Source organism: Heptranchias perlo, unplaced genomic scaffold (assembly GCF_035084215.1).
Source record: "Heptranchias perlo isolate sHepPer1 unplaced genomic scaffold, sHepPer1.hap1 HAP1_SCAFFOLD_65, whole genome shotgun sequence".
Taxonomy (NCBI): domain Eukaryota; kingdom Metazoa; phylum Chordata; class Chondrichthyes; order Hexanchiformes; family Hexanchidae; genus Heptranchias; species Heptranchias perlo.
The window spans coordinates 884-72972 of NW_027139677.1; the positions used below are offsets into that span (position 1 = coordinate 884).

The window sequence follows — 72089 nt, forward strand, 5'->3', positions numbered from 1 at the left end:
CCCGGTCGGTGTGTCCCGCGTTCCCCCGTGTACCCGGTCGGTGTGTCCCGCGTTCCCCCGTGTACCCGGTCGGTGTGTCCCGCGTTCCCCCGTGTACCCGGTCGGTGTGTCCCGCGTTCCCCCGTGTACCCGGTCGGTGTGTCCCGCGTTCCCCCGTGTACCCGGTCGGTGTGTCCCGCGTTCCCCCGTGTACCGGTCGGTGTGTCCCGCGTTCCCCCGTGTACCCGGTCGGTGTGTCCCGCGTTCCCCCGTGTACCCGGTCGGTGTGTCCCGCGTTCCCCCGTGTACCCGGTCGGTGTTTCCCGCGTTCCCCCGTGTACCCGGTCGGTGTGTCCCGCGTTCCCCCGTGTACCCGGTCGGTGTGTCCCGCGTTCCCCGTGTACCGGTCGGTGTGTCCCGCGTTCCCCCGTGTACCCGGTCGGTGTGTCCCGCGTTCCCCCGTGTACCCGGTCGGTGTGTCCCGCGTTCCCCCGTGTACCCGGTCGGTGTGTCCCGCGTTCCCCCGTGTACCCGGTCGGTGTGTCCCGCGTTCCCCCGTGTACCCGGTCGGTGTGTCCCGCGTTCCCCCGTGTACCCGGTCGGTGTGTCCCGCCTTCCCCCGTGTACCCGGTCGGTGTTTCCCGCCTTCCCCCGTGTACCCGGTCGGTGTTTCCCGCCTTCCCCCGTGTACCCGGTCGGTGTTTCCCGCCTTCCCCGTGTACCCGGTCGGTGTTTCCCGCCTTCCCCCGTGTACCCGTCGGTGTTTCCCGCGTTCCCCGTGTACCCGGTCGGTGTTTCCCGCGTTCCCCCGTGTACCCGGTCGGTGTTTCCCGCGTTCCCCTTGTACCCGGTCGGTGTGTCCCGCGTTCCCCCGTGTACCCGGTCGGTGTGTCCCGCGTTCCCCCGTGTACCCGGTCGGTGTGTCCCGCGTTCCCCCGTGTACCCGGTCGGTGTGTCCCGCGTTCCCCGTGTACCCGGTCGGTGTGTCCGCGTTCCCCCGTGTACCCGGTCGGTGTGTCCCGCGTTCCCCGTGTACCCGGTCGGTGTGTCCGCGTTCCCCCGTGTACCCGGTCGGTGTGTCCCGCGTTCCCCCGTTGTACCCGGTCGGTGTGTCCCGCGTTCCCCCGTGTACCGGTCGGTGTGTCCCGCGTTCCCCCGTGTACCCGGGTCGGTGTGTCCCGCGTTCCCCCGTGTACCCGGTCGGTGTGTCCCGCGTTCCCCCGTGTACCCGGTCGGTGTGTCCCGCGTTACCCCGTGTACCCGGTCGGTGTGTCCCGCGTTCCCCCGTGTACCCGGTCGGTGTGTCCCGCGTTCCCCCGTGTACCCGGTCGGTGTTGTCCCGCGTTCCCCCGTGTACCCGGTCGGTGTTTCCCGCGTTCCCCCGTGTACCCGGTCGGTGTTTCCCGCGTTCCCCCTTGTACCCGGTCGGTGTTTCCCGCGTTCCCCCTTGTACCCGGTCGGTGTTTCCCGCGTTCCCCCTTGTACCCGGTCGGTGTTTCCCGCGTTCCCCGTGTACCCGGTCTCTGTTTTCCACGTTCCCCGTGTACCCGGTCTGTGTTTCCCGCGTTCCCCCGAGTACCCGGTCGGTGTTTCCCGCGTTCCCCCCGTGTACCCGGTCGGTGTTTCCCGCGTTCCCCCGTGAACCCGGTCGGTGTTTCCCGCGTTCCCCCGTGTACCCGGTCGGTGTGTCCCGCGTTCCCCCGTGTACCCGGTCGGTGTGTCCCGCGTTCCCCCGTGTACCCGGTCGGTGTGTCCGCGTTCCCCCGTTGTACCCGGTCGGTGTGTCCCGCGTTCCCCGTGTACCCGGTCGGTGTGTCCCGCGTTCCCCCGTGTACCCGGTCGGTGTGTCCCGCGTTCCCCCGTGTACCCGGTCGGTGTGTCCCGCGTTCCCCCGTGTACCCGGTCGGTGTGTCCCGCGTTTCCCCGTGTACCCGGTCGGTGTTTCCCGCGATCCCCCGTGACCCCGGTCGGTGTTTCCCGCGTTCCCCCTTGTACCCGGTCGGTGTTTCCCGCGTTCCCCCCTTTACCCGGTCTGTGTTTCCCGCGTTCCCCCGTGTATCCGGTCGGTGTGTCCCGCGTTCCCCCGTGTACCCGGTCGGTGTGTCCCGCGTTCCCCCGTGTACCCGGTCGGTGTGTCCCGCGTTCCCCCGTGTACCCGGTCGGTGTGTCCCGCGTTCCCCCGTGTACCCGGTCGGTGTGTCCCGCGTTCCCCCGTGTACCCGGTCGGTGTGTCCCGCGTTCCCCCGTGTACCCGGTCGGTGTGTCCCGCGTTCCCCCGTGTACCCGGTCGGTGTGTCCCGCGTTCCCCCGTGTACCCGGTCGGTGTGTCCCGCGTTCCCCCGTGTACCCGGTCGGTGTGTCCCGCGTTCCCCCGTGTACCCGGTCGGTGTGTCCCGCGTTCCCCCGTGTACCCGGTCGGTGTTTCCCGCGTTCCCCCGTGTACCCGGTCGGTGTTTCCCGCGTTCCCCCTTGTACCCGGTCGGTGTTTCCCGCGTTCCCCCTTGTACCCGGTCGGTGTTTCCCGCGTTCCCCCTTGTACCCGGTCGGTGTTTCCCGCGTTCCCCCTTGTACCCGGTCGGTGTTTCCCGCGTTCCCCCTTGTACCCGGTCGGTGTTTCCCGCGTTCCCCCTTGTACCCGGTCGGTGTTTCCCGCGTTCCCCCTTGTACCCGGTCGGTGTTTCCCGCGTTCCCCCTTGTACCCGGTCGGTGTTTCCCGCGTTCCCCCTTGTACCCGGTCGGTGTTTCCCGCGTTCCCCCTTGTACCCGGTCGGTGTTTCCCGCCTGCCCCCGTGTACCCGGTCGGTGTGTCCCGCGTTCCCCCGTGTACCCGGTCGGTGTTTCCCGTGTACCCGGTCGGTGTTTCCCGCGTTCCCCCGTGTACCCGGTCGGTGTTTCCCGTGCACCCGGTCGGTGTTTCCCGCGTTCCCCCGTGTACCCGGTCGGTGTTTCCCGCGTTCCCCCGTGTACCCGGTCGGTGTTTCCCGCGTTCCCCCGTGTACCCGGTCGGTGTTTCCCACGTTCCCCCTTGTACCCGGTCGGTGTTTCCCACGTTCCCCGTGTACCCGGTCGGTGTTTCCCGCCTGCCCCGTGTACCCGGTCAGTGTTTCCCACGTTCCCCCCTGTTCCCGGTCGGTGATATATTGGTTTTATTTTCCAGTGGTTCGGACCGTGACAAGCGGCGGGGAAGATCTCGAAGGAACAGCCTGAAGAAACCGCCAGATGAACCTGTGGAAAGGTGGAGATTCCCTATTTCCCCATTCGTCTGTTGCACCGGTTCTTGGGATTAGCTGGAAAAGCACGGGGACTGTGGGAATCCTCAGTATTGGAGCTGGTAGGATCGGGGAGAGTGGAGTCAGAGCCAGAGTCAGTGATCGAAGAGCTGTCCAGGGAATGGACCCTCTGCCCCTCCCCACCTCTGCCTGCCTCCCCCCCGACCCCTCTTTGTCGCTATCATACAATGATACAGCACAGAAGGAGGCCATTCAGCCCGTCGTGGTTTGAATGTGCTAACCAATCAGTCCTATTCCCCTGCTCTTGCCCTGTAGCCCGGCAAATGTTTCCCCTTCCAGTATTTCTCCAATTCCCTTTTGAAAGTTATTATTGAATCTGCTCCCACCGCACTTTCAGGCGGTGAATTCCAGATCAGAACTCGCTGAGTAAAAAAACGTTTTTCCTCATGTCGCCTTTGGTTCTTTTGCCAATCACCTTAAATCCGTGTCCTCTGGTTCTTGACCCTTCCGCCAATGCGAACAGTTTCTCTCTATCTACTCTGTCTAAACCCTTCATGATTTTGAACACCTCGATCAAATCTCCTCGCAACCGTCTCTGTTCCAAGGAGAACAACCCCAGCTTCTCCATTCTATCCACGTAACTGAAGTCCCTCATCTCTGGAATCATTCCAGTAAATCTTCTCTGCACCCTCTCTAACGTCTCACATCTTTCCTAAAGTGCGGTGCCCAGAACTGGACACAATACTCCAGTGTTTTATAAAAGTTCATCATGACTTCCATACTTTTGTACTCTATGCCTCTATTTATAAAGCCGAGGAATCTGCATGCTTTTTTTAACCGCTTTCTCAACCTGCCCTGCCACCTTCAACGATTTGTGCATGCATACCCCGAGGCCTCTCTGTTCCTGTACCACTTTTAGAATTGTGCCCTCTGGTTTATATTGCCTCTCCTCATTCTTCCTACCAAAATGCATCATTCGCAGTTTTCTGAGTTAAATTCCATCTGCCACGTGTCCGCCCATTCCACCAGCCTGTCGATATCCTCTTGAAGTCTATCACTATCCTCCTCACTGTTCACTACCCTTCCAAGTTTTGTGTCATCTGCAAATTTTGAAATTGTGCCCTGCACACCCAAGTCCAAGTCATTAATATAGATCAAGAAAGGCAGCGATCCCAGTACCGACCCCTGGGGAACACCACTGTACACCTCCCTCCAGTCTGAAAAACAACCGTTCACCACTACTCTCTGCTTCCTGTCACTGAGCCAGTTTCGTATCCATGCTGCCACAGCCCTTTTTATTCCATGGGCTTCAACTTTGCCGACAAGCCTATTACGTGGCACTTTATCAAACGTCTTTTGAAAGTCCATATACACAACATCAACCCATTGCCCTCATCTACCGTCTGTTAGCTCATCAAAAAACACTATCGGGTTCGTTAAACATGATTTGCCTTTAACAAATCCGTGCTGGCTTTCCCTAATCAATCCACACTGTTCCAAGTGATTGTTAATTCTGTCCCGGATTATCGTTTCTAAAAGTTTCCCCACCACTGAGGTTAAACTGGCCTATAATTGCTGGGTTTATCCTTACACCCTTTTTTGAACAAGGGTGTAACATTAGCAATTCTCCAGTCCTCCGGCACCACCCCCGTATTTAAGGATGATTGGAAGATTATGGTCAGTAACTCTGCAATTTCCACCCTTCCCTCAGCAACCTAGGGTGTATCCCATCCGGACCGGGTGACTTATCTACTTTAAGTACAGCCAGCCTTTCAAGTACCTCCTCTTCATCAATTTTTAACCCATCCAGTATCTCAACTACCTCCTCTTTTAATGTGACTCTGGCAGCATCTTCTTCCTTGGTAAAGACAGATGCAAAGTCCTCATGGGCAGCCATGCCCTCTGCCTCCATGAGCAGATCTCCTTTTTGGTCCCTAATTGGCCCCACCCCTCCTCTCACTGCCTGTTCACTGTTTACAGCCTGTAGGAGACTTTTGGATTCCCTTTTATGTTGGCTGCCAGTCTATTCTCATACTCTCTCTTTGCCCCTCTTATTTCCTTTTTCACTTCCCCTCTGAACTTTCTATATTCAGCATGGTTCTCACTTGTGTTTTCAACCTGACATTTGTCATATGCCCCTTTTTCTGCTGCATCTTACTCTCTATGTCTTGTGTCATCCAGGGAGCTCTGGCTTTAGTTGCCCGACCTTTCTCCCTGGTGGGAATGTATCTACTGTGTACACAAATCAATTTGAAAGCCTCCCATTACTGTTTTGCCTCCCAATTTTTGATTCCAATCCGCCTGGGCAAGATCCCTTTTTAACTCCCTGAAATTTGCCCTCCTCCGGTTCAGCATTTTCACATGTGATTGCACCTTGTCCCTTTCCATAACTATTCGAAGCCGAATGAGATTATGAGCACTGCTCCCCCACTGAAACATACTCCACCTGCCCCACTTCATTCCCTGAATGAGATCCAGCACTGCTTCCTTCCTGGTTGGGCTGGAAACACACTGTTCCAGGAAGTTCTCTGGAACACATTTCAGGAATTCCTCCCCCTCTTTGCCTTTTGACACAGTTACTGTCCCAGTCGATATTGGGATAATTGAAGTCCCCCAGTATCACTACTCTATAGTTCTTGCATCTTTCTGTAATTTGCCTGCAAATTTGCGTCTCTATCTCCTTCCCACTATTTGCTGGCCTATAGTATACACCCAGTAGTGAAATGGCTCCTCTCTTGTTCCTTAATTCGAACCAAATAGATTCTGTCCATGACCCTCAACTGCATCATCCCTTTCCAGAGCTAGAATAGTTTCTGCAATCAATACTGCCCCCGCCCCCGTCCTATACGCTCTCCCTGCCCCAAACAAACTCCCCCCTACCCCAGACCACCGTCGCCTCACTCCCACCCCCGCCAGATTGGTGTCGATTAATCTTCACTTTCACCTAAATCCATTCCCTTTCTTCCCCGATCCTGTAGGAAAGCTCGGAAACATCGGGAGAAGCGAAATCCGAATGAGCGACCGCAGAAGATCAGGTGAGTCTGAGAGTTCGGGGGGCCGGGGGGCGGGGGAGATCCTGGGCAGAGAAACAGTGTGTACACTGGGGAATGGGGGGAGAGTCTGGACAGAGACACAGTGTGTACACTGGGGAATGGGGGGAGATCCTGGGCAGAGACACAGTGTGTACACTGGGGAATGGGGGGAGAGTCTGGACAGAGACACAGTGTGTACACTGGGGAATGGGGGAGATCCTGGGCAGAGACACAGTGTGTACACTGGGGAATGGGGGGAGAGTCTGGACAGAGACACAGTGTGTACACTGGGGAATGGGGGGAGATCCTGGGCAGAGACACAGTGTGTACACTGGGGAATGGGGGGAGAGTCTGGGCAGAGACACAGTGTGTGCACTGGGGAATGGGGGGAGAGTCTGGACAGAGACACAGTGTGTGCACTGGGGAATGGGGGAGAGTCTGGACAGAGACACAGTGTGTACACTGGGGAATGGGGGGAGAGTCTGGACAGAGACACAGTGTGTGCACTGGGGAATGGGGGGAGAGTCTGGACAGAGACACAGTGTACACTGGGGAATGGGGGAGATCCTGGGCAGAGACACAGTGTGTACACTGGGGAATGGGGGGAGAGTCTGGGCAGAGACACAGTGTGTACACTGGGGAATGGGGGGAGATCCTGGGCAGAAACACAGTGTGTACACTGGGGAATGGGGGGAGAGTCTGGACAGAGACACAGTGTGTGCACTGGGGAATGGGGGGAGAGTCTGGACAGAGAAACAGTGTGTACACTGGGGAATGGGGGAGAGTCTGGACGGAGAAACAGTGTGTACACTGGGGAATGGGGGGAGAGTCTGGGCAGAGACACAGTGTGTACACTGGGGAATGGGGGGAGATCCTGGGCAGAAACACAGTGTGTACACTGGGGAATGGGGGGAGAGTCTGGACAGAGACACAGTGTGTGCACTGGGGAATGGGGGGAGAGTCTGGACAGAGAAACAGTGTGTACACTGGGGAATGGGGGAGAGTCTGGGCAGAGAAACAGTGTGTACACTGGGGAATGGGGGGAGAGTCTGGGCAGAGACACAGTGTGTGCACTGGGGAATGGGGGGAGAGTCTGGACAGAGAAACAGTGTGTACACTGGGGAATGGGGGAGAGTCTGGACGGAGAAACAGTGTGTACACTGGGGAATGGGGGGAGAGTCTGGACAGAGACACAGTGTGTACACTGGGGAATGGGGGGAGAGTCTGGACAGAGACACAGTGTGTACACTGGGGAATGGGGGGAGAGTCTGGACAGAGACACAGTGTGTACACTGGGGAATGGGGGGAGAGTCTGGACAGAGAAACAGTGTGTACACTGGGGAATGGGGGGAGAGTCTGGACAGAGACACAGTGTGTACACTGGGGAATGGGGGGAGAGTCTGGACAGAGACACAGTGTGTACACTGGGGAATGGGGGGAGAGTCTGGGCAGAGAAACAGTGTGTACACTGGGGAATGGGGGAGAGTCTGGACAGAGACACAGTGTGTACACTGGGGAATGGAGAGAGATCCTGGGCAGAGAAACAGTGTGTACACTGGGGAATGGGGGGAGATCCTGGGCAGAGATACAGTGTGTACACTGGGGAATGGGGGAGAGAGTCTGGACAGAGACACAGTGTGTACACTGGGGAATGGGGGAGACTCTGGACAGAGACACAGTGTGTACACTGGGGAATGGGGGGAGAGTCTGGGCAGAGACACAGTGTACACTGGGGAATGGGGGGAGAGTCTGGACAGAGACACAGTGTGTACACTGGGGAATGGGGGGAGAGTCTGGACAGAGACACAGTGTGTACACTGGGGAATGGGGGAGAGTCTGGACAGAGACACAGTGTGCACACTGGGGAATGGGGGAGAGTCTGGACAGAGACACAGTGTGTACACTGGGGAATGGGGGGAGAGTCTGGACAGAGACACAGTGTGTACACTGGGGAATGGGGGGAGAGTCTGGGCAGAGAAACAGTGTGTACACTGGGGAATGGGGGGAGAGTCTGGACAGAGAAACAGTGTGTACACTGGGGAATGGGGGGAGAGTCTGGACAGAGAAACAGTGTGTACACTGGGGAATGGGGGGAGAGTCACAGAGTCATCGAGTTATACAGCACGGATGGAGGCCCTTCGGCCCATCGTGTCCGCGCCGGCCATCAAGCCCTGTCTACTCTAATCCCATATTCCAGCATTTGTTCCGTAGCCTTGTATGCTATGGCATTTCAAGTGCTCATCCAAATGCTTCTTGAATGTTGTGAGGGTTCCTGCCTCCACAACCCTTTCAGGCAGTGAGTTCCAGACTCCAACCACCCTCTGGGTGAAAAAGTTCTTTCTCAAATCCCCTCTAAACCTCCTGCCTTTTACCTTGAATCTATGTCCCCTTGTTATAGAACCCTCAACGAAGGGAAAAAGCTCCTTCGTATCCATCCTATCTGTGCCCCTCATAATTTTGTACACCTCAATCATGTCCCCCCTCAGCCTCCTCTGCTCCAAGGAAAACAAACCCAATCTTCCCAGTCTCTCTTCATAGCTGAAGCGCTCCAGCCCTGGTAACATCCTGGTGAATCTCCTCTGCACCCTCTCCAAAGCGATCACATCCTTCCTGTAGTGTGGCGACCAGAACTGCACACAGTACTCCAGCTGTGGCCTAACCAGTGTTTTATACAGCTCCATCATAACCTCCTTGCTCTTATATTCTATGCCTCGGCTAATAAAGGCAAGTATCCCATATGCCTTCTTTACCACCTTATCTACCTGTTCCGCCGCCTTCAGGGATCTGTGAACTTGCACACCAAGATCCCTCTGACCCTCTGTCTTGCCTAGGGTCTTCGCATTCATTGTGTATTCCCTTTCCTTGTTAGTCCCTCCAAAGTGCATCACCTCGCACTTTTCCAGGTTAAATTCCATTTGCCACTGTTCCGCCCATCTGACCAACCATCTATATCGTCCTGCAGACTGAGGCTATCCTCCTCGCTATTTACCACCCTACCAATTTTTGTATCATCAGCGAACTTACTGATCATACCTTTTACATTCATATCCAAGTCATTAATGTAGACCACAAACAGCAAGGGACCCAGCACCGATCCCTGTGGTACCCCACTGGCCACAGGCTTCCAGTCACAAAAACAACCTTCGACCATCACCCTCTGCCTTCTGCCACTAAGCCAGTTTTGTATCCAAAGTGCCAAGGCACCCTGGATTCCATGGGCTCGTACCTTCTTGACCAGTCTCCTGTGGGGGACTTTATCGAAGGCCTTACTGAAATCCATGTATACCACATCCACTGCGTTACCCTCATCCACACGCCTAGTCACTCCCTCAAAAAATTCAATCAAATTAGTCAGACATGATCTTCCCTTGACAAAGCCATGTTGACTATCCCTGATCAATCCTGATCAAGTGGAGACTAATTTTGTCCTTCAGAATTTTTTCCAATAATTTTCCTACCACTGATGTTAGGCTCACTGGCCTGCAGTTCCCCGGTTTTTCCCTACTCCCCTTCTTGAATAATGGTATTACATTAGCGGTTCTCCAGTCCTCTGGCACATCCCCTGTGGCCAGAGAGGTTCTGAATATATGTGTCAGAGCCCCCGCAATCTCCTCCTTTGCCTCACACAGTCGCCTGGGATACATTTCGTCCGGGCCTGGGGATTTATCCATTTTTAGGCCTGCTAAAACCGCCAATACCTCCTCCCGCTCGATGTTAATATGTTCGAGTATATCACAGTCCCCCTGCTGTATTTCTATGTCTACATCGTCCTTCTCCATAGTGAAAGCAGATGTAAAAAATTCATTTCGAACCCCTCCTACATCTGCCGGCTCCACACACAGATTGCCATTTTTGTCCCTAATGGGCCCTATTTTTTCCCGAGTCATCCTCTTACCCTTAATATACTTATAAAACATCTTAGGATTTTACTTTATTTTGCTCGCCAGTGTTATTTCATGGCCCCTCCTTGATCTCCTAATTTCTTTTTTAAGTATCCCCCTGCACTTTTTGTACTCCTCCAGGGCTTCCTCCGTCTTTAGCCTTTTGTATCTGCCAAAAGCCCTCCTTTTTTTCCTAATCCATTCTCGTATATCCCCTGTGCTCCAAGGTTCCCTGGAGTTCTTGGAACCACCCTTGACCTTTACGGGAACATGTCTGGACAGAGAAACAGTGTGTACACTGGGGAATGGGGGGAGAGTCTGGACAGAGAAACAGTGTGTACACTGGGGAATGGGGGGAGAGTCTGGACAGAGACACGGTGTGTACACTGGGGAATGGGGGGAGAGTCTGGACAGAGAAACAGTGTGTACACTGGGGAATGGGGGAGAGTCTGGGCAGAGACACTGTGTGTACACTGGGGAATGGGGGGAGAGTCTGGACAGAGACACAGTGTGTACACTGGGGAATGGGGGGAGAGTCTGGACAGAGAAACAGTGTGTACACTGGGGAATGGGGGAGAGTCTGGGCAGAGAAACAGTGTGTCCACTGGGGAATGGGGGGAGAGTCTGGACAGAGACACAGTGTGTACACTGGGGAATGGGGGGAGAGTCTGGACAGAGACACAGTGCACACTGGGGAATGGGGGGAGAGTCTGGACAGAGACACAGTGTGTACACTGGGGAATGGGGGAGAGTCTGGACAGAGAAACAGTGTGTACACTGGGGAATGGGGGGAGAGTCTGGACAGAGACACAGTGTGTGCACTGGGGAATGGGGGGAGAGTCTGGACAGAGACACAGTGTGTACACTGGGGAATGGGGGAGAGTCTGGACAGAGATACAGTGTGTACACTGGGGAATGGGGGAGAGTCTGGACAGAGAAACAGTGTGTACACTGGGGAATGGGGGGAGAGTCTGGACAGAGACACAGTGTGTGCACTGGGGAATGGGGGGAGAGTCTGGACAGAGAAACAGTGTGTACACTGGGGAATGGGGGAGAGTCTGGACAGAGACACAGTGTGTACACTGGGGAATGGGGGGAGAGTCTGGACAGAGAAACAGTGTGTACACTGGGGAATGGGAGAGAGTCTGGACAGAGACACAGTGTACACTGGGGAATGGGGGGAGAGTCTGGACAGAGAAACAGTGTGTCCACTGGGGAATGGGGGAGAGTCTGGACAGAGAAACAGTGTGTACACTGGGGAATGGGGGGAGAGTCTGGACAGAGACACAGTGTACACTGGGGAATGGGGGGAGAGTCTGGACAGAGAAACAGTGTGTACACTGGGGAATGGGGGGAGAGTCTGGGCAGAGAAACAGTGTGTACACTGGGGAATGGGGGGAGAGTCTGGACAGAGACACAGTGTGTACACTGGGGAATGGGGGAGAGTCTGGGCAGAGACACAGTGTGTACACTGGGGAATGGGGAGAGAGTCTGGGCAGAGACACAGTGTGTACACTGGGGAATGGGGGGAGAGTCTGGACAGAGACACAGTGTGTACACTGGGGAATGGGGGGAGAGTCTGGACGGAGACACAGTGTGTACACTGGGGAATGGGGGGAGAGTCTGGACAGAGACACAGTGTGTACACTGGGGAATGGGGGAGAGAGTCTGGACAGAGACACAGTGTGTACACTGGGGAATGGGGGAGAGTCTGGGCAGAGACACAGTGTGTACACTGGGGAATGAGGGGAGAGTCTGGGCAGAGAAACAGTGTGTACACTGGGGAATGGGGGGAGAGTCTGGGCAGAGAAACGGTGTGTACACTGGGGAATGGGGGAGAGAGTCTGGACAGAGACACAGTGTGTACACTGGGGAATGGGGGGAGAGTCTGGACAGAGACACAGTGTGTACACTGGGGAATGGGGGGAGAGTCTGGACAGAGACACAGTGTACACTGGGGAATGGGGGGAGAGTCTGGGCAGAGAAACAGTGTGTACACTGGGGAATGGGGGGAGAGTCTGGACAGAGACACAGTGTGTACACTGGGGAATGGGGGGAGAGTCTGGACAGAGACACAGTGTACACTGGGGAATGGGGGGAGAGTCTGGACAGAGAAACAGTGTGTACACTGGGGAATGGGGGGAGAGTCTGGGCAGAGAAACAGTGTGTACACTGGGGAATGGGGGGAGAGTCTGGACAGAGACACAGTGTGTACACTGGGGAATGGGGGGAGAGTCTGGGCAGAGACACAGTGTGTACACTGGGGAATGGGGGGAGAGTCTGGACAGAGACACAGTGTGTACACTGGGGAATGGGGGAGAGTCTGGGCAGAGAAACAGTGTGTCCACTGGGGAATGGGGGGAGAGTCTGGACAGAGACACGGTGTGTACACTGGGGAATGGGGGGAGAGTCTGGACAGAGACACAGTGTGTACACTGGGGAATGGGGGAGAGTCTGGACAGAGACACAGTGTGTACACTGGGGAATGGGGGAGAGTCTGGGCAGAGACACAGTGTGTACACTGGGGAATGGGGGTAGAGTCTGGGCAGAGACACAGTGTGTACACTGGGGAATGGGGGGAGAGTCTGGACAGAGACACAGTGTGTACACTGGGGAATGGGGGGAGAGTCTGGACAGAGACACAGTGTGTACACTGGGGAATGGGGGGAGAGTCTGGACAGAGAAACAGTGTGTACACTGGGGAATGGGGGGAGAGTCTGGACAGAGACACAGTGTGTACACTGGGGAATGGGGGAAGAGTCTGGGCAGAGAAACAGTGTGTCCACTGGGGAATGGGGGAGAGTCTGGACAGAGACACAGTGTGTACACTGGGGAATGGGGGGAGAGTCTGGACAGAGACACAGTGTGTACACTGGGGAATGGGGGGAGAGTCTGGACAGAGATACAGTGTGTACACTGGGGAATGGGGGGAGAGTCTGGACAGAGAAACAGTGTGTACACTGGGGAATGGGGGAGAGTCTGGACAGAGAAACAGTGTGTCCACTGGGGAATGGGGGGAGAGTCTGGACAGAGACACAGTGTGTACACTGGGGAATGGGGGGAGAGTCTGGGCAGAGACACAGTGTGTACACTGGGGAATGGGGGAGAGAGTCTGGACAGAGACACAGTGTGTACACTGGGGAATGGGGGGGAGAGTCTGGACAGAGAAACAGTGTGTACACTGGGGAATGGGGGAGAGAGTCTGGACAGAGAAACAGTGTGTACACTGGGGAATGGGGAGAGAGTCTGGACAGAGACACAGTGTGTACACTGGGGAATGGGGGAAGAGTTTGGACAGAGACACAGTGTGTACACTGGGGAATGGGGGGAGAGTCTGGGCAGAGAAACAGTGTGTACACTGGGGAATGGGGGGAGAGTCTGGACAGAGACACAGTGTGTACACTGGGGAATGGGGGGAGAGTCTGGACAGAGAAACAGTGTGTACACTGGGGAATGGGGGGAGAGTCTGGACAGAGACACAGTGTGTACACTGGGGAATGGGGGAAGAGTCTGGGCAGAGAAACAGTGTGTCCACTGGGGAATGGGGGAGAGTCTGGACAGAGACACAGTGTGTACACTGGGGAATGGGGGGAGAGTCTGGACAGAGAAACAGTGTGTACACTGGGGAATGGGGGGAGAGAGTCTGGACAGAGACACAGTGTGTACACTGGGGAATGGGGGGAGAGTCTGGACAGAGACACAGTGTGTACACTGGGGAATGGGGGAGAGTCTGGACAGAGACACAGTGTGTACACTGGGGAATGGGGGAGAGTCTGGACAGAGAAACAGTGTGTACACTGGGGAATGGGGGGAGAGTCTGGACAGAGACACAGTGTGTACACTGGGGAATGGGGGGAGAGTCTGGACAGAGACACAGTGTGTACACTGGGGAATGGGGGAGAGTCTGGACAGAGACACAGTGTGTACACTGGGGAATGGGGGGAGAGTCTGGGCAGAGACACAGTGTGTACACTGGGGAATGGGGAGAGAGTCTGGACAGAGACACAGTGTGCACACTGGGGAATGGGGGGAGAGTCTGGACAGAGACACAGTGTGTACACTGGGGAATGGGGGAGAGTCTGGACAGAGAAACAGTGTGTACACTGGGGAATGGGAGAGAGTCTGGACAGAGACACAGTGTGTACACTGGGGAATGGGGGAGAGTCTGGACAGAGACACAGTGTGTACACTGTGGAATGGGGCGAGAGTCTGGACAGAGGAACAGTGTGTACACTGGGGAATGGGGGGAGAGTCTGGGCAGAGACACAGTGTGTACACTGGGGAATGGGGGAGAGTCTGGACAGAGACACAGTGTGTACACTGGGGAATGGGGGAGAGTCTGGACAGAGACACAGTGTGTACACTGGGGAATGGGGGGAGAGTCTGGGCAGAGACACAGTGTGTACACTGGGGAATGGGGGAGAGTCTGGACAGAGACACAGTGTGTACACTGGGGAATGGGGGAGAGTCTGGACAGAGACACAGTGTACACTGGGGAATGGGGGGAGAGTCTGGACAGAGAAACAGTGTGTACACTGGGGAATGGGGGGAGAGTCAGGACAGAGACACTGTGTACACTGGGGAATGGGGGAGAGTCTGGACAGAGACACAGTGTGTACACTGGGGAATGGGGGAGAGTCTGGACAGAGAAACAGTGTGTACACTGGGGAATGGGGGGAGAGTCTGGACAGAGACACAGTGTGTACACTGGGGAATGGGGGGAGAGTCTGGACAGAGACACAGTGTGTACACTGGGGAATGGGGGGAGAGTCTGGACAGAGACACAGTGTGTACACTGGGGAATGGGGGAGAGTCTGGACAGAGACACAGTGTGTACACTGGGGAATGGGGGGAGAGTCTGGACAGAGACACAGTGTGTACACTGGGGAATGGGGGGAGAGTCTGGACAGAGACACAGTGTGTACACTGGGGAATGGGGGGAGAGTCTGGACAGAGACACAGTGTGTACACTGGGGAACGGGGGGAGAGTCTGGACAGAGACACAGTGTGTACACTGGGGAATGGGGGGAGAGTCTGGACAGAGACACAGTGTGTACACTGGGGAATGGGGGAGAGTCTGGACAGAGACACAGTGTGTACACTGGGGAATGGGGGAGAGTCTGGACAGAGAAACAGTGTGTACACTGGGGAATGGGGGGAGAGTCTGGACAGAGACACAGTGTGTACACTGGGGAATGGGGGGAGAGTCTGGACAGAGACACAGTGTGTACACTGGGGAATGGGGGAGAGTCTGGACAGAGACACAGTGTGTACACTGGGGAATGGGGGGAGAGTCTGGGCAGAGACACAGTGTGTACACTGGGGAATGGGGAGAGAGTCTGGACAGAGACACAGTGTGCACACTGGGGAATGGGGGGAGAGTCTGGACAGAGACACAGTGTGTACACTGGGGAATGGGGGAGAGTCTGGACAGAGAAACAGTGTGTACACTGGGGAATGGGAGAGAGTCTGGACAGAGACACAGTGTGTACACTGGGGAATGGGGGAGAGTCTGGACAGAGACACAGTGTGTACACTGGGGAATGGGGGAGAGTCTGGACAGAGAAACAGTGTGTACACTGGGGAATGGGGGGAGAGTCTGGACAGAGACACAGTGTGTACACTGGGGAATGGGGGAGAGTCTGGACAGAGAAACAGTGTGTACACTGGGGAATGGGGGCAGAGTCTGGACAGAGACACAGTGTGTACACTGGGGAATGGGGGAGAGTCTGGACAGAGACACAGTGTGTGCACTGGGGAATAGTGGAGAGTCTGGACAGAGAAACAGTGTGCACACTGGGGAATGGGGGAGAGAGTCTGGGCAGAGACAGTGTGTACACTGGGGAATGGGGGGAGAGTCTGGACAGAGACAGTGTGTACACTGGGGAATGGGGGGAGAGTCTGGACAGAGACACAGTGTGTACACTGGGGAATGGGGGGAGAGTCTGGACAGAGAAACAGTGTGTACACTGGGGAATGGGGGAGAGTCTGGACAGAGACACAGTGTGTACACTGGGGAATGGGAGAGAGTCTGGACAGAGACACAGTGTGTACACTGGGGATTGGGGGGAGAGTCTGGATAGAGACACAGTGTGTACACTGGGGATTGGGGGGAGAGTCTGGATAGAGACACAGTGTGTACACTGGGGATTGGGGGGAGAGTCTGGACAGAGACACAGTGTGTACACTGGGGAATGGGGGGAGAGTCTGGACAGAGATACAGTGTGTACACTGGGGAATGGGGGAGAGTCTGGACAGAGAAACAGTGTGTACACTGGGGAATGGGGGGAGATCCTGGGCAGAAACACAGTGTGTACACTGGGGAATGGGGGGAGAGTCTGGACAGAGAAACAGTGTGCACACTGGGGAATGGGGGGAGAGTCTGGACAGAGAAACAGTGTGTACACTGGGGAATGGGGGGAGAGTCTGGACAGAGACACAGTGTGTACACTGGGGAATGGGGGGAGAGTCTGGACAGAGACACAGTGTGTACACTGGGGAATGGGGGGAGAGTCTGGACAGAGACACAGTGTGTCCACTGGGGAATGGGGGGAGAGTCTGGACAGAGACACAGTGTGTACACTGGGGAATGGGGGGAGAGTCTGGACAGAGAAACAGTGTGTACACTGGGGAATGGGGGAGAGTCTGGACAGAGAAACAGTGTGTACACTGGGGAATGGGGGAGAGTCTGGACAGAGAAACAGTGTCTACACTGGGGAATGGGGGGAGAGTCTGGACAGAGAAACAGTGTGTACACTGGGGAATGGGGGAGAGTCTGGACAGAGAAACAGTGTGTACACTGGGGAATGGGGGGAGAGTCTGGACAGAGACACAGTGTGTACACTGGGGAATGGGGGAGAGTCTGGACAGAGAAACAGTGTGTACACTGGGGAATGGGGGGAGAGTCTGGACAGAGACACAGTGTGTACACTGGGGAATGGGGGAGAGTCTGGACAGAGACACAGTGTGTACACTGGGGAATGGGGGAGAGTCTGGACAGAGACACAGTGTGTACACTGGGGAATGGGGAGAGAGTCTGGACAGAGACACAGTGTGTACACTGGGGAATGGGGGGAGAGTCTGGACAGAGACACAGTGTGTACACTGGGGAATGGGAGGAGAGTCTGGACAGAGACACAGTGTGTACACTGGGGAATGGGGGGAGAGTCTGGACAGAGAAACAGTGTGTACACTGGGGAATGGGGGGAGAGTCTGGACAGAGACACAGTGTGTACACTGGGGAATGGGGGGAGAGTCTGGACAGAGAAACAGTGTGTACACTGGGGAATGGGGGGAGAGTCTGGGCAGAGACACAGTGTGTACACTGGGGAATGGGGGGAGAGTCTGGACAGAGACACAGTGTGTACACTGGGGAATGGGGGGAGAGTCTGGACAGAGACACAGTGTACACTGGGGAATGGGGGAGAGTCTGGACAGAGAAACAGTGTGTACACTGGGGAATGGGGGAGAGTCTGGACAGAGACACAGTGTGTACACTGGGGAATGGGGGGAGAGTCTGGACAGAGACACAGTGTGTACACTGGGGAATGGGGGCAGAGTCTGGACAGAGACACAGTGTACACTGGGGAATGGGGGAGAGTCTGGACAGAGAAACAGTGTGTACACTGGGGAATGGGGGAGAGTCTGGACAGAGACACAGTGTACACTGGGGAATGGGGGGAGAGTCTGGACAGAGAAACAGTGTGTACACTGGGGAATGGGGGTAGAGTCTGGACAGAGACACAGTGTGTACACTGGGGAATGGGGGAGAGTCTGGACAGAGGAACAGTGTGTACACTGGGGAATGGGGGAGAGTCTGGACAGAGACACAGTGTACACTGGGGAATGGGGGAGAGTCTGGACAGAGAAACAGTGTGTACACTGGGGAATGGGGGAGAGTCTGGACAGAGACACAGTGTACACTGGGGAATGGGGGGAGAGTCTGGACAGAGAAACAGTGTGTACACTGGGGAATGGGGGGAGAGTCTGGACAGAGACACAGTGTACACTGGGGAATGGGGGAGAGTCTGGACAGAGAAACAGTGTGTACACTGGGGAATGGGGGAGAGTCTGGGCAGAGGAACAGTGTGTACACTGGGGAATGGGGGAGAGTCTGGACAGAGACACAGTGTGTACACTGGGGAATGGGGGGAGTGTCTGGACAGAGACACAGTGTGTACACTGGGGAATGGGGGAGAGTCTGGACAGAGACACAGTGTACACTGGGGAATGGGGGGAGAGTCTGGACAGAGACACAGTGTGTACACTGGGGAATGGGGGAGAGTCTGGACAGAGACACAGTGTGTACACTGGGGAATGGGGGAGAGTCTGGACAGAGAAACAGTGTGTACACTGGGGAATGGGGGAGAGTCTGGACAGAGACACAGTGTGTACACTGGGGAATGGGGGGAGAGTCTGGGCAGAGACACAGTGTGTACACTGGGGAATGGGGGGAGAGTCTGGACAGAGACACAGTGTGTACACTGGGGAATGGGGGGAGAGTCTGGACAGAGACACAGTGTGTACACTGGGGAATGGGGGGAGAGTCTGGACAGAGACACGGTGTGTACACTGGGGAATGGGGGGAGAGTCTGGACAGAGACACAGTGTGTACACTGGGGAATGGGGGAGAGTCTGGACAGAGACACAGTGTGTACACTGGGGAATGGGGGAGAGTCTGGACAGAGACACAGTGTGTACACTGGGGAATGGGGGGAGAGTCTGGACAGAGACACAGTGTGCACACTGGGGAATGGGGGGAGAGTCTGGACAGAGACACAGTGTGTACACTGGGGAATGGGGGGAGAGTCTGGACAGAGACACAGTGTGTACACTGGGGAATGGGGGGAGAGTCTGGACAGAGACACAGTGTGTACACTGGGGAATGGGGGGAGAGTCTGGGCAGAGAAACAGTGTGTACACTGGGGAATGGGGGGAGAGTCTGGGCAGAGAAACAGTGTGTGCACTGGGGAATAGGGGTAGAGTCTGGACAGAGACACAGTGTGTACACTGGGGAATGGGGGGAGAGTCTGGACAGAGAAACAGTGTGTACACTGGGGAATGGGGGGAGAGTCTGGGCAGAGAAACAGTGTGTACACTGGGGAATGGGGGGAGAGTCTGGGCAGAGAAACAGTGTGTCCACTGGGGAATAGGGGTAGAGTCTGGACAGAGACACAGTGTGTACACTGGGGAATGGGGGGAGAGTCTGGGCAGAGAAACAGTGTGTCCACTGGGGAATGGCGGGAGAGTCTGGACAGAGAAACAGTGTGTACACTGGGGAATGGGGGGAGAGTCTGGGCAGAGAAACAGTGTGTACACTGGGGAATGGGGGGAGAGTCTGGGCAGAGAAACAGTGTGTACACTGGGGAATGGGGGGAGAGTCTGGGCAGAGACACAGTGTGTGCACTGGGGAATGGGGGGAGAGTCTGGACAGAGACACAGTGTGTACACTGGGGAATGGGGGGAGAGTCTGGACAGAGACACAGTGTGTACACTGGGGAATGGGGGGAGAGTCTGGACAGAGACACGGTGTGTACACTGGGGAATGGGGGGAGAGTCTGGACAGAGACACAGTGTGTACACTGGGGAATGGGGGAGAGTCTGGACAGAGACACAGTGTGTACACTGGGGAATGGGGGAGAGTCTGGACAGAGACACAGTGTGTACACTGGGGAATGGGGGGAGAGTCTGGACAGAGAAACAGTGTGTGCACTGGGGAATGGGGGAGAGTCTGGACAGAGACACAGTGTGTACACTGGGGAATGGGGGGAGAGTCTGGACAGAGAAACAGTGTGTACACTGGGGAATGGGGGGAGAGTCTGGGCAGAGAAACAGTGTGTACACTGGGGAATGGGGGGAGAGTCTGGGCAGAGAAACAGTGTGTCCACTGGGGAATGGGGGTAGAGTCTGGACAGAGACACAGTGTGTACACTGGGGAATGGGGGGAGAGTCTGGACAGAGAAACAGTGTGTCCACTGGGGAATGGCGGGAGAGTCTGGACAGAGAAACAGTGTGTACACTGGGGAATGGGGGGAGAGTCTGGACAGAGAAACAGTGTGTACACTGGGGAATGGGGGGAGAGTCTGGGCAGAGAAACAGTGTGTACACTGGGGAATGGGGGGAGAGTCTGGGCAGAGAAACAGTGTGTACACTGGGGAATGGGGGGAGAGTCTGGACAGAGAAACAGTGTGTACACTGGGGAATGGGGGGAGAGTCTGGACAGAGACACAGTGTGTACACTGGGGAATGGGGGGAGAGTCTGGACAGAGACACAGTGTGTACACTGGGGAATGGGGGGAGAGTCTGGACAGAGAAACAGTGTGTCCACTGGGGAATGGCGGGAGAGTCTGGACAGAGAAACAGTGTGTACACTGGGGAATGGGGGGAGAGTCTGGGCAGAGACACAGTGTGTACACTGGGGAATGGGGGGAGAGTCTGGGCAGAGACACAGTGTATACACTGGGGAATGGGGGGAGAGTCTGGACAGAGACACAGTGTGTGCACTGGGGAATGGGGGGAGAGTCTGGACAGAGACACAGTGTGTGCACTGGGGAATGGGGGGAGAGTCTGGACAGAGACACAGTGTGTACACTGGGGAATGGGGGGAGAGTCTGGACAGAGACACAGTGTGTACACTGGGGAATGGGGGAGAGTCTGGACAGAGACACAGTGTGTACACTGGGGAATGGGGGGAGAGTCTGGACAGAGACACAGTGTGTACACTGGGGAATGGGGGAGAGTCTGGACAGAGACACAGTGTGTACACTGGGGAATGGGGGGAGAGTCTGGACAGAGACACAGTGTGTACACTGGGGAATGGGGGGAGAGTCTGGGCAGAGACACAGTGTGTACACTGGGGAATGGGGGAGAGTCTGGACAGAGACACAGTGTGTACACTGGGGAATGGGGGAGAGTCTGGACAGAGACACAGTGTGTACACTGGGGAATGGGGGAGAGTCTGGACAGAGACACAGTGTGTACACTGGGGAATGGGGGGAGAGTCTGGACAGAGACACAGTGTGTACACTGGGGAATGGGGGGAGAGTCTGGGCAGAGACACAGTGTGTACACTGGGGAATGGGGGAGAGTCTGGACAGAGAAACAGTGTGTACACTGGGGAATGGGGGGAGAGTCTGGACAGAGAAACAGTGTGTACACTGGGGAATGGGGGGAGAGTCTGGACAGAGACACAGTGTGTACACTGGGGAATGGGGGAGAGTCTGGGCAGAGAAACAGTGTGTACACTGGGGAATGGGGGAGAGTCTGGGCAGAGACACAGTGTGTACACTGGGGAATGGGGGGAGAGTCTGGACAGAGACACAGTGTGTACACTGGGGAATGGGGGAGAGTCTGGGCAGAGAAACAGTGTGTACACTGGGGAATGGGGGGAGAGTCTGGACAGAGACACAGTGTGTACACTGGGGAATGGGGGGGAGAGTCTGGACAGAGACACAGTGTGTACACTGGGGAATGGGGGAGAGTCTGGACAGAGACACAGTGTGTACACTGGGGAATGGGGGGAGAGTCTGGACAGAGAAACAGTGTGTACACTGGGGAATGGGGGAGAGAGTCTGGACAGAGACACAGTGTGTGCACTGGGGAATGGGGGGAGAGTCTGGGCAGAGACACAGTGTGTACACTGGGGAATGGGGGGAGAGTCTGGGCAGAAACACAGTGTGTACACTGGGGAATGGGGGGAGATCCTGGGCAGAAACACAGTGTGTACACTGGGGAATGGGGGAAGAGTCTGGACAGAGACACAGTGTGTACACTGGGGAATGGGGGGAGAGTCTGGACAGAGACACAGTGTGTACACTGGGGAATGGGGGGAGAGTCTGGACAGAGACACAGTGTGTACACTGGGGAATGGGGGGAGAGTCTGGACAGAGGAACAGTGTGTACACTGGGGAATGGGGGGAGAGTCTGGACAGAGACACAGTGTGTACACTGGGGAATGGGGGGAGAGTCTGGGCAGAGAAACAGTGTGTACACTGGGGAATGGGGGGAGAGTCTGGACAGAGACACAGTGTGTACACTGGGGAATGGGGGAGAGTCTGGGCAGAGAAACAGTGTGTACACTGGGGAATGGGGGGAGAGTCTGGACAGAGACACAGTGTGTACACTGGGGAATGGGGGAGAGTCTGGACAGAGACACAGTGTGTACACTGGGGAATGGGGGAGAGTCTGGGCAGAGAAACAGTGTGTACACTGGGGAATGGGGGGAGAGTCTGGGCAGAGACACAGTGTGTACACTGGGGAATGGGGGGAGAGTCTGGACAGAGAAACAGTGTGTACACTGGGGAATGGGGGAGAGTCTGGACAGAGACACAGTGTGTGCACTGGGGAATGGGGGGAGAGTCTGGACAGAGAAACAGTGTGTACACTGGGGAATGGGGGGAGAGTCTGGACAGAGACACAGTGTGTACACTGGGGAATGGGGGAGAGTCTGGACAGAGACACAGTGTGTACACTGGGGAATGGGGGAGAGAGTCTGGACAGAGACACAGTGTGTACACTGGGGAATGGGGGGAGAGTCTGGACAGAGACACAGTGTGTACACTGGGGAATGGGGGGGAGAGTCTGGACAGAGAAACAGTGTGTACACTGGGGAATGGGGGGAGAGTCTGGACAGAGACACAGTGTGTACACTGGGGAATGGGGGAGAGTCTGGACAGAGACACAGTGTGTACACTGGGGAATGGGGGAGAGTCTGGACAGAGACACAGTGTGCACACTGGGGAATGGGGGGAGAGTCTGGACAGAGACACAGTGTGCACACTGGGGAATGGGGGGAGAGTCGTGTCTCTCCCCTCCCCCTCTTCCAAATATGGATGAATATCGAATCCCTGAACCTCTCAGCACAGGAGGAGGCCAATTGGCCCATTTTGCCTGTACCTGCTCTTTGATCAGGTATCCAATTCGCCCCACTGCCCTCCTCGTCCCCCCAGCTGAGTATCCTGTCTTTATTTTCAGCAGCTGTGTATTCACTCACTGTTCTTGCTTTCTGTCTCTCTGGTCATTGCCTGGGCCAGGAAGAAGTTACAGAAACAATACGTTCGCTGTGAATTTGACGGATGCGGGAAAATAGTCTCCAATCCACAGTATTTGAAGGTAAGAAATCTACTATTGTGTTCAGTATCTGTCCTGGGAGAGTTTGGGATGGTGTCGAGGGAGCTTTACTCTGCATCTAACCCTGTACCTGAACATAAGAACATAAGAAATAGGAGCAGGAGTAGGCCAATCGGCCCCTCGAGCCTGCTTCGCCATTCAATAAGATCGTGGCTGATCTGATCCTAACCTCAAATCTAAATTCATGTCCAATTTCCTGCCCGCTCCCTGTAACCCCTAATTCCCTTTACTTCTAGGAAACTGTCTATTTCTGTTTTAAATTTATTACCTGCCCTGGGAGTGTTTGATGGGACAGTGTAGAGGGAGCTTTACTCTGTATCTAACCCTGTACCTGCCCTGGGAGTGTTTGATGGGACAGTGTAGAGGGAGCTTTACTCTGTATCTAACCCTGTACCTGCCCTGGGAGTGTTTGATGGGACAGTGTAGAGGGAGCTTTACTCTGTATCTCACCCTGTACCTGCCCTGGGAGTGTTTGATGGGACAGTGTAGAGGGAGCTTTACTCTGTATCTAACCCTGTACCTGCCCTGGGAGTGTTTGATGGGACAGTGCAGAGGGAGCTTTACTCTGTATCTAACCCTGTACCTGCCCTGGGAGTGTTTGATGGGACAGTGTAGAGGGAGCTTTACTCTGTATCTAACCCTGTACCTGACCCTGGGAGTGTTTGATGGGACAGTGTAGAGGGAGCTTTACTCTGTATCTAACCCTGTACCTGACCCTGGGAGTGTTTGATGGGACAGTGTCGAGGGAGCTTTACTCTGTATCTAACCCTGTACCTGCCCTGGGAGTGTTTGATGGGACAGTGTAGAGGGAGCTTTACTCTGTATCTAACCCCAGCCTGTTCAGCCTTTCCTGATCAGGATGATACCAGAACTGAGAGGATATACTTGTGAACCTTTCTTGCACCTTCTCCAGTGCCTCGACATCTTTTTTATAAAATGGAGACCAGGACCACTAGTGTGGTCTAACCCAGGTTAACATAACTTCTCTGCTTTTCAATTCTGTTCTTCCCAAAATGAACTCCAGTGCTTGGTTTGCCTTTTTTTATGGCATTATTAACCTGCGTCACTAGTTTTTAATGATTTGTGTATCTGTGCCCCCAGATCCCTCTGCTCCTCTACCTCATTTAGACTCTTATTCTCCAAGCAGTGTGTGGCCTCCTTATTCTTCCTATCAAAATGCACCTCCTCTCACTTATCTATATTGAAATTCATTTGCCAATTACACGCCCGTTCTGCACGTTTATTCATGTCCTCTTGTATTTTGACTCATTCTTCCTTTATATTAACTCCACCCCCCAATTTGATGTGATTCTGATCCCCGAGTCCAAATCATGAATGTAAATGGTGAACAACAGTGGCCCCAGCACTGATCATCAGGAGTGGGGTAAATACTAGAGTCCATTATAAAAGATGTGATAACAGAACACTGGAGGGCATTAACTGGATTGGATGTAACTAGCAGAATAGATAGGGGAGAACCAGTGGATGTGGTGTACTTGGATTTTCAGAAGGCTTTTGATAAGGTCCCACACAAGAGGTTAGTGTGCAAAATTAAAACACATGGGATTGGGGGGAATATCCTGGCATGGATTGAGAATTGGTTGACAGACAGGAAATAGAGAGTAGGAATAAACAGGTCTTTTTCCGGGTGGCAGGCAGTGACTAGTGGGGTACCGCAGGGATCAGTGCTTGGGCCCCAGCTATTCACAATATATATCAATGATTTGGATGAGGGAACTAAATGTAACATTTCCAAGTTTGCAGACGACACAAAGCTGGGGTGGAATGTGAGCTGTGAGGAGGATGCAAAGAGGCTCCAATGTGATTTAGACAAGTTGGGTGAGTGGGCAAGAACATGGCAGATGCAGTATAATGTGGATAAATGTGAGGTTATCCACTTTGGTTGTGAAAACAGAAAGGCAGATTATTATCTGAAAGGTGATAGATTGGGAAAAGTGAGGTGCAACGAGACCTGGGTGTCCTTGTACACCAGTCGCTGATGTGGAGATGCCGGTGATGGACTGGGGTGGACAAATGTAAGGAACTTTACAACACCAGGTTATGGTCCAAACTGTTGGACTATAACCTGGTGTTGTAAGATTCCTTACATTTGACCAGTCGCTGAAAGCGAGCATTCAGGTGCAGCAAGCAGTTCGGAAGGCGAATGGTATGTTGGCCTTCATTGCAAGAGGATTTGAGTACAGGAACAGGGATGTCTTACTGCAGTTATACAGGGCCTTGGTGAGACCACATCTGGAGTATTGTGTGCAGTTTTGGTCTCCTTATCTGAGGAAGGATGTCCTTGCCATGGAGGGAGTGCAACGAAGGTTCACCAGACTGATTCCAGGGATGGCAGGACTGACGTATGAGGAGAGATTGGGTCGACTCGGCCTATATTCACTCGAGTTTAGAAGAATGAGAGGTGATCTCATCGACACATATAAAATTCTAACAGGACGAGACAGACTCGATGCAGGGAGGATGTTCCCGATGACCGGGGAGTCCAGAACCAGGGGTCACAGTCTCAGGATACGGGGTATGCCATTTAGAACCGAGATGAGGAGAAATGTCTTCACTCAGAGGGTGGTGAACCTGTGGAATTCTCTACCACAGAAGGCAGTGGAGGCCAAGTCATTCGATGTATTCAAGAAGGAGATCGATATATTTCTTAATGCTAAAGGGATCAAGGGATATGTGGAAAAAGCGGGAACAGGGTACTGAGTTAGACGATCAGCCATGATCATTTTGAATGGCGGAGCAGGCCCGAAGGGCCGAATGGCCGACTCCTGCTCCTATTTTCCACGTTTCTATGATCCCTGTGGAACACTACTTCCCACATTTTGACAGTCTGAGTCGCTGCTCTTAACCGTTACTGCTCTGTAACCAGCTTGCTATCCGTTCTGCTACCTGTCCCTTGACTCCACATGCTGACCTTAGTCATGACACGACCATGCAGTTCCTTTATCGAATTGCCTCTGCTGTCTCTCGCTCCCGCTCGCCTGCCGCCCACACGCTCTCCCTCCCTCCCTCTCCCTCCCTCCCTCCCTCCCTCTCTGACCCTCCACGCCCGCCCACCCACCCACCCACCCTCTCTCACCCACCCTCTCTCACCCACCCTCTCTCACCCACCCTCTCTCACCTTGCTCTGTTTTCTTATTGCAGCGTCACATCAAGTACCAGCACATACTGCAGAGAAGCTTTGCCTGTTCCTACCCGACCTGTGGACGCATCTTCCGGTTCAAAACACAGATGGAAGAGCACGAGAAGTTACACAGCGGTAAGTGGGGCTCGGCCAGTCCGTGGGGAAACCCCCCCAGCCTTTGTCAATCTCCCACTGCTGTCACACTCCATCACGTGGCTCGTCGCTGGAGATCACTCCCATCGTCACCGTTACGCCCACCTCTCTGGAGAATTGTAGCCCAGTCCTGGCTTGGTACCACCTCTCCTCCTGCTCTTAATAGTGGCCGTCGAGTCTTTTGTGTCCTCCTGAAAGACGGCCCCCTCCCCGGCAGGGCGGCGCTCCCTCGGAGCTGCCCCTCCCCGGCAGGGCGGCGCTCCCTCGGAGCTGCCCCTCCCCGGCAGGGCGGCGCTCCCTCTGAGCTGCCCCTCCCCGGCAGGGCGGCGCTCCCTCGGAGCTGCCCCTCCCCGGCAGGGCGGCGCTCCCTCGGAGCTGCCCCTCCCCGGCAGGGCGGCGCTCCCTCGGAGCTGCCCCTCCCCGGCAGGGCGGCGCTCCCCCGGAGCTGCCCCTCCCCGGCAGGGCGGCGCTCCCCCGGAGCTGCCCCTCCCCGGCAGGGCGGCGCTCCCCCGGAGCTGCCCCTCCCCGGCAGGGCGGCGCTCCCCCGGAGCTGCCCCTCCCCGGCAGGGCGGCGCTCCCCCGGAGCTGCCCCTCCCCGGCAGGGCGGCGCTCCCCCGGAGCTGCCCCTCCCCGGCAGGGCGGCGCTCCCCCGGAGCTGCCCCTCCCCGGCAGGGCGGCGCTCCCTCGGAGCTGCCCCTGGAGTGTCGGCCTGGACTGTGTACTCGAGGTCGGAGTGCTGCCCAGTGAGCCAGGCTGACCCTTCCCACACCAGCTGCTGATCAGCACGGTGACCTGAAGTAGCCGCTTTCTGTTGCCATGAGGAGGAGGGGCTGCACCGTTTAAAGCTTCAGTCTTAAACGAGCAGCTCATCCCCACTCCCGTCCCACCTCGGTCCCACTCTGTCCCAACCTGCAGGTACATCAGGAGTCTCCTGCCTTCCTCGGACATTCACACTGGGCTTTGTTTCCAGACCAGCGGAATTATATCTGTGAATACTGCGGCAGAGCTTTCAAGACTGACAAGAACCTGGTGGTACACAGACGCATTCATACTGGAGAGAAACCATTGCAGTGAGTATCGGGGGGAATTCTGATCTGCTCCGCCTCCGCCTCCCTCCCCCTCTCCCTCTGTTTTCTAATCTCACTCCTGAAAGGTCTGGCTCTAATTTTTAGACTGTGCCCCGACTCCGAGAATCCCCAACGAGCGGAAATAGTTTCTCTCTATCCACCCTATCCGTTCCCCTTAATAGCTTATAAACTTCAATCAGATCACCCCTTAACCTTCGAAACTCCAGAGAATACAACCCCAATTTGTGTCATCTCTCCTCGTAACTTAACCCTTGAAGTCCGGGTATCATTCTAGTAAACCTACGCTGCACTCCCTCCAAGGCCAATATGTCCTTCCAAAGGTGCGGTGCCCAGAACTGCTCACAGTACTCCAGGTGCGGTCTAACCAGGGTTTTGTATAGCTGCAGCATAACTTCTGCCCCCTTGTACTCCAGTCCTTTAGATATAAAGGCCAGCATTCCATTAGCCTTATTGATTATTTTCTGCACCTGTTCATGACACTTCAATGATCGATGTACCTGAACCCCTCAGTCCCTTTGGACATCCACTGTTTTTAACTTTTTACCATTTAGAAAGTACCCTGTTCTATCCTTTTTTGATCCAAAGTGGATGACCTCACATTTGCCACAGTTTTGCCCATTCACCGAATCTATCAATATCGCTTTGTAATTTTATGCTTTCATCTCTCGCTCTCTCCCTCTCCCTCTCTCCTCCTCCTTCCCCCCCCCGCCCCCCGTGTTTCTGACTCTCTCCCTCTCCCCCTCTCTCCCTGTGTTTCTGACTCTCCCCCTCTGACCCTCTCTCCCTGTGTCTCTGACCCTCTCTCCCTGTGTCTCTGACCCTCTCTCCCTGTGTCTCTGACCCTCTCTCCCTGTGTCTCTGACCCTCTCTCCCTGTGTCTCTGACCCTCTCTCCCTGTGTCTCTGACCCTCTCTCCCTGTGTCTCTGACCCTCTCTCCCTGTGTCTCTGACCCTCTCTCCCTGTGTCTCTGACCCTCTCTCCCTGTGTCTCTGACCCTCTCTCCCTGTGTCTCTGACCCTCTCTCCCCCCCGTGTCTCTGACCCTCTCTCCCCCCCGTGTCTCTGACCCTCTCTCCCCCCCGTGTCTCTGACTCTTTCCCCCTCCCCCTCTCTCCCTGTGTTTCTGACCCTCTCCCTCTCCCCCTCCCCCTCTCTCCCTGTGTTTCTGACCCTCTCCCTCTCCCCCTCCCCCTCTCTCCCTGTGTTTCTGACTCTTTCCCTCTCCCCCTCCCCCTCTCTCCCTGTGTTTCTGACTCTCTTTTTCTCTCCCCCTCTCTAGGTGTGAGATCTGTGGATTTACCTGTAGACAGAAAGCCTCATTGAACTGGCACATGAAGAAACACGATGCCGAGTCCGGCTATCAGTTCTCCTGCGAGATCTGTGGGAAGAGGTTTGAGAAAAAGGACAATGTGTCAGCTCACAAGAGCAAGAGCCACCCGGAGACGCTGGTCTCTGTCAACAATCTGGAGGCTCTGGAGGCAAGTGGAGCTTTTGGGGTCTGTTCCAGCTTCAGCGAGAGTGTGTACTTTATGGCATCGTGTCATCTGCCTGGCGAGGGTGGATTGGAGGGCACCAGCCTGGCAGCCGAGGAGACTTAACGCTGCTTACATGACACAGATCGCACACCAGGCATTCAACGGCGGCCTGAGGCAGAAGAGAGAAAGGCCATCTAGGACTGGCTGTCCCAAGGGTCCCCGCATCTCTGACCGAGGGTCCCCCTCATCTCCGACCAGCTGTCCCGAGGGTCCCCGCATCTCCGACCGAGGGTCCCCCTCATCACCGACCGGCTGTCCCGAGGGTCCCCCTCATCTCCGACCAGCTGTCCCAAGGGACCCCGCATCTCCGACCAAGGGTCCTCCTCATCTCCGACCGGCTGTCCCGAGGGTCCCCCTCATCTCCGACCGAGGGTCCCCCGCGTCCCCGACCGGCTGGGGTGAGGGGGGCTGGAGGAGCCCGTGGTTGGGGGAGGGGCCCAGTTCCTGGTGGACATTCACAGCTGAATCCGGCCTCGCCCTCCCCCTCCCCTCTGGATCTCCCCTCCTCCCCTCTTCTCCCCTCCTCCCCTCTGCATCTCCTCTCCCCTCCCCTCTGCATCTCCTCTCCCCCTACCTATCCAATGAGTAATGCAACGGAGCCACTCTGTCAGGAAAGGCCCAGGCTCGGTCTCTGGCCTGGATTGGGTGAGGGCTCGAGAATTGTCCTCGGGACCCTGGGGCGGGGGGAAGGGGGGGGTGGAGAGAAGGGGCTCTCTAACTACAGACTGGGGTGGGGGGGGGGCGGAGGGTTGGGTTCCGCTGGTCCTGACTTGAGCTGTGAGCTCTTGTGTTTCTGAGCAGAATATTCAGTGAAACTGTGAAAGTTGCCCCACTTCCAGTTACCTGAATGTTCGACTGGGTCTGACTCCATGGAGAATCTCACACAACAGGACACGATAGCAGAATCTCCCAGTGATTCATCCTCTCTACCCCGCCTCTCCCCTGTCTCCCTCTCGGCCCCCCTCGCCCCCCTCCCCCCTCCCCTCAGCTCCCCTCCCCTTCCCCCTTATCTTTTCTATTGCCAGATTCTTTGAATAAAAATGAGAAGAATGTAGTTTGTTTTTGAAGATTTTGGTCCTATTTTCAGGATTTGTAAATAGTGACAGTTACCGGCAATTGTACAGTCAGTAATGATGCCTGAATCCCACAGTACTAGGTGCTGCTTCATGGACGGGCACTGTCAGCTTCTTGTAATTGTATTACCGTACTAAAATATTATATCACAATAAAATCTTCGTCATATCCCTTCCTGCTAATTACACGTGTTTGCTCATTCAAGTTCCTAACTGTCTTCACCCTCGGGGGACCTGTGATCAAGTCCAGCCCCAGCCGGAGGTCGTGAAAGTCTCGTCTCTCTGCTAGCTGTAAGGACCCATGATTGGTCCAGAAATTGCTTAAAAATGGACAGAGAGCTGAGCAACGCTCCCTGCTGGTGGTGAAATCGAGGACCAGGTTCTGGCCTTCGCACGTGCGCAGTCAAATGAGGAAATCCGCAACTGGCTCCTCCCGGTTCACGAGTAATCTGATATCGCAGGCTGGAAACAAGAGACCAGCGTCAACTTGCTCATCTGCCCAGCGAGAAAGTAACTGGTCTCACTACAAAACATGATGTGGAGATGCCGGTGATGGACTGGGGTGGACAAATGTCAGAAGTCTAACAACACCAGGTTATAGTCCAACAGCTTTATTGGAATCACAAGCTTTCGGAGCTTTCCTCCTTCGTCAGGTGAGTGTAGGATTCCGTAAATGCACAGCATATATAGTCAGAGACCAATGCCTGGTGATTACAGATAATCTTTCCATCTGCTCGTTATCACACCTTGGCATAGATATAATCAAAGGAGTGGATGGTGTTCAGACAGCGAAACATTACATCCCAGACTACTGAATACACAAGCGGTCAGAACAAAAAGACCGAGAGAAAGAGACGCAGAGAATGACCAGTTGTATTAAAAACATAACTTTTTTGGCTGGTGGGGTTACATGTAGCGTGACATGAACCTAAGATCACGGTTGAGGCCGTCCTCGTGGGTGCGGAACTTGGCTATCAATTTCTGCTCGATGATTTTGCGTTGTGTGTCTCGAAGGCCGCCTTGGAGAACGCTTACCCGAAGATCGGAGGCTGAATGTCCTTGACTGCTGAAGTGTTCCCCGACTGGGAGGGAACCTTCCTGTCTGGCGATTGTTGTGCGGTGTCCGTTCATCCGTTGTCGCAGTGTCTGCATGGTCTCGCCGATATACCATGCTCCGGGGCATCCTTTCCTGCAACGTATGAGGTAGACAACGTTGGCCGAGTCACAGGAGTATGAACCATGTACCTGGTGGGTGGTGTCCTCTCGTGTGATGGTGGTATCTGTGTCGATGATCTGGCATGTCTTGCAGAGGTTGCCGTGGCAGGTTTGTGTGGTGTGGTGGACGCTGTTCTCCTGAAAGCTGGGTAATTTGCTGCGAACGATGGTCTGTTTGAGGTCAGGTGGCTGTTTGAAGGCGAGTAGTGGAGGTGTGGGGATGGCCTTAGTGAGGTGTTCGTCATCATCGATGACATGTTGAAGGCTGCGGAGAACATGGCGTAGTTTCTCCGCTCCGGGGAAGTACTGGACGACGAAGGGTACTCTGTTGGTTGTGTCCCGTGTTTGTCTTCTGAGGAGGTCTATGCGATTTTTCGCTGTGGCCCATCGGAACTGTCGATCGACGAGTCGAGCGTCATATCCCGTTCTTACGAGGGCGTCTTTCAGCGTCTGCAGGTGTCCATCGCGTACCTCCTCGTCTGAGCAGCTCCTGTGTATTCGCAGGGCCTGTCCATAGGGGATGGCCTCTTTGACGTGGTTAGGGTGGAAGCTGGAAAAGTGGAGCATCGTGAGGTTGTCCGTGGGCTTGCGGTAGAGTGAGGTGCTGAGGCGCCCGTCTTTGATGGAGATTCGTGTGTCCAAGAAAGAAACCGATTCTGAGGAGTAGTCCATGGTGAGTTTGATGGTGGGATGGAACTTGTTGATGTTATTGTGTAGTCTCTTCAGTGATTCTTCGCCGTGGGTCCATAGAAAGAAAATGTCATCGATGTATCTGGTGTATAGTGTTGGTTGGAGGTCCTGTGCAGTGAAGAAGTCCTGCTCGAACTTGTGCATGAAAATGTTGGCGTATTGGGGTGCAAATTTGGTCCCCGTGGCTGTTCCGTGTGTTTGGGTAAAGAACTGGTTGTCGAAGGTGAAGACATTGTGATCCAGGATGAAGCGGATGAGTTGTAGGATGGCGTCTGGAGATTGGCTGTTGTTGGTGTTGAGTACTGAGGCTGTTGCAGCGATGCCGTCATTGTGGGGGATACTGGTGTATAGTGCCGAGACGTCCATCGTGGTGAGAAGTGTTCCTGGTTCAACTGGTCCGTGGGTGCTGAGTTTTTGTAGGAAGTCTGTAGTGTCGCGACAGAAGCTGGGGGTTCCCTGTATGATGGGTTTCAGGATGCCCTCGACGTATCCAGAGAGGTTCTCACACAGGGTTCTGTTGCCTGATACGATAGGACGTTCGGCTGTGTTGGCTTTGTGTATCTTTGGGAGGCAGTAGAAGTCTCCCACGCGGGGAGTGAGCGGGATGAGAGCACGTAGGATGTTTTGAAGGTCTGGATCGAAGGTCTTGATCAGTTTGTTGAGCTGATGGGTGTGTTCTTTGGTTGGATCTGCGGCTAACCGTCTGTAGTGTTCCTGGTTGTCCAGTTGTCGGTATGCTTCCTTGCAATAGTCCATTCTGTTCTGTATGATGATGGCTCCTCCTTTGTCCGCTGGTTTGATGAGTTTGGAGTCAAACTGGACTCCTCCGGAGGGTCGCTGCCCTAAGCTTGACATGTATGCTCAAGCTGTCAGGAAATGCGTCAATGCCAGATTCATCAGCCGCACTCAAGACAGTCCAGAATGTCACCCGAGCACAACGCAACGCCATCAACGCTCTCAAGACCAACCGTAACATCGTCATCAAACCAGTGGACAAAGGAGGAGCCATTGTCATACAGAACAGAATGGACTATTGTAAAGAAGCATACCGACAACTGGACAACCAGGAACACTACAGATGGTTAGCCGCAGATCCGACCAAAGAATGCACACACCAGCTCAACAAACTGATCCAGACCTTCGATCCAGACCTTCAAAGCATCCTACGCACTCTCATCCCACGTACTCCCCGCGTGGGAGACTTCTACTGCCTCCCAAAGATACACAAAGCCAACACACCCGGACGTCCTATCGTATCAGGCAACGGAACCCTGTGTGAGAACCTCTCTGGATACGTCGAGGGCATCCTGAAACCCATCGTACAGGGAACCCCCAGCTTCTGTCGCAACACTACAGACTTCATACTAAAACTCAGTACCCACGGACCAGTTGAACGAGGAACACTTCTCACCACGATGGACGTCTCGGCACTATACACCAGTATCCCCCACGATGACGGCATCACTGCAACAGCCTCAGTACTCAACACCAACAGCCAATCTCCAGACGCCATCCTACAACTCATCTGCTTCATCCTGGATCACAATGTCTTCACCTTCGATAACCAGTTCTTTACCCAAACACACAGAACAGCCATGGGGACCAAATTCGCACCCCAATACGCCAACATTTTCATGCACAAGTTCGAGCAGGACTTCTTCACTGCACAGGACCTCCAACCAACGCTATACACCAGATACATCGATAACATTTTCTTTCTATGGACCCACGGTGAGGAATCACTGAAGAGACTACACGATAACATCAACAAGTTCCATCCCACCATCAAGCTCACCATGGACTACTCCTCAGAATCGGTTTCTTTCTTGGACACATAAATCTCCATCAAAGACGGGCACCCCAGCACCTCACTCCACCGCAAGCCCACGGACAACCTCACGATGCTCCACTTTTCCAGCTTCCACCCCAACCACGTCAAAGAGGCCATCCCCTATGGACAGGCCCTGCGAATACACAGGGTCTGCTCAGACGAGGAGGAACGTGATGGACACCTACAAACGCTGAAAGACGCCCTCATAAGAACGGGATATGACGTTCGACTCATCGATCGACAGTTCCGATGGGCCACAGCGAAAAATCGCGTAGACCTCCTCAGAAGACAAACACGGGACACAACCAACAGAGTACCCTTCGTCGTCCAGTACTTCCCCGGAGCGGAGAAACTACGCCATGTTCTCCGCAGCCTTCAACATGTCATCGATGATGACGAGCACCTCACTAAGGCCATCCCCACACCTCCACTACTCGCCTTCAAACAGCCACCTGACCTCAAACAGACCATCGTTCGCAGCAAATTACCCAGCTTTCAGGAGAACAGCGTCCACCACACCACACAAACCTGCCACGGCAACCTCTGCAAGACATGCCAGATCATCGACACAGATACCACCATCACACGAGAGGACACCACCCACCAGGTACATGGTTCATACTCCTGTGACTCGGCCAACGTTGTCTACCTCATACGTTGCAGGAAATGATGCCGCGGAGCATGGTCCATCAGCGAGACCTTGCAGACACTGCAACAATGGATGAACGGACACTGCGCAATAATTTCCAGACAGGAGGGTTCCCTCCCAATCGGGGAGCACTTCAGCAGTCAAGGACATTCAGCCTCCGATCTTCGGGTAAGCGTTCTCCAAGTCGTCCTTCGAGACACACAACGCAAAATCATCGAGCAGAAATTGATAGCCAAGTTCCGCACTCATGAGGACAGCCTCAACCGTGATCTTGGGTTCATGTCACACTACACGTAACCCCACCAGCGTAAACAAAGTTATCTGTTTTTAATACAACTGGTCATTCTCTCTCCCTCTCTCTGTGTCTTTGTGTTCTGACCGCTTGTGTATTCAGTAGTCTTGGATGTAATGTTTTGCTGTCTGAACACCATCCACTCCTTTGATTGCTGTGACTATCTCTCTGCCGAGGTGTGATAATGGGCAGTTGGAAAGATTATCTGTAATCACCAGGCATTGTTCTCTGACTATATATGCTGTGCCTTTATGGAATCCTACACTCACCTGACGAAGGAGGAAAGCTCCGAAAGCTTGTGATTTCAAATAAAGCTGTTGGACTATAACCTGGTGTTGTAAGACTCCTTACATATATTAGGATGGATAGAGTGTGCGAATATTTGCATTAGGTTCACTAGAGTACTGATATTCACATTCTGATCACCAGAAGGCGCCAATATTCACCTTAGAATCGTCTTCCAATACCAATCACAGTACCAATATTTACAATCTGATCAACAGACAGTACCAAAACTTAAATTAGCATCGACAAGCAATAATAATATCAACCTTGCAATTGACAAAATACCAATATTTACATTCCTATCGGCAGATGGTACCACATTTTTAAAAATTTGTTCATGGGATGTGGGCGTCGCTGGTGAGGCCGGCATTTATTGCCCATCCCTAATTGCCCTTGAGAAGGTGGTGGTGAGCCGCCGCCTTGAACTGCTGCAGTCCATGTGGTGAAGGTTCTCCCACAGTGCTATTAGGAAGGGAGTTCCAGGATTTTGACCCAGCGACGATGAAGGAACGGCGATATATTTCCAAGTCGGGATGGTGTGTGACTTGGAGGGGGACGTGCAGGTGGTGTTGTTCCCATGTGCCTGCCCTTGTCCTTCCAGGTGATAGAGGTCGTGGGTTTGGGAGGTGCTGTCAAAGAAGCCTTGGCGAGTTGCTGCGGTGCATCCTGTGGATGGTACACACTGCAGCCACAGTGCGCCGGTGCTGGAGGGAGTGAATGTTTAGGGTGGTGGATGGGGTGCCAATTAAGCGGGCTGCTTTGTCCTGGATGGTGTCGAGCTTCTTGAATATTGTTGGAGCTGCACTTTTCCAGGAAAGTGGAGAGTATTCCATCACACTCCTGACTTGTGCCGTGTAGATGGTGGAAAGGCTTTGGGGAGTCAGAAGGTGAGTCACTCGCCGCAGAATTCCCAGCCTCTGACCTGCTCTTGTCGCCACAGTATTTATGTGGCTGGTCCAGTTAAGTTTCTGGGCAATGGTGACATTAGGGTCTACAGACAATTACAATATTTGCATTCAGATCGAAAGACAATAACAATATTTACATTAGGATCGATGGAAAGCTCTTACATTTACATTGACATCAACAGGCAATAGCAGTATTTACTTTGATCATTGGCTGCAGCAAAATTTATATTAGGATCGATATGCAGTACCAATATTTACATTAAGCTCACCAGGTAATACCGATATCTACATTCGGATCAATATTCAGATTGTTCTCGACGGGCAGTACCATTATTTAATTTAGGATCAACAGACAATGGCTATATTGATATTCAGATTGACATAGTATCAATATTTACATTAGCATCCACATCGTATCAATATTTACATAAGGACGGGGCGGTCGGCGTCAGTGTTTAGGTAAGGACGGGGCGGGCGGCAACAAAATATATATTAGGACCACAGACAATGCTAATATTCTCATTCGGATCGATAGATAGGACCAGTATGTACCTTATGATCACCAGACAGTACCACTATTTACACACCAGTGAGTTCGCCTACATTTTTACTACTGCACCAGTGAGTTCACCTGTATTGCTACTACTACACCTGGCACATCAGTGAGTTCACCTGTATTGCTACCACTATACCTGGCACATCAGTGAGTTCACCTGTATTGCTACCACTACACCTGGCACGTCAGAGAGTTCACCTGTATTGCTACTACTACACCTGGCACATCAGTGAGTTCACCTGTATTGCTACCACTACACCTGGCACGTCAGAGAGTTCACCTGTATTGCTACCACTATACCTGGCACGTCAGAGAGTTCACCTGTATTGCTACCACTACACCTGGCACGTCAGAGAGTTCACCTGTATTGCTACCACTATACCTGGCACGTCAGAGAGTTCACCTGTATTGCTACCACTACACCTGGCACGTCAGAGAGTTCACCTGTATTGCTACCACTATACCTGGCACATCAGTGAGTTCACCTGTATTGCTACCACTACACCTGGCACATCAGTGAGTTCACCTGTATTATTCTGGGCACCAGACTTCGGGATGGTTGTCAAAGACCCCCTTAAACAAGCTTGAAAAGCAGGAAACACTGGCATGTCTGATTAATGTTTGTAAATTATGTAATTCTCTTTACTGGGTCTGCGCGATATTATTGCTGCTTTGCTCACGGATCTTACCTCAGTATCAGATCTTTTTCTGATAATCTTAGTGACATCTTTGTATTCAGTCAATCTTCTGACTATCTGGCCATGTGCCTCCAACATACCATAACTGTCCTTGCAGATTATTAGTCCATTCATGTTTATTCACAGCTTGTAACCTTGTCCTGAATATGACCTCTCAGAATCCGCTAACATTGTAGATTCTTACACATTTTAAAACTAAGTGCCTTTAATATTGAGTTATCAAGATAGACCAAAATAGCTGGAACCTGACACTTCCGAGAAGTGTAGACTTAGGGGTGATGGAATTGAGGTTTATAAGATGATGAAGGGAATAGATTGTTTTCCAGTTGACAGTTTGTTCCAAACACGCTAGGGAGGACCAGGGGGTCACAAATTTACGTTGCGTACAAGGCCAGATCGAGGTCAAATGTCAGGAATTGGTTCTTTTCCCAGAGAATAGTGGGCCTCTGGAACAGGCTGCCGGCTCATGCGGTGACCGCCCATTCGCTGAATTCCTTCAAGCGAGAGCTGGACCTGTTTCTGGCTGTGGCGGAGATCGCCTCTTCCAGGCAGCTAATATAAAGCACAGAATTAATAGGGCCAGAGTGCTCTCCTGGATTACTTTCCATCGCCAAAGAGGTTGGAGAGGAAATTCACAGATTTCTTTCCCCCAAATTTGCCTGGGTTTTTATCTTTTTTTTGCCTCTTGCAGGAGATCACATGGTGTAGGGTGGGGAGTGTATATATTATGATAGTGCGACAGGCTGGATGCTCCAAAGGGTCTTCTCCTGTCCGTCCATTGTTTGTATGCTCAGTTCTGGGCACCGCACCTCAGGAAGGATATATTGGCCTTGGAGGAGGTGCAGTGCAGATTCACCAGAATGGGACCGGGGTTCAAAGGGTTAAATTATGAGGACAGGCTGCACAGACTCGGCTTGTATTCCCTCGAGTATAGAAGATTAAGGGGTGATCTAATCGAGGTGTTTAAGATGATTAAAGGATTTGATAGGGTAGATGGAGAGAATTTATTTCCTCTGGTGGGGGGAGTCCTGAACAAGGGGACAGAATCTTAAAATTAGAGCCAGGCCGTTCAGGGGTGATGTCAGGAAGCATTTCTTCACACAAAGGATAGTGGAAATCTGGAACTCTCTCCCCCAAAAAGCTGTTGAGTTTAGGTCAATTGCAAACTGAGATTGATCGATTTTTGTTGGGTGAGGGTATTCAGGGTTATGGAACCAAGGCGGGTAAATGGAGTTAAGATACAGATCAGCCGTGATCTAATTAAATGGCGGAACAGGCTCGAGGGGCTGAATTGCCCACTCTTACACGTATGTTCCCATGTAACAGGTGCACATTGCATTATTGTGTGGGCCGTGTACCTTGGAGAACAGAGGGAGACTGCAAAATATTTCAACAAACTGGGTGGCTTCACGTGGATGCAGAGAATCATTGTTGAGAACTTCCTGAGCTTCATCAACAGGAAGGGGGTTCATTCTATCAAGGTCAAAATAGCATGGGAAGTCGAACTGCGCATCCTCCACGTGAAGGCCCAGCACCCAGGGAGTTGCCATGGCCTCCACCAGTCGCCCATTCCACGCTTGATCTGGCAGAGCAGCTCACTGCACGGTTGGATCCCTGATTGAAAGCAACTCGGTGGGTGATGTGGACCGTGGCAGAAGAATGATACGACCATGCCCGCACAATGCCAAAGGCAGGTTCTCGAATGGACCGTTGGGGTTCCGGAGAGTCCTGGGGGTTGTTCTGCAATATGCAGCAGAAAGCATAACTAAGATCTTGGTAGAATGCTGCACCGTACACAACGTCGCTACATGGGATGGTAGGAGGCAGTGGGGCAAAGGATCAAGTGGAGCATGTTTCAGTGGGGGAGCATTTGGGGAACAGTGATCACAATATCATTTAGGTTTAGAGTAGTTCTGAAAAAGGACAAGTAACAATCAAAAGTGAAGATATGCAACTGGAAGGGGGGTAATTTCAGGGAATTAAAAAGGGATCTGGCCCAGATGGATTGGAATCAAAGATTGGTAAGTAAAACAGTAGACGAGCAATGGGAAGACTTCAGACAGGAGATAGTTCGTGTAAAGGTGGGAGAGAAGAGGCCATCCAAAGCTAAAGCGCCCCGCATGACTAACAGTATTGAGATAAAAATTAAACAGAAAATGGAGGCTTGTGATAAATGTCAGGTTTATTTCACAATAGAGAATCAAGCAGAGAAGAGAAAGTGCAGATAAGAACTGAAAAAGGAAATAAGAGCGGCAAAGAAAATGTATGAGGAAAGATTAGCATAAGAAGGGACACTAAAGTCTTTATAAACATATAAAGAGTAACGGGAGAGTTAAAGGAAAGGCAGGGCCGATTGGGGAGCTAAAGGAAAGTCCTGTGGAGGCAGAAGGCATGGCTGAGCATCTGAATGAGTGTTTTGCATCTGACTTCACGAAAGAAGAGGATGCTGTCACAATAAAGGAGGAAGTGGCAGAGAAATTGGATAGGATTAAAAATAGATCAAATAGATAAACAAGAGAGCGTCTCACCACCTCCCCTTGACATTCAACGGCATTACCATCGCCGAATCCCCCACCATCAACATCCTGGGGGTCACAATTGACCAGAAACTTAACTGGACCAGCCATATAAATACTGTGGCTACGAGAGCAGGTCAGAGGCTGGGTATTCTGCGGCAAGTGACTCACCTCCTGACTCACCAAAGCCTTTCCACCATCTACAAGGCACAAGTCAGGAGTGTGATGGAATACTCTCCACTTGCCTGGATGAGTGCAGCTCCAACAACACTCAAGAAGCTCAACACCATCCAGGACAAAGCAGCCCGCTTGATTGGCACCCCATCCACCACCCAAAACATTCACTCCCTTCACCACTGGCGCACCGTGGCTGCAGTGTGTACCATCCACAGGGTGCACTGCAGCAACTCGCCAAGGCTTCTTCGACAGCACCTCCCAAACCCGCGACCTCTACCACCTAGAAGGACAAGAGCAGCAGGTACATGGGAACAACACTACCTGCACATTCCCCTCCAAGTCACACACCATCCCGACTTGGAAATATATCGCCGTTCCTTCATCGTCGCTGGGTCAAAATTCTGGAACTCCCTTCCTAACAGCACTGTGGGAGAACCTTCAACACACGGACTGCAGCGGTTCAAGAAGGCGGCTCACCACCACCTTCTCAAGCGCATTTAGGGATGGGCAATAAATGCCGGCCTCGCCAGCGACGGCCACATCCCATGAATGAATTAAAAAGAAGTACGAAAATGGTTGGCAGTGCACAAAGTAGAAGTCGCGGTCTGGGTGGGATGAATCCTAGGTTGATGACAGAAGTAACAGTGGAAGTAGCGGAGGCTCTGGCCACAATCTTTCCATCCTCCTTGGATATAGGAGTGGTGCTAGAGGACTGGAGGGTTGCAAATGTTATGCCCCTGTTCAAAAAAGGGGAGAGGGATAAACCCGACAATTACAGACCAGTTAGCCCCACGTCGGTGGTGGGGAAACTTTGAGAGAATAATCAGGGACAAAATTAATTCTCACTTGGAAAAACAAGGGTTTAGAAATGACAGCCAGCCCGGATTTGTTAAAGGACAATCATGTCTGACAACACCATTACCCCTGAGCTTGCTGGATCTACATCGGCTCCCAGAAGAACATAAGAACATAAGAAATAGGAGCAGGCATAGGCCAATCGGCCCCTCGAGCCTGCTCCGCCATTCAATAAGATCATGGCTGATCTGATCCTAACCTCAAATTTAAATTCATGTCCAATTTCCTGCCCGCTCCCCGTAACCCCTAATTCCCTTTACTTCCAGGAAACTGTCTATTTCTGTTTTAAATTTATTTAATGATGTCGCTTCCACTGCTTCCTGGGGCAGCAAATTCCACAGACCAACTAACCTCTGAGTGAAGAAGATTCTACTCATGTCAGTTTTGAAAGAGCAGCCCCTTATTCTAAGATTATGCCCCCTAGTTCTAGTTTCACCCATCCTTGGGAACATCCTTACCGCATCCACCTGATCAAGCCCCTTGTCAATCTTATATGTTTCAATAAGATCGCCTCTCATTCTTCTGAACTCCAATGAGTAGAGTCCCAATCTACTCAACCTCTCCTCATATGTCCACCCCCTCATCCCGGTGTGGGAATGCCTCGATTTTAAAATTCTCAACTTTGTTTTCAAATCCCTCCATGGCCTCACCCCTCCCTATCTCTAAGGAGATTGGATTACCCAGATCCCTCCTGGATAAGGAGAATTGATTACCCAGATCCCTCCTAGATAAGGAGACTAGATTACCCATGTCCCTTCTAGATAAGGAGACTAGATTACCCAGATCTATCCTAGATGAGACTAGATTATCCTGATCCCTCCAGGATAAGGAGACTCGATTACTCAGATCCCTCCTAGATAAGGACACCAGATTATCCAGGTCCCTCCTAGAAAAGGAGACTCGATTACCCAGATCCCTCCTAGATAAGGAGACTAGATTACCCAGGTCCCTCCTAGATAAGGAGACTAGATTACCCAGGTCCCTACTAGATAAGGACACCAGATTACCCAGGTCCCTCCTAGACAAGGAGATTAGATTACCCTGATCCCTCCTAGATAAGGAGACTAGATTAACCAGGTCCCTCCTAGATAAGGAGACTAGATTACCCAGGTCCCTCCTAGATAAGGAGACTAGATTACCCAAATCCCTCCTAGATAAGGATACCAGATTACACAGGTCCCTCCGAGACAAGGAGACTAGATTACCCAGATCACACCTAGATAAGGAGGCGAGATTAACCAGATCAGTCCTGGATAAGGAGACTAGATTACCCAGATCCCTCCTGGATAAGGAGACGAGATTACCCAGATCCCTCCTAGATAAGGAGGCTAGATTACCCAGATCCGCCCTGGATAAGAAGACTAGATTACCCAGATCCCTCCTGGATAAGGAAACTATATTACCCAGGTCCCGCCTATATAAGGAGACCAGATTACCCAGATCCCCCTTCTGGATAAGGAGACTAGATTACCCAGAACCCTCCTAGATAAGGAGACTAGAATCCCCAGATTCCCCTCCCGGATAAGGAGACTAGATTACCAAGATCTCCACTAGATATGGAGACGACATTAACCAGGTCCTTCCTAGAAAAGGAGACCATATTACCCAGATCCCTCTCCTGGATAAGGAAACTAGATTACCCAGATCCCTCCTAGATAAGGAGTCTAGATTACCCAGATCCCTCCTAGATAAGGAGACTAGATTCCCCAGATTCCCCCTGCTGGATAAGGAGACTAGATTACCCAGATCCCTCCTAGATAAGGACACTAGTTTACCCAGTTCCCTCGTAGATAAGGATAGTAGATTACCAAGGTCCCTACTAGATATGGAGACTGGATTACCCAGGTTCGTCCTAGACAAGGAGAATAGATTACCCAGATTCCTACTAAATAAGGAGACTAGATTACCCAGGCCCCTCCCAGTTAAGGAGACTAGATTACCTAGATCTCTACTAGATATGGAGACTACATTACCCAGGTCCCTCCTAAAAAAGGAGACCAGATTACCCAGATCCCCCTCCTGGATAAGGAGACTAGATTACCCAGATCCCTCCTAGATAAGGAGACTAGATTCCCCAGATTCCCCTCCCGCATAAGGAGACTAGATTACCCAGATCCCTCCTGGATAAGGAGACTAGTTTACCCAAGTCCATCCAGGATAAGGAGACTAGATTACCCAGATCCCTCCTGTATAAGGAGACTAGATTACCCAGTTCCCTCCTAGATAAGGAGACTAGGTTGCCCAGATCCCTCCTGTATAAGGAGACTAGATTACCCAGATCCCTCCTGGATATGGAGACTAGAATACCCATATCCCTCCTGGATAAGGATTCAGCATTACCCAGATCCCTCCTAGATAAGGAGACTAGATTACCCAGGTCCCTCGTAGATAAGGAAACTAGATTACCTAGATCCCGAATAGATATGGAGACTAGATTACCCAGGTACCTCATAGACAAGGAGAATAGATTACCCAGATTCCTACTAAATAAGGAGACTAGATTACCCAGGTCCCTCCCAGTTAAGGAGACTAGATTACCTAGATCTCTACTAGATATGGAGACTAGATTACCCAGGTCCCTCCTAGACAAGGAAACTAGTTTACCCAGATCCATTCTAGTTAATGAGAATTGATTACCCAGATTCCTACCAGATAAGGAGACTTGATTACCCAGGTCCCATCTAGATAAGGATATTGGATTGCCCAGATTTCTACTAGATAAGGAAACTAGATTACCTAGATCCCTCCTGTATAAGGAGACTGGATTACCCAGATCCCTCCTGGATAAGGAGACTAGATTACCCAGATCCATATTTGATAAGGAGACTAGATCACCCAGATCCCCCTCCTGGATAAGGAGACTAGATTACCTAGATCCCTACTAGATATGGAGACTAGATTACCCAGGTCCCTCCTAGAGAAGGAGAATAGATTACCAAGATTCCTACTAAATAAGGAGACTAGATTACCCAGGTCCCTCCCAGTTAAGGAGACTAGATTACCTAGATCTCTACTAGATATGGAGACTACATTACCCAGGTCCTTCCTAGAAAAGGAGACCAGGTTACCCAGATCCCTCTTCTGGATAAGGAGACTAGATTGCCCAGATCCCTCCTAGATAAGGAGACTAGATTACCCAGATCCCTCCGAGATAAGGAGACTAGATTCCCCAGATTCCCCCTCCTGGATAAGGAGACGAGATTACCAAGATCCCTCCTAGATAAGGACACTAGTTTACCCAGTTCCCTCGTAGATAAGGATACTAGATTACTTAGATCCCTACTAGATATGGAGACTCGATTACCCAGGTCCCTCCTAGACAAGGAGAATAGATTACAAAGATTCCTACTAAATAAGGAGACTAGATTACCCAGGCCCCTCCCAGTTAAGGAGACTAGATTACCTAGATCTCTACTAGATATGGAGACTACATTACCCAGGTCCCTCCTAGAAAAGGAGACCAGATTACCCAGATCCCCCTTCTGGATAAGGAGACGAGATTACCGAGATCCCTCCGAGATAAGGAGACAAGATTCCCCAGATTCCCCTCCCGGATAAGGAGGCTAGATTACCCAGAACCCTCCTAGATAAGGAGACTAGTTTACCCAGGTCCCTCCTGGATGAGGAGCCTAGATTACCCAGATCCCTCCTGTATAAGGAGACTGGATTACCCAGTTCCCTCCTAGATAAGGAGACTAGATTGCCCAGATCCCTCCTGTATAAGGAGAGTAGATTACCCAGATCCCTCCTAGATAAGGAGACTAGATTCCACAGATTCCCTCTCCTGGATAACGAGACTAGATAACCCAGATCCCTCCTAGATAAGGACACTAGTTTACCCAGATCCCTCGTAGATAAGGATACTAGATTACCTAGATCCCTACTAGATATGGAGACTCGATTACCCAGGTCCCTCCTAGACAAGGAGAATAGATTACAAAGATTCCTACTAAATAAGGAGACTAGATTACCCAGGCCCCTCCCAGTTAAGGAGACTAGATTACCTAGATCTCTACTAGATATGGAGACTACATTACCCAGGTCCCCCCTGGATAAGGAGACTAGATTACCCAGATCCCTCCTGTATAAGGAGACTAGATTACCCAGTTCCCTCCTAGATAAGGAGACGAGATTACCCAGATCCCTCCTGTATAAGGAGACTGGATTACCCAGTTCCCTCCTGTATAAGGAGACTAGATTACCCAGATCCCTCCTGTATAAGGAGACTAGATTACCCAGATCCCTCCTAGATATGAATACTAGATTACCCAGATCCCTCCTGTGTATAGGAGACTAGATTACCCAGATCCCTCCGAGAAATGGAGACTAGATTACCCAGATCCCTCCTGGATAAGGAGTCGGCATTACCCAGATCCCTCCTAGATAAGGAGACTAGATTACCCAGGTCCCTCGTAGATAAGGATACTTGATTACCTAGATCCCTTCTAGATATAGGGACTAGATTACCCAGGTACCTCATAGACAAGGAGAATAGATTACCAAGATTTCTACTACATAAGGAGACTAGATTACCCAGGTCCCTCCCAGTTAAGGAGACTAGATTACCTAGATCTCTACTAGATATGGAGACTAGATTACCCAGGTCCCTCCTAGACAAGGAAGCTAGATTACCCAGATCCCTTCCAGTTAATGGGAATAGATTACCCAGATTCCTACTAGATAAGGAGACTAAATTATCCCGGTCCCTTCCAGATAAGGAGATTGGATTACCGAGATTCCTACTAGATAAGGAGACGAGATTACCCAGATCCCTCCTGGATATGGAGACTAGATTACCCAGATCCCTCCTGGATAAGGAGACTAGATTACCCAGATCCCTCTTGATAAGGAGACGAGATTACCCAAATCCCTCCGAGAAAAACATACTAGATTGCCCTAATCCTTCCTTATTAAGGAGACTACCTTACCCAGGTCCCTCCTAGATAAGGAGACTAGATTACCCAGATCCCTCCTGGATAAGGAGACTAGATTACCCAAATCCCCCTCCTGGATAAGGAGACAAGATTACCCAGATCCCTCCTAGATAAGGAGACTAGTTTACCCAGGTCCCTCCTGGATAAGGAGACTAGATTACCCAGATCCCTACTACATAAGGAGACTAGATTAACCAGATCCCTCCTGGTTAAGGAGACTAGATTACCCAGATACCTCCTGTATAAGGAGACTAGATTGCCCAGCTCCCTCCTGTAAATGGAGACTAGATTACCCAGATCACTCCTGGATCAGGAGTCGGCATTACCCAGATCCCTCCGAGATATGGAGACTAGATTACCCAGGTCCCTAGTAGATAAGGAGACTAGATTACATAGATCACAACTAGATATGGAGACTAGATCACCCAGTTCACTCCTAGACAAGGAGACTAGATTACCCAGGTCCCTCGTAGATAAGGAAACTAGATTACCTCGATCCCGACTAGATATGGAGACTAGATTACCCAGGTACCTCATAGACAAGGAGAATAGATTACCCAGATTCCTACTGAATAAGGAGATCAGATTACCCAGGTCCCTACCAGTTAAGGAGACTAGATTACCTAGATCTCTACTAGATATGGTGACTAGATTACCCAGGTCGCTCCTAGACAAGGAAACTAGATTACCCAGATCCCTTCTAGTTAATGAGAATAGATTACCCAGATTCCTACTAGATAAGGAGACTAGATTACCCAGGTCCCATCCAGATAAGGATATTGGATTGCCCAGATTTCTACCAGATAAGGAAACTAGATTACCTAGATCCCTCCTGGATAAGGAGACTATATTACCCAGATCCCTCCTGGATAAGGAGACTAGATTACCCTGATCCCTATTTGATAAGGAGGCTAGATCTCCCAGATCCCTCCTAGATAAGGAAACTAGATTACCCAGATCACTCCTAGATAAGGAGACTAAATTACCCAGGTCCCTCCTAGATAAGGAGAATAGATTACACAGATCCCTCCTAGATAAGGAGACTAGATTAACAAGATCCCTCCTGGATAAGGAGACGAGATTACCCAGACCCCTCCTGGATAAGGAAACTACATTACCCAGGTCCCTCTTCGATCAGGAGACGAGATTACCCAGATCCCCCCTCCTGGATAAAGTGACTAGATTACCCAGACCCCTCCTAGATAAGGAGACTAGTTTACCCAGGTCCCTCCGGGATAAGGAGACTAGATTACCCAGATCCCTCCTGTATAAGGAGACTCGATTACCCAGATCCCTCCTGTATAATGAGACTAGATTACCCAGATCCCTACTGGATAAGCAGTCGGCATTACCCAGATCCCTCCCGAATAAGGAGGCTAGATTACCCAGGTCGCTCGTAGATAAGGAGACTAGATTACCTAGATCCCTACTAGATATTGAGACTGGATTACCGAGGTCCCTCATAGACAAGGAGAATAGATTACAAAGATTCCTGCTAAATAAGGAGACTAGATTACCCAGGCCCCTCCAAGTTAAGGAGACTAGATTACCTAGATCTCTACTAGATATGGAGACTACATTACCCAGGTCCCTCCTAGAAAAGGAGACCAGATTACCCAGATTCCCCTCCTGGATAAGGAGACCAGATTCCCCAGATCCCTCCGAGATAAGGAGACTAGATTCCCCAGATTCCCCTCCCGGATAAGGAGGCTAGATTACCAAGATCCCTCCTAGATAAGGAGACTAGTTTACCCAGGTCCCCCCTGGATAAGGAGACTAGATTACCCAGATCCCTCCTGTATAAGGAGACTAGATTACCCAGTTCCCTCCTAGATAAGGAGACTAGATTACCCAGATCCCTCCTGTATAAGGAGACTAGATTACCCAGATCCCTCCTAGATATGAATACTAGATTACCCAGATCCCTCCTGTGTATAGGAGACTAGATTACCCAGATCCCTCCGAGATATGGAGACTAGATTACCCAGATCCCTCCTGGATAAGGAGTCGGCATTACCCAGATCCCTCCTAGATAAGGAGACTAGATTACCCAGGTCCCTCGTAGATAAGGATACTTGATTACCTAGATCCCTTCTAGATATAGGGACTAGATTACCCAGGTACCTCATAGACAAGGAGAATAGATTACCAAGATTTCTACGACATAAGGAGACTAGATTACCCAGGTCCCTCCCAGTTAAGGAGACTAGATTACCTAGATCTCTACTAGATATGGAGACTAGATTACCCAGGTCCCTCCTAGACAAGGAAGCTAGATTACCCAGATCCCTTCCAGTTAATGAGAATAGATTACCCAGATTCCTACTAGATAAGGAGACTAAATTATCCCGGTCCCTTCCAGATAAGGAGATTGGATTACCGAGATTCCTACTAGATAAGGAGACTAGATTACCCAGATCCCTCCTGGATATGGAGACTAGATTACCCAGATCCCTCCTGGATAAGGAGACTAGATTACGCAGGTCCCTCCTGGATAATGAGACTAGATTACCCAGATCCCTCTTGATAAGGAGACGAGATTACCCAAATCCCTCCGAGAAAAACATACTAGATTACCCTAATCCTTCCTTATTAAGGAGACTACCTTACCCAGGTCCCTCCTAGATAAGGAGACTAGATTACCCAGATCCCTCCTGGATAAGGAGACTAGATTACCCAAATCCCCCTCCTGGATAAGGAGACAAGATTACCCAGATCCCTCCTAGATAAGGAGACTAGTTTACCCAGGTCCCTCCTGGATAAGGAGACTAGATTACCCAGATCCCTACTACATAAGGAGACTAGATTAACCAGATCCCTCCTGGTTAAGGAGACTAGATTACCCAGATACCTCCTGTATAAGGAGACTAGATTGCCCAGCTCCCTCCTGTAAATGGAAACTAGATTACCCAGATCACTCCTGGATCAGGAGTCGGCATTACCCAGATCCCTCCGAGATATGGAGACTAGATTACCCAGGTCCCTAGTAGATAAGGAGACTAGATTACATAGATCACAACTAGATATGGAGACTAGATCACCCAGTTCACTCCTAGACAAGGAGACTAGATTACCCAGGTCCCTCGTAGATAAGGAAACTAGATTACCTCGATCCCGACTAGATATGGAGACTAGATTACCCAGGTACCTCATAGACAAGGAGAATAGATTACCCAGATTCCTACTGAATAAGGAGATCAGATTACCCAGGTCCCTACCAGTTAAGGAGACTAGATTACCTAGATCTCTACTAGATATGGTGACTAGATTACCCAGGTCGCTCCTAGACAAGGAAACTAGATTACCCAGATCCCTTCTAGTTAATGAGAATAGATTACCCAGATTCCTACTAGATAAGGAGACTAGATTACCCAGGTCCCATCTAGATAAGGATATTGGATTGCCCAGATTTCTACCAGATAAGGAAACTAGATTACCTAGATCCCTCCTGGATAAGGAGACTAGATTACCCAGATCCCTCCTGGATAAGGAGACTAGATTACCCTGATCCCTATTTGATAAGGAGGCTAGATCTCCCAGATCCCTCCTAGATAAGGAAACTAGATTACCCAGATCACTCCTAGATAAGGAGACTAAATTACCCAGGTCCCTCCTAGATAAGGAGAATAGATTACACAGATCCCTCCTAGATAAGGAGACTAGATTAACAAGATCCCTCCTGGATAAGGAGACGAGATTACCCAGACCCCTCCTGGATAAGGAAACGACATTACCCAGGTCCCTCTTCGATCAGGAGACGAGATTACCCAGATCCCCCCTCCTGGATAAAGTGACTAGATTACCCAGACCCCTCCTAGATAAGGAGACTAGTTTACCCAGGTCCCTCCGGGATAAGGAGACTAGATTACCCAGATCCCTCCTGTATAAGGAGACTCGATTACCCAGATCCCTCCTGTATAATGAGACTAGATTACCCAGATCCCTACTGGATAAGCAGTCGGCATTACCCAGATCCCTCCCGAATAAGGAGGCTAGATTACCCAGGTCGCTCGTAGATAAGGAGACTAGATTACCCAGTTCCCTCGTAGATAAGGATACTAGATTCCCTAGATCCCTACTAGATATTGAGACTGGATTACCGAGGTCCCTCATAGACAAGGAGAATAGATTACAAAGATTCCTGCTAAATAAGGAGACTAGATTACCCAGGCCCCTCCCAGTTAAGGAGACTAGATTACCTAGATATCTACTAGATATGGAGACTACATTACCCAGGTCCCTCCTAGAAAAGGAGACCAGATTACCCAGATTCCCCTCCTGGATAAGGAGACCAGATTCCCCAGATTCCCCTCCCGGATAAGGAGACTAGATTACCCAGATCCCTCCTAGATAAGGAGACTAGTTTACCCAGATCCCTCCTAGATAAGGAGACTAGATTACCCAGATCCCTCCTGTATAAGGAGACTAGATTACCCGGATCCCTCCTAGATATGGAGACTAGATTATCCAGTTCCCTCCTAGATAAGGAGACTAGATTACCCAGATCCTTCCTGGATAAGGAGTCGGCATTACCCAGATCCCTCCTAGATAAGGAGACTAGATTACCCAGGTCCCTCGTAGATAAGGATACTAGATTACATAGATCCCTTCTAGATATAGAGACTAGATTACCCAGGTACCTCCTAGACAAGGAGAATAGCTTACCCAGATTTCTACTACACAAGGTGACTAGATTACCCAAGTCCCTCCCAGTTAAGGAGACGAGATTACCTAGATCTCTACTAGATATGGAGACTAGAATACCCAGGTCCCTCCTAGACAAGGAAGCTAGATTACCCAGATCCCTTCCAGTTAATGAGAATAGATTACCCAGATTCCTACTAGATAAGGATACTAGATTATCCCGGTCCCATCTAGATAAGGAGTCTGCATTACCCAGATTCCTACTAGATAAGGAGACCAGATTATCCAGAACCCTCCTTGATAAGGAGACTAGATTACCCAAATCCCTACTAGATAAGGATACCAGATTACACAGGTCCATCCTAGACAAGGAGACTAGATTACCCAGATCACTCCGAGATAAGGAGACTAGAATACACAGATCACTCCTTGATAAGGAGACTACATTACCCAGGTACCTCTTTGATATGGAGACTAGATTACCCAGATCCCTCCAAGATAAGGAGGCTAGATTACCCAGATCCCTCCTAGATAAGGAGGCTAGATTACCCAGATCGGTCCTGGATAAGAAGACTAGATTACCCAGATCCGTCCTGGATAAGAAGACTAGATTACCCAGATCCCTCCTGGATAAGGAAACTACATTACCCAGGTCCCTCCTAGATAAGGAGACCAGATTACCCAGATCCCCCTTCTGGATAAGGAGACTAGAATCCCCAGAGTCCCCTCCTGGATAAGGAGACTAGAATACCCAGATCACTCCTTGATAAGGAGACTACATTACCCAGGTACCTCTTTGATATGGAGACTAGATTACCCAGATCCCTCCAAGATAAGGAGGCTAGATTACCCAGATACGTCCTGGATAAGGAGACTAGATTACCCAGGTCCCTCCTAGATAAGGAGACCAGATTACCCAGATCCCCCTTCTGGATAAGGAGACTAGAATCCCCAGAGTCCCCTCCTGGATAAGGAGACTAGAATACCCAGATCCCTACTAGATAAGGAGACTAGATTACCCAGTTCCCTCCTAGATAAGGAGACTAGATTACCCAGAACTCTCCTGTATAAGGAGACTAGATTACCCAGATCCCTCCTAGATATGGAGAGTAGAATACCCATATCCCTCCTGGTTAAGGATTCAGCATTACCCAGATCCCTCCTAGATAAGGAGACTAGATTACCCAGGTCCCTCGTAGATAAGGAAACTAGATTACCTAGATCCCTACTAGATATTGAGACTAGATTACCCAGGTACCTCATAGACAAGGAGAATAGATTACCCAGATTCCTACTAAATAAGGAGACTAGATGACCCAGGTCCCTCCCAGTTAAGGAGACTAGATTACCTAGATCTCTACTAGATATGGAGACTAGATTACCCAGGTCCCTCCTAGACAAGGAAACTAGATTACCCAGATCCCTTCTAGTTAATGAGAAAAGATTACCCAGATTCCTACTAGATAAGGAGACTAGATTACCAAGGTCCCATCTAGATAAGGATATTGGTTTGCCCATATTTCTACTAGATAAGGAAACAAGATTACGTAGATCCCTCCTGGATAAGGAGACTAGATTACCTAGATCCCTCATGTATAAGGAGACTTGATTGCCCAGATCCCTCCTGTAAATGGAGACTAGATTACCCAGATCACTCCTGGATAAGGAGTCGGCATTACCCAGATCCCTCCGAGATATGGAGACTAGATTACCCATGTCCCTAGTAGATAAGGAGACTAGATTACATAGATCACTACTAGATATGGAGACTAGATCACCCAGGTCCCTCCTAGAGAAGGAGAATAGATTACCAAGATTCCTACAAAATAAGGAGACTAGATTACCCAGGTCCCTCCCAGTTAAGGAGACTAGATTACCTAGATCTCTACTAGATATGGAGACTACATTACCCAGGTCCTTCCTAGAAAAGGAAACCAGATTACCCAGATCCCTCTCCTGGATAAGGAGACTAGATTGCCCATATCCCTCCTAGATAAGGAGACTAGATTACCCAGATCCCTCCTACATAGGGAGACTAGATTCCCCAGATTCCCCCTCCTGGATAAGGAGACTAGATTACCCAGATCCCTCCGAGATAAGGACACTAGTTTACCCAGTTCCCTCGTAGATAAGGATACTAGATTACCTTAGAACGCTACTAGATATGGAGACTGGATTACCCAAGTCCCTCCTAGACAAGGAGAATAGATTAAAAAGATTCCTACTAAATAAGGAGACTAGATTACCCAGGCCCCTCCCAGTTAAGGAGACTAGATTACCTAGATCTCTACTAGATATGGAGACTACATTACCCAGGTCCCTCCTGGAAAAGGAGACCAGATTACTCAGATCCCCCTCCTGGATAAGGAGACTGATTACCCAGATCCCTCCGAGATAAGGAGACTAGATTCCCCAGATTCCCCTCCCGGATAAGGAGGCTGGATTACCCAGATCCCTCCTAGATAAGGAGACTAGTTTACCGAGGTCCCTCCTAGATAAGGAGACAAGATTACCCAGGTACCTCATAGACAAGGAGAATAGATTTCCAAGATTTCTACTACATAAGGAGACTAGATTACCCAGGTCCATTCCAGTTAATGAGAATCGATTACCCAGATTCCTACTAGATTAGGAGACTAGATTATCCCGGTCCCTTCGAGATAAGGAGATTGGATTACCCAGATCCCTCCTAGATATGGATACTAGATTACCCAGATCCCTCCTGGATAAGGAGACTAGATTCCCCAGATTCCCCCTCCTGGATAAGGAGACTAGATTACCCAGATCGCTCCGAGATAAGGACACTAGTTTACCCAGTTCCCTCGTAGATAAGGATGCTAGATTACCTAGATCCCTACAAGATATGGAGACTCGATTAACCAGGTCCCTCCGAGACAAGGAGAATAGATTACAAAGATTCCTACTAAATAAAGAGACTAGATTACCCAGGCCCCTCCCAATAAAGGAGACTAGATTACCTAGATCTCTACTAGATATGGAGACTACATTACCCAGGTCCCTCCTAGAAAAGGGGACCAGATTACTCAGATCCCCCTCCTGGATAAGGAGACTAGATTACCCAGATCCCTCCGAGATAAGGAGACTAGATTCCTCAGATTCCCCTCCCGGATAAGGAGGCAAGATTACCCAGATCCCTCCGAGATAAGGAGACTAGTTTACCCAGGTCCCTCCTAGGTAAGGAGACTAGATTACCCAGATCCCTCCTGTATAAGGAGACTAGATTACCCCGTTCCCGCCTAGATAAGGAGACTAGATTACCCAGATCCCTCCTGTATAAGGAGACTGGATTACCCAGTTCCCTCCTAGATAAGGAGACTAGATTACCCAGATCCCTTCTGTATAAGGAGACTAGATTACACAGATCCCTCCTAGATATGGAGACTAGATTACCCAGTTCCCTCCTAGATAAGGATACTAGATTACCCAGATCCCTCCTATATATGGGAGACTAGATTACCCAGATCCCTCCGAGATATGGAGACTAGATTACCCAGATCCCTCCTGGATAAGGAGTCAGCATTACCCAGATCCCTCCTAGATAAGGAAACTAGATTACCCAGGTCCCTTTTCGATAAGGATACTTGATTACCTAGATCCCTTCTAGATATAGAGACTAGGTTACCCAGGTACCTCATAGACAAGGAGAATAGATTACCAAGATTTCTACTACATAATGAGACTAGATTACCCAGGTACCTCACAGTTAAGGAGACTAGATTACCTAGATCTCTACTAGATTTGGAGCCTAGATTACCCAGGTTCCTCCTAGACAAGGAAGCTAGATTACCCAGATCCCTTCCAGTTAATGAGAATAGATCACCCAGATTCCTACTAGATAAGGAGACAAGATTACCCAGATCCCTCCTGTATATGGATACTGGATTACCCAGTTCCCTCCTAGATATGGAGACTAGATTACTCAATTCCCTCCTAGATAAGGATACTAGATTACCCAGATCCCTCCTATATATGGGAGACTAGATTACCCAGATCCCTCCGAGATATGGAGACTAGATTACCCAGATCCCTCCTGGATAAGGAGTCAGCATTACCCAGATCCCTCCTAGATAAGGAAACTAGATTACCCAGGTCCCTTGTCGATAAGGATACTTGATTACCTAGATCCCTTCTAGATATAGAGACTAGATTACCCAGGTACCTCATAGACAAGGAGAATAGATTACCAAGATTTCTACTACATAAGGAGACTAGATTACCCAGGTTCCTCACAGTTAAGGAGACTAGATTACCTAGATCTCTACTAGATTTGGAGCCTAGATTACCCAGGTCCCTCCTAGACAAGGAAGCTAGATTACCCAGATCCCTTCCAGTTAATGAGAATAGATTACCCAGATTCCTACTAGATAAGGAGACAATATTACCCAGATCCCTCCTGTATATGGATACTGGATTACCCAGTTCCCTCCTAGATAAGGAGACTAGATTACCCAGATCCCTCCTGTATAAGGAGACTAGATTACCCAGATCCCTCCTAGATATGAAGACTAGTTTACTCAGTTCCCTCCTAGATAAGGATACTAGATTACCCAGATCCCTCCTGTGTATAGGAGACTAGATTACCCAGATCCCTCCGAGATATGGAGACTAGATTACCCAGATCCCTCCTGGATAAGGAGTCGGCATTACCCAGATCCCTCCTGGATAAGGAGACTAGATTACCCAGGACCCTCGTTGATAAGGATACTTGATTACCTAGATCCCTTCTAGATATAGAGACTAGATTACCCAGGTACCTCATAGACAAGGAGATTAGATTACCAAGATTTCTACTACATAAGGAGACTAGATTACCCAGGTCCCTCCCAGTTAAGGAGACTAGATTACCTAGATCTCTACTAGATATGGAGACTAGATTACCCAGGTCCCACCTCGACAAGGAAGCTAGATCTCCCAGATCCCTTCCAGTTAATGAGAATCGATTACCCAGATCCCTCCGAGATAAGGAGACTAGATTCCCCAGATTCCCCTCCCGGAAAAGGAGGCTAGATTACCCAGATCCCTCCTAGATAAGGAGACTAGTTTACCCAGGTCCCTCCTGGATAAGGAGTCGGCATTACCCAGTTCCCTCCTAGACAAGGAGACTAGATTACCCAGTTCCCTCCTAGATAAGGAGACTAGATTACCCAGATCCCTCCTGAATAAGGAGACTGGATTACCCAGTTCCCTCCTAGATAAGGAGACTAGATTGCCCAGATCCCTCCTAGATAAGGAGACTAGATTACCCAGATCCCTCCTAGATAAGGAGACTAGATTCCCCAGATTCCCCCTCCTGGATAAGGAGACTAGATTACCCAGATCCCTCCTAGATAAGGACACTAGTTTACCCAGTTCCCTCGTAGATAAGGATACTAGATTACCTAGATCCCTACTAGATATGGAGACTCGATTACCCAGGTCCCTCCTAGACAAGGAGAATAGATTACAAAGATTCCTACTAAATAAGGAGACTAGATTACCCAGGCCACTCCCAGTTAAGGAGACTAGATTACCTAGATCTCTACTAGATATGGAGACTACATTACCCAGGTCCCTCCTAGAAAAGGAGACCAGCTTACCCAGATCCCCCTCCTGGATAAGGAGTCTAGATTACCCTGATCCCTCCGAGATAAAGAGACTAGATTCCCCAGATTCCTCTCCCGGATTAGGAGGCTAGATTACCCAGATCCCTCCTAGATAAGGAGACTAGTTTACCCAGGTCCCTCCTGGATAAGGAGACTAGATTACCCAGATCCGTCCTGTATAAGGAGACTAGATTACCCAGTTCCCTCCTAGATAAGGAGACTAGATTACCCAGATCCCTCCTAGATAAGGATGCTAGATTACCCAGATCCCTCCTGTATATAGGAGACTAGATTACCCAGATCCCTCTGAGATATGGAGACTAGATTACCCAGATCCCTCCTGGATAAGGAGTCGGCATTACCCAGATCCCTCCTAGATAAGGAGACCAGATTACACAGGTCCCGAGTAGATTAGGATACTTGATTACCTAGATCCCTTCTAGATATAGAGACTAGATTATTCAGGTACCTGATAGACAAGGAGAATAGATTACCAAGATTTCTACTACATAAGGAGACTAGATTACCCAGGTCCCTCCCAGTTAAGGAGACTAGATTACCCAGATCTCTACTAGATATGGAGACTAGATTACCCAGGTCCCTCCTAGACAAGGAAGCTAGATTACCCAGATCCCTTCCAGTTAATGAGAATAGATTACCCAGATTCCTACTAAATAAGGAGACTAGATTACCCAGGCCACTCCCAGTTAAGGAGACTAGATTACCTAGATCTCTACTGGATATGGAGACTACATTACCCAGGTCCCTCCTAGAAAAGGAGACCAGCTTACCCAGATCCCCCTCCTGGATATGGAGACTAGATTACCCTGATCCCTCCGAGATAAGGAGACTAGATTCCCCAGATTCCCCTCCCGGATTAGGAGGCTAGATTACCCAGATCCCTCCTAGATAATTAGACTAGTTTACCCAGGTCCCTCCTGGATAAGGAGACTTGATTACCGAGATCCCTCCTGTATAAGGAGACTAGATTACCCAGTTCCCTCCTAGATAGGGAGACTAGATTACCCAGATCCCTCCTGTATAAGAAGACTAGATTACCCAGATCCCTCCTAGATATGGAGACTAGATTACCCAGTTCCCTCCTAGATAAGGATACTAGATTACCCAGATCCCTCCCGTATATAGGAGACTAGATTACACAGATCCCCCTGAGATATGGAGACTAGATTACCCAGATCCCTCCTGGATAAGGAGTCGGCATTACCCAGATCCCTCCTAGATAAGGAGACTAGATTACCCAGGTCCATCGTAGATAAGGATACTTGATTACCTAGATCCCTTCTAGATATAGAGACTAGATTATCCAAGTACCTCATAGACAAGGAGAATAGATTACCAAGATTTCTACTATAGAAGGAGACTAGATTACCCAGGTCCCTCCCAGTTAAGGAGACTAGATTACCTAGATCTCTACTAGATATGGAGACTAGATTACCCAGGTCCCTCCTGGACAAGGAAGCTAGATTACCCAGATCCCTTCCAGTTAATGAGAATGGATTACTCAGATTCCTACTAAAAAAGGAGACTAGATTTCCCAGTCCACTCCCAGTTAAGGAGACTAGATTACCTAGATCTCTACTAGATATGGAGACTACATTACCCAGGTCGCTCCTAGAAAAGGAGACCAGATTACCCAGATCCCCCTCCTGGATATGGAGACTAGATTACCCTGATCCCTCCGAGATAAGGAGACTAGATTCCCCAGATTCCCCTCCCGGATCAGGCGGCTAGATTACCCAGATCCCTCCTAGATAAGGAGACTAGTTTACCCAGGTCCCTCCTGGATAAGGAGACTAGATTACCCAGATCCCTCCTAGATAAGGAGACTAGATTACTCAGATCCCTCCTGTATAAGGAGACTGGATTACCCAGTTCCCTCATAGATAAGGAGACTAGATTACCCAGATCCCTCCTGTATAAGGAGACTAGTTGACCAAGATAACTCCTAGATATGGAGACTAGATTACCCAGTTCCATCCTAGATAAGGATACTAGATTACCCAGATCCCTCCTGTATATGGGAGACTAGATTACCCAGATCCCTCCGAGATATGGAGACTAGATTACCCAGATCCCTCCTGGATAAGGAGTCGTCATTACCCAGATCCCTCCTAGATAAGGAGACTAGATTACCCAGGTCCCTCGTAGATAAGGATACTTGATTACCTAGATCCCTTCTAGATATAGAGACTAGTTTACCCAGGTACCTCATAGACAAGGAGAATAGATTACCAAGATTTCTACTACATAAGGAGACTAGATTACCCAGGTCCCTCCCAGTTAAGGAGACTAGATTACCCAGATCTCTACTTGATATGGAGACTAGATTACCCAGGTCCCTCCTAGACAAGGAAGCTAGATTACCCAGATCCCTTCCAGTTAATGAGAATAGATTACCCAGATTCCTACTAGATAAGGAGACTAGATTATCCCGGTCCCTTCTAGATAAGGAGATTGGATTACCAAGATTCCTACTAGATAAGGAGACTAGATTACCCAGATCCCTCCTGGATAAGGAGACTAGATTACCCAGATCCCTCCTGGATAAGGAGACTAGATTACCCAGGTCCCTCCTGGATAATGAGACTACATTACCCAGATCCCTACTGGATAAGGAGACTAGATTACCCAAATCCCCCTCCTGGATAAGGAGACAAGATTACCCAGGTCCCTCCTGGATAATGAGACTACATTACCCAGATCCCTCTTGATAAGGAGGCGAGATTACACAAATCCCTCCGAGATAAAGAGAATAAATTACCCAGACCCCTCCTGGATAAGGAGACGAGATTACCCGGGCCCCTCCTGGATAAGGAGACTAGATTACTCAGATCCCTCCTGGATAAGGAGACTAGATTACCCAAATCCCCCTCCTGGATAAGGAGACAAGATTACCCAGATCCCTCCTAGATAAGGAGACTAGTTTACCCAGGTCCCTCCGGGATAAGGAGACTAGATTACCCAGAGCCCTACTACATAAGGAGACTAGATTAACCAGTTCCCTCCTGGTTAAGGAGACTAGATTACCCAGATCCTTCCTGGATAAGGAGACTAGATTGCCCAGATCCCTCCTGTAAATGGAGACTAGATTACCCAGATCACTCCTGGATAAGGAGTCGGCATTACCCAGATCCCTCCGAGATATGGAGACTAGATTACCCAGGTACCTAGTAGATAAGGAGACTAGATTACATAGAAAACTACTAGATATGGAGACTAGATCACCCAGGTCCCTCCTAGATAAGGAGACTAGATTACCCAGATCCCTCCTGGATAAGGAAACTCGATTACCTCGATCCCTACTAGATATGGAGACTAGATTACCCAGGTACCTCATAGACAAGGAGAATAGATTACCCAGATTCCTACTGAATAAGGAGACTAGATTACCCAGGTCCCTCCCAGTTAAGGAGACTAGATTACCTATATCTCTACTAGATATGGTGACTAGATTACCCAGGTCCCGCCTAGACAAGGAAACTAGATTACCCAGATCCCTTCTAGTTAATGAGAATAGATTACCCAGATTGCTACTAGATAAGTAAACAAGATTACCTAGATCCCTCCTGGATAAGGAGACTAGATTACCCAGATCCCTATTTGATAAGGAGTCTAGATCACCCAGATCCCTCCTAGATAAGAAGACTAGATTACCCAGATCACTCCTAGATAAGGAGACTAAATTACCCAGGTCCCTCCTAGATAAGGAGACTAGATTACCCAGATCCCTCCTAGATAAGGAGACTAGATTGCCAAGATCCCTCCTGGATAAGGAGACGAGATTACCCAGGTCCCTCCCAGTTAAGGAGACTAGATTACATAGATCTCTACCAGATATGGTGACTAGATTACCCAGATCCCTCCTGGATAAGGAGTCGTCATTACCCAGATCCCTCCTAGATAAGGAGACTAGATTACCCAGGTCCCTCGTAGATAAGGATACTTGATTACCTAGATCCCTTCTAGATATAGAGACTAGTTTACCCAGGTACCTCATAGACAAGGAGAATAGATTACCAAGATTTCTACTACATAAGGAGACTAGATTACCCAGGTCCCTCCCAGTTAAGGAGACTAGATTACCTATATCTCTACTTGATATGGAGACTAGATTACCCAGGTCCCTCCTAGACAAGGAAGCTAGATTACCCAGATCCCTTCCAGTTAATGAGAATAGATTACCCAGATTCCTACTAGATAAGGAGACTAGATTATCCCGGTCCCTTCTAGATAAGGAGATTGGATTACCCAGATTCCTACTAGATAAGGAGACTAGATTACCCAGATCCCTCCTGGATAAGGAGACTAGATTACCCAGATCCCTCCTGGATAAGGAGACTAGATTACCCAGGTCCCTCCTGGATAATGAGACTACATTACCCAGATCCCTACTGGATAAGGAGACTAGATTACCCAAATCCCCCTCCTGGATAAGGAGACAAGATTACCCAGGTCCCTCCTGGATAATGAGACTACATTACCCAGATCCCTCTTGATAAGGAGGCGAGATTACACAAATCCCTCCGAGATAAAGAGAATAAATTACCCAGACCCCTCCTGGATAAGGAGACTAGATTACCCGGGCCCCTCCTGGATAAGGAGACTAGATTACTCAGATCCCTCCTGGATAAGGAGACTAGATTACCCAAATCCCCCTCCTGGATAAGGAGACAAGATTACCCAGATCCCTCCTAGATGAGGAGACTAGTTTACCCAGGTCCCTCCGGGATAAGGAGACTAGATTACCCAGATCCCTACTACATAAGGAGACTAGATTAACCAGTTCCCTCCTGGTTAAGGAGACTAGATTACCCAGATCCTTCCTGGATAAGGAGACTAGATTGCCCAGATCCCTCCTGTAAATGGAGACTAGATTACCCAGATCACTCCTGGATAAGGAGTCGGCATTACCCAGATCCCTCCGAGATATGGAGACTAGATTACCCAGGTACCTAGTAGATAAGGAGACTAGATTACATAGAAAACTACTAGATATGGAGACTAGATCACCCAGGTCCCTCCTAGATAAGGAGACTAGATTACCCAGATCCCTCCGGGATAAGGAGACTAGATTACCCAGAGCCCTACTACATAAGGAGACTAGATTAACCAGTTCCCTCCTGGTTAAGGAGACTAGATTACCCAGATCCTTCCTGGATAAGGAGACTAGATTGCCCAGATCCCTCCTGTAAATGGAGACTAGATTACCCAGATCACTCCTGGATAAGGAGTCGGCATTACCCAGATCCCTCCGAGATATGGAGACTAGATTACCCAGGTACCTAGTAGATAAGGAGACTAGATTACATAGAAAACTACTAGATATGGAGACTAGATCACCCAGGTCCCTCCTAGATAAGGAGACTAGATTACCCAGATCCCTCCTGGATAAGGAAACTCGATTACCTCGATCCCTACTAGATATGGAGACTAGATTACCCAGGTACCTCATAGACAAGGAGAATAGATTACCCAGATTCCTACTGAATAAGGAGACTAGATTACCCAGGTCCCTCCCAGTTAAGGAGACTAGATTACCTATATCTCTACTAGATATGGTGACTAGATTACCCAGGTCCCGCCTAGACAAGGAAACTAGATTACCCAGATCCCTTCTAGTTAATGAGAATAGATTACCCAGATTGCTACTAGATAAGTAAACAAGATTACCTAGATCCCTCCTGGATAAGGAGACTAGATTACCCAGATCCCTATTTGATAAGGAGTCTAGATCACCCAGATCCCTCCTAGATAAGAAGACTAGATTACCCAGATCACTCCTAGATAAGGAGACTAAATTACCCAGGTCCCTCCTAGATAAGGAGACTAGATTACCCAGATCCCTCCTAGATAAGGAGACTAGATTGCCAAGATCCCTCCTGGATAAGGAGACGAGATTACCCAGGTCCCTCCCAGTTAAGGAGACTAGATTACATAGATCTCTACCAGATATGGTGACTAGATTACCCAGATCCCTCCTGGATAAGGAGTCGTCATTACCCAGATCCCTCCTAGATAAGGAGACTAGATTACCCAGGTCCCTCGTAGATAAGGATACTTGATTACCTAGATCCCTTCTAGATATAGAGACTAGTTTACCCAGGTACCTCATAGACAAGGAGAATAGATTACCAAGATTTCTACTACATAAGGAGACTAGATTACCCAGGTCCCTCCCAGTTAAGGAGACTAGATTACCTATATCTCTACTTGATATGGAGACTAGATTACCCAGGTCCCTCCTAGACAAGGAAGCTAGATTACCCAGATCCCTTCCAGTTAATGAGAATAGATTACCCAGATTCCTACTAGATAAGGAGACTAGATTATCCCGGTCCCTTCTAGATAAGGAGATTGGATTACCCAGATTCCTACTAGATAAGGAGACTAGATTACCCAGATCCCTCCTGGATAAGGAGACTAGATTACCCAGATCCCTCCTGGATAAGGAGACTAGATTACCCAGGTCCCTCCTGGATAATGAGACTACATTACCCAGATCCCTACTGGATAAGGAGACTAGATTACCCAAATCCCCCTCCTGGATAAGGAGACAAGATTACCCAGGTCCCTCCTGGATAATGAGACTACATTACCCAGATCCCTCTTGATAAGGAGGCGAGATTACACAAATCCCTCCGAGATAAAGAGAATAAATTACCCAGACCCCTCCTGGATAAGGAGACTAGATTACCCGGGCCCCTCCTGGATAAGGAGACTAGATTACTCAGATCCCTCCTGGATAAGGAGACTAGATTACCCAAATCCCCCTCCTGGATAAGGAGACAAGATTACCCAGATCCCTCCTAGATAAGGAGACTAGTTTACCCAGGTCCCTCCGGGATAAGGAGACTAGATTACCCAGATCCCTACTACATAAGGAGACTAGATTAACCAGTTCCCTCCTGGTTAAGGAGACTAGATTACCCAGATCCTTCCTGGATAAGGAGACTAGATTGCCCAGATCCCTCCTGTAAATGGAGACTAGATTACCCAGATCACTCCTGGATAAGGAGTCGGCATTACCCAGATCCCTCCGAGATATGGAGACTAGATTACCCAGGTACCTAGTAGATAAGGAGACTAGATTACATAGAAAACTACTAGATATGGAGACTAGATCACCCAGGTCCCTCCTAGATAAGGAGACCAGATTACCCAGATCCCTGCTGGATAAGGAAACTAGATTACCTCGATCCCTACTAGATATGGAGACTAGATTACCCAGGTACCTCATAGACAAGGAGAATAGATTACCCAGATTCCTACTGAATAAGGAGACTAGATTACCCAGGTCCCTCCCAGTTAAGGAGACTAGATTACCTATATCTCTACTAGATATGGTGACTAGATTACCCAGGTCCCGCCTAGACAAGGAAACTAGATTACCCAGATCCCTTCTAGTTAATGAGAATAGATTACCCAGATTGCTACTAGATAAGTAAACAAGATTACCTAGATCCCTCCTGGATAAGGAGACTAGATTACCCAGATCCCTATTTGATAAGGAGTCTAGATCACCCAGATCCCTCCTAGATAAGAAGACTAGATTACCCAGATCACTCCTAGATAAGGAGACTAAATTACCCAGGTCCCTCCTAGATAAGGAGACTAGATTACCCAGATCCCTCCTAGATAAGGAGACTAGATTGCCAAGATCCCTCCTGGATAAGGAGACGAGATTACCCAGACCACTCCTGGATAAGGAAACTACATTACCCAGGTCCCTCTTCGATAAGGATACTAGATTACCCAGATCCCCCCTCCTGGATAAGGTGACTAGATTACCCAGATCCCTCCTAGATAAGGAGACTAGTTTACCCAGGCCCCTCCGGGATAAGGAGACTAGATTACCCAGATCCCTCCTGTATAAGGAGACTAGATTACCCAGGTCCCTCCTGTAAAAGGAGACTAGATTACCCAGATCCCTACTGGATAAGGTGTCGGCATTACCCAGATCCCTCCCGAATAAGGAGGCTAGATTACCCAGGTCGCTCGTCGAAAAGGAGACTAGATTACCCAGTTCCCTCGTAGATACGGATACTAGATTACCTAGATCACCACTAGATATGGAGACTGGATTACCGAGGTCCCTCATAGCGAAGGAGAATAGATGACAAAGATTCCTACTAAATAAGGAGACTAGATTACCCAGGCCCCTCCCAGTTAAGGAGACTAGATTACCTAGATCTCTACTAGATATGGAGACTACATTACCCAGGTCCCTCCTAGAAAAGGAGACCAGATTACCCAGATCCCCCTCCTGGATAAGGAGACCAGATTACCCAGATCACTCCTAGATAAGGAGGCTAGATTCCCCAGATTCCGCACCCGGATAAGGAGACTAGATTACCCAGATCCCTCCTAGATAAGGACACTAGTTTACCCAGGTCCCTCCTGGATAAGAAGACTAGATTACCCAGGTCCCTCCTGTATTAGGAGACTAGATTACCCAGTTCCCTCCTAGACAAGGAGACTAGATTACCCAGATTTCTACTACACAAGGAGACTAGATTACCCAGACCCCCCCTGTATAAGGAGACTAGATTACCCAGATCCCTCCTAGATATGGAGAGTAGAATACCCATATCCCTCCTGGTTAAGGATTCAGCATTACCCAGATATCTCCTAGATAAGGAAACTAGATTACCCAGGTCCCTCGTAGATAAGGAAACTAGATTACCTAGATCCCTACTAGATATGGAGACTAGATTGCCCAGGTACCTCATAGACAAGGAGAATAGATTACCCAGATGCCTACTAAATAAGGAGACTAGATTACCCAGGTCCCTCCCAGTTAAGGAGACTAGATTACCTAGATCTCTACTTGATATGGAGACTAGATTACCCAGGTCCCTCCTAGACAAGGAAACTAGATTACCCAGATCCCTTCTAGTTAATGAGAATAGATAACCCAGATTCCTACTAGATAAGGAGACTAGATTACCCAGGTCCCATTTGGATAAGGATATTGGATTGCCCATATTTCTACTAGATAAGGAAACTAGATTGCCCAGATCCCTCCTGTAAATGGAGACTAGATTACCCAGATCACTCCTGGATAAGGAGTCGGCATTACCCAGATCACTCCGAGATATGGAGACTAGATTACCCAGGTACCTAGTAGATAAGGAGACTAGATTACATAGATCACTACTAGATATGGAGACTAGATCACCCAGGTCCCTCCTAGACAAGGAGACTAGATTACACAGGTCCCTAGTAGATAAGGAAACTAGATTACCTCGATCCCTACTAGATATGGAGACTAGATTACCCAGGTCCCTCCCAGTTAAGGAGACTAGATTACATAGATCTCTACTAGATATGGTGACTAGATTACCCAGATCCCTCCTGGATAAGGAGTCGTCATTACCCAGATCCCTCCTAGATAAGGAGACTAGATTACCCAGGTCCCTCGTAGATAAGGATACTTGATTACCTAGATCCCTTCTAGATATAGAGACTAGTTTACCCAGGTACCTCATAGACAAGGAGAATAGATTACCAAGATTTCTACTACATAAGGAGACTAGATTACCCAGGTCCCTCCCAGTTAAGGAGACTAGATTACCTATATCTCTACTTGATATGGAGACTAGATTACCCAGGTCCCTCCTAGACAAGGAAGCTAGATTACCCAGATCCCTTCCAGTTAATGAGAATAGATTACCCAGATTCCTACTAGATAAGGAGACTAGATTATCCCGGTCCCTTCTAGATAAGGAGATTGGATTACCCAGATTCCTACTAGATAAGGAGACTAGATTACCCAGATCCCTCCTGGATAAGGAGACTAGATTACCCAGGCCCCTCCGGGATAAGGAGACTAGATTACCCAGATCCCTCCTGTATAAGGAGACTAGATTACCCAGATCCCTCCTGTAAAAGGAGACTAGATTACCCAGATCCCTACTGGATAAGGTGTCGGCATTACCCAGATCCCTCCCGAATAAGGAGGCTAGATTACCCAGGTCGCTCGTAGAAAAGGAGACTAGATTACCCAGTTCCCTCGTAGATACGGATACTAGATTACCTAGATCACCACTAGATATGGAGACTGGATTACCGAGGTCCCTCATAGCGAAGGAGAATAGATTACAAAGATTCCTACTAAATAAGGAGACTAGATTACCCAGGCCCCTCCCAGTTAAGGAGACTAGATTACCTAGATCTCTACTAGATATGGAGACTACATTACCCAGGTCCCTCCTAGAAAAGGAGACCAGATTACCCAGATCCCCCTCCTGGATAAGGAGACCAGATTACCCAGATCACTCCTAGATAAGGAGACTAGATTCCCCAGATTCCCCTCCCGGATAAGGAGACTAGATTACCCAGATGCCTCCTAGATAAGGAGACTAGTTTACCCAGGTCCCTCCTGGATAAGGAGACTAGATTACCCAGGTCCCTCCTGTATAAGGAGACTAGATTACCCAGTTCCCTCCTAGACAAGGAGACTAGATTACCCAGATTTCTGCTACACAAGGAGACTAGATTACCCAGGTCCCTCCCAGTTAAGGAGACCAGATTACCTAGTTCTCTAATAGATATGGAGACTAGATTACCCAGGTCCCTCCTAGACAAGGAAGCTAGATTACCCAGATCCCCCTACTGGATAAGGAGACTAGATTACCCTGATCCTTCCGAGATAAGGAGACTAGATTCCCCAGATTCCCCTCCCGGATTAGGAGGCTAGATTACCCAGATCCCTCCTAGATAAGGAGACTAGTTTACCCAGGTCCCTCCTGGATAAGGAGACTAGATTACCCAGGTCCCTCCCAGTTAAGGAGACTAGATTACATAGATCTCTACTAGATATGGTGACTAGATTACCCAGATCCCTCCTGGATAAGGAGTCGTCATTACCCAGATCCCTCCTAGATAAGGAGACTAGATTACCCAGGTCCCTCGTAGATAAGGATACTTGATTACCTAGATCCCTTCTAGATATAGAGACTAGTTTACCCAGGTACCTCATAGACAAGGAGAATAGATTACCAAGATTTCTACTACATAAGGAGACTAGATTACCCAGGTCCCTCCCAGTTAAGGAGACTAGATTACCTATATCTCTACTTGATATGGAGACTAGATTACCCAGGTCCCTCCTAGACAAGGAAGCTAGATTACCCAGATCCCTTCCAGTTAATGAGAATAGATTACCCAGATTCCTACTAGATAAGGAGACTAGATTATCCCGGTCCCTTCTAGATAAGGAGATTGGATTACCCAGATTCCTACTAGATAAGGAGACTAGATTACCCAGATCCCTCCTGGATAAGGAGACTAGATTACCCAGGCCCCTCCGGGATAAGGAGACTAGATTACCCAGATCCCTCCTGTATAAGGAGACTAGATTACCCAGATCCCTCCTGTAAAAGGAGACTAGATTACCCAGATCCCTACTGGATAAGGTGTCGGCATTACCCAGATCCCTCCCGAATAAGGAGGCTAGATTACCCAGGTCGCTCGTAGAAAAGGAGACTAGATTACCCAGTTCCCTCGTAGATACGGATACTAGATTACCTAGATCACCACTAGATATGGAGACTGGATTACCGAGGTCCCTCATAGCGAAGGAGAATAGATTACAAAGATTCCTACTAAATAAGGAGACTAGATTACCCAGGCCCCTCCCAGTTAAGGAGACTAGATTACCTAGATCTCTACTAGATATGGAGACTACATTACCCAGGTCCCTCCTAGAAAAGGAGACCAGATTACCCAGATCCCCCTCCTGGATAAGGAGACCAGATTACCCAGATCACTCCTAGATAAGGAGACTAGATTCCCCAGATTCCCCTCCCGGATAAGGAGACTAGATTACCCAGATGCCTCCTAGATAAGGAGACTAGTTTACCCAGGTCCCTCCTGGATAAGGAGACTAGATTACCCAGGTCCCTCCTGTATAAGGAGACTAGATTACCCAGTTCCCTCCTAGACAAGGAGACTAGATTACCCAGGTCCCTCCCAGTTAAGGAGACCAGATTACCTAGTTCTCTAATAGATATGGAGACTAGATTACCCAGGTCCCTCCGAGACAAGGAAGCTAGATTACCCAGATCCCCCTACTGGATAAGGAGACTAGATTACCCTGATCCTTCCGAGATAAGGAGACTAGATTCCCCAGATTCCCCTCCCGGATTAGGAGGCTAGATTACCCAGATCCCTCCTAGATAAGGAGACTAGTTTACCCAGGTCCCTCCTGGATAAGGAGACTAGATTACCCAGATCCCTCCTGTATAAGGAGACTGGATTACCCATTTCCCTCCTAGACAAGGAGACTAGATTACCCAGATCCCTCCTGTATAAGGAGACTAGGTTACCCAGTTCCCTCCTAGATAAGGAGACTAGATTACCCAGATCCCTCCTGTATACGGAGACTAGATTACCCAGATCACTCCTAGATATGGAGACTAGATTACCCAGTTCCCTCCTAGATAAGGAGACTAGATTACCCAGATCCCTCCTGGATAAGGAGTGGGCATTACCCAGATCCCTTCTAGGTAAGGAGACTAGATTACCCAGGTCCCTCGTAGATAAGGATACGAGACTACCTAGATCCCTTCTAGATATAGAGACTAGATTACCCAGGTACCTCCTAGACAAGGAGAATAGCTTACCCAGATTTCTACTACACAAGGAGACTAGATTACCCAGGTCCCTCCCAGTTAAGGAGACCAGATTACCTAGTTCTCTACTAGATATGGAGACGAGATTACCCAGGTCCCTCCTAGACAAGGAAGCTAGATTACCCAGATCACTTCCAGTTAATGAGAATAGATTACCCAGATTCCTACTAGATAAGGATACTAGATTATCCCGGTCCCATCTAGATAAGGAGACTACATTACCCAGATTCCTACTAGATAAGGAGACTAGATTACCCAGATCCCTCCTTGATAAGGAGACTAGATTACCCAAATCCCTCCTAGATAAGGATACCAGATTACACAGGTCCCTCCTAGACAAGGAGACTAGAATACCCAGATCACTCCTTGATAAGGAGACTACATTACCCACGTCCCTCTTTGATAAGGAGACTAGATTACCCAGATCCCTCCAAGATAAGGAGGCTAGATTACCCAGATCCGTCCTGGATAAGGAGACTAGATTACCAGATCCCTCCTGGATAAGGAGACTAGATTACCCAGATCCCTGATGGATAAGGAGACTAGATTACCCAGAACCCTCCTGGATAAGGAGACTAGATTACCAAGATCCCTCATGGATAAGGAGGCTAGATTACCCAGATCCGTCCTGGATAAGAAGAATAGATTACCCAGATCCCTCCTGGATAAGGAAACTACATTACCCAGGTCCCTCCTAGATAAGGAGACTAGATTACCCAGATCCCCCTTCTGGATAAGGAGACTAGAATCCCCAAATTCCCCTCCTGGATAAGGAGACTAGAATACCCAGATCGCTCCTAGATAAGGAGACTAGATTACCCAGGTCCCTCCTGGATAAGGAGACTTGATTGCACAGACCCCTACTAGATAAGGAGACTAGATTACCCAGTTCCCTCCTAGATAAGGAGACTAGATTACCCAGACCCCTCCTGTATAAGGAGACTAGATTACCCAGATCCCTCCTAGATATGGAGAGTAGAATACCCATATCCCTCCTGGTTAAGGATTCAGCATTACCCAGATATCTCCTAGATAAGGAAACTAGATTACCCAGGTCCCTCGTAGATAAGGAAACTAGATTACCTAGATCCCTACTAGATATGGAGACTAGATTGCCCAGGTACCTCATAGACAAGGAGAATAGATTACCCAGATGCCTACTAAATAAGGAGACTAGATTACCCAGGTCCCTCCCAGTTAAGGAGACTAGATTACCTAGATCTCTACTAGATATGGAGACTAGATTACCCAGGTCCCTCCTAGACAAGGAAACTAGATTACCCAGATCCCTTCTAGTTAATGAGAATAGATAACCCAGATTCCTACTAGATAAGGAGACTAGATTACCCAGGTCCCATTTGGATAAGGATATTGGATTGCCCATATTTCTACTAGATAAGGAAACTAGATTGCCCAGATCCCTCCTGTAAATGGAGACTAGATTACCCAGATCACTCCTGGATAAGGAGTCGGCATTACCCAGATCCCTCCGAGATATGGAGACTAGATTACCCAGGTACCTAGTAGATAAGGAGACTAGATTACCCAAATCCCTCCTAGATAAGGATACCAGATTACACAGGTCCCTCCTAGACAAGGAGACTAGAATACCCAGATCACTCCTTGATAAGGAGACTACATTACCCACGTCCCTCTTTGATAAGGAGACTAGATTACCCAGATCCCTCCAAGATAAGGAGGCTAGATTACCCAGATCCGTCCTGGATAAGGAGACTAGATTACCCAGATCCCTCCTGGATAAGGAGACTAGATTACCCAGATCCCTCATGGATAAGGAGACTAGATTACCCAGAACCCTCCTGGATAAGGAGACTAGATTACCAAGATCCCTCATGGATAAGGAGGCTAGATTACCCAGATCCGTCCTGGATAAGAAGAATAGATTACCCAGATCCCTCCTGGATAAGGAAACTACATTACCCAGGTCCCTCCTAGATAAGGAGACTAGATTACCCAGATCCCCCTTCTGGATAAGGAGACTAGAATCCCCAAATTCCCCTCCTGGATAAGGAGACTAGAATACCCAGATCGCTCCTAGATAAGGAGACTAGATTACCCAGGTCCCTCCTGGATAAGGAGACTTGATTGCACAGATCCCTACTAGATAAGGAGACTAGATTACCCAGTTCCCTCATAGATAAGGAGACTAGATTACCCAGACCCCTCCTGTATAAGGAGACTAGATTACCCAGATCCCTCCTAGATATGGAGAGTAGAATACCCATATCCCTCCTGGTTAAGGATTCAGCATTACCCAGATATCTCCTAGATAAGGAAACTAGATTACCCAGGTCCCTCGTAGATAAGGAAACTAGATTACCTAGATCCCTACTAGATATGGAGACTAGATTGCCCAGGTACCTCATAGACAAGGAGAATAGATTACCCAGATGCCTACTAAATAAGGAGACTAGATTACCCAGGTCCCTCCCAGTTAAGGAGACTAGATTACCTAGATCTCTACTAGATATGGAGACTAGATTACCCAGGTCCCTCCTAGACAAGGAAACTAGATTACCCAGATCCCTTCTAGTTAATGAGAATAGATAACCCAGATTCCTACTAGATAAGGAGACTAGATTACCCAGGTCCCATTTGGATAAGGATATTGGATTGCCCATATTTCTACTAGATAAGGAAACTAGATTGCCCAGATCCCTCCTGTAAATGGAGACTAGATTACCCAGATCACTCCTGGATAAGGAGTCGGCATTACCCAGATCCCTCCGAGATATGGAGACTAGATTACCCAGGTACCTAGTAGATAAGGAGACTAGATTACATACATCACTACTAGATATGGAGACTAGATCACCCAGGTCCCTCCTAGACAAGGAGACTAGATTACCCAGGTCCCTAGTAGATAAGGAAACTAGATTACCTCGATCCCTACTAGATATGGAGACTAGATTACCCAGGTCCCTCCCAGTTAAGGAGACTAGATTACATAGATCTCTACTAGATATGGTGACTAGATTACCCAGATCCCTCCTGGATAAGGAGTCGTCATTACCCAGATCCCTCCTAGATAAGGAGACTAGATTACCCAGGTCCCTCGTAGATAAGGATACTTGATTACCTAGATCCCTTCTAGATATAGAGACTAGTTTACCCAGGTACCTCATAGACAAGGAGAATAGATTACCAAGATTTCTACTACATAAGGAGACTAGATTACCCAGGTCCCTCCCAGTTAAGGAGACTAGATTACCTATATCTCTACTTGATATGGAGACTAGATTACCCAGGTCCCTCCTAGACAAGGAAGCTAGATTACCCAGATCCCTTCCAGTTAATGAGAATAGATTACCCAGATTC

The 72089-nt window shown here is 50.0% G+C and overlaps 1 protein-coding gene across 1 annotated transcript; it reads left to right on the forward strand.

Moving 5' to 3' along the window:
- Positions 1-3136: 3136 nt before the first annotated feature.
- LOC137318093 (E3 ubiquitin-protein ligase ZFP91-like) lies at positions 3137-30424 on the forward strand (the record flags this gene model as incomplete). Its single annotated transcript, XM_067981067.1, has 6 exons — positions 3137-3214; positions 6188-6244; positions 23154-23232; positions 26413-26527; positions 27516-27615; positions 28913-30424. Coding segments are annotated over 6 exons (748 nt in total), but the record flags the coding sequence as incomplete, so codon positions are not given.
- Between the last annotated feature and the right edge of the window lie 41665 nt (positions 30425-72089).